A 72,089-nucleotide genomic window follows, 5' to 3' on the forward strand; every position below is an offset into this window, starting at 1 on the left:
TAGTTACATATTGCTACAGTGATAATTTGTGGGTGTCATACCCACCCCAGTTTTACCTTCTCATTTTGGAGGGTTTCTGGGTGAAGAAATCTTGTGTTATCTATTTTCATGCATGTCTTTACTTTCATGTTAATTAGATATGGTAGATGCATGTTATTAATTTCAGTTAAAAGTTTTAGAGGTTAAAGTTTGATACTTCTAATTCACACCCCTCTCAAAAGTAAATCTTCCCACTGGTAAATTCCAACAGTTGGTATCAGAGCTAAGTTCTTGCAAGGAGAAGCCTTACAGCTTGGAGAAAAAGATCTAGAAATGGAAGTCTACAAACTTGGGAAGATCATAGAAAACCAGGTAACTGAGATACAACTCATTCTACATTCTTTGGAAGAAGCTAGAGAAGAACTGAGAAAATCCTTAAAGAGAAGAAGAGAAATTGCCATAGCTGAGAATGATACATAGTACAAGGAGATTGACACCTCAAAAGTGTTTGCAAATGGAGATTCCAAAGAGTTTGGTGCAGCAATAGCAGACCTGATGGAAAATAATAGAGCTCAAGTAGAAGAGATCATAACTCTCAAGTTTGAACAAGAATCACAAGCCATGATGCTATTTGAAGCAACTAAATAGAAGAAAAGAGCCATTGAAGATAAGGCTATGATAGAAGAAGACAAGAGAAACCTTGCCAACAGATTGGAGGAAAAGTCAATTGAGCTTACAAGAATTTCCAACATGCAGCTAGACACCCTAAGCCAGATGATGAATGCACATCATGAATTGAATGTCAAGGACATTGAGATCTCCACACTAAAGATGCAAAATGAACAACTGCAAAATGACCAAAAAAGAGAGAAAGAGATTGCAAAGAAGTTGAACAAACCCAATGAAGCCATCAAGTACTTTGAATAGCTACTGAAATCACCAAGAGCTAGCAATGATACTTTAGGACTAGGATACACTAGCATTGAAAAAGGAGAGTCATCCAAGACTACAAAAGAAAGAAGTGATAAAGGTAAGAACACTAAACCTACTTGCCATTTCTATGGTAAAAAAAGACATACCTCTAATGTGTGTAGGAGCAAGAATGCCCATCAACATGACAAACCTAAGAACATGGATAACTATCACAAATGCAATAAGCAAGGACATCAAGCACATGATTACAGGACTAGAACCATCAGAACACCAGGATTTGAAGGTCATTGCTATAATTTCAAGAAGTATGGACATAAAGATTTTAAGTGCAGATCAAAGACTATGTGGACACCTAATCAACCAGCAAGGTCAAACAATCATGGATATTAGTACAATTGGGACTACAATACCAGGCATATCTATCACTACTATCAAGAACATGGACACATCCCTGAAAACTACATAAGAACACATTTCAGTGGAAACTACAACAGATGGTTGAGCCAAACTACATGCTTCAGTTGTTTGAAAATTGGACACATTAGCAAGAATTGCCCAACAAGGTCAAAGGCACCCAACTTAGAGTTCAACAAAGGAAAAGAGAAGGTAGATGATGAACACATCAGAAAGGAAATGAATAAAGCATGGAAGAAGAAAGATGGAAGCAACACAATCAATGAAGGGATCACTTCACCTAAAAGGTCAAGTGGTCACACTTCATCCAACTAAGAAAAAGAAGGTATGTGGGACTAATATACAAAGCTTTATCATACATTAGTTCCAAGACAAGAAATTACTGAAAAGGATAGATCAGCATGAATAGAGATGCAAAGCTAAAATTTCAAGTGTTGCCAAGTTACCTTCAGATGCCTAGTAAAGATCTAGTGCATATTGAGTTGGTTGTCAAAGTCAGTAGAAGCCGAGTGGTTAGTTGCAACTAAGTTAGTAGTGGATGCCAAGTGAAGGGAAATTCTAGTTGAAGCCGAGTAAGGGAAACTCCAATATATTCCAAGTGGTAGAAAGATAATGGAAGTCGATCAAAATAGAATTGCTTAAAGAGCTGAGTGGACAGCTGTAAATGCACTAAGCATTAAATGTTATTAAATAAGGGTATATGATCACATTTTGAATCATTTTTCACCATCATGAACAAAAGAGAAAATATGAGAAGAGCACATAACAATTTCAAAGTAGTGTTCCAAGCATTTGAGTAGATTTCTACACAGATTCAGCACAGTTTCTTCAAATGCAAGGTATTTATACTAGTGTCGAGCTACACAGTTTTGAAATTTCTTCATGTTTAAACTCTAGTTCAAAGAAATGACCTCCAGTTCTAGGAAATCTCAGAAGAATGAACTGTTTGAAGTTTAGTTAGTGTCAAATGAAGTTAAGCAACCTAATTTTTGACCTATTGCTGAAGTTCCCTACAAAAATGACCCTGCCAGAGCCCTATCCGTAATTCCTCCTAAGGTAGTGATGGTGCAAGATGTTAGGAGATGTTATAACTACAAAATAGGTTCTATTGGAGATATGGAAATTAGGCAAGCATATGCTAGATTGTGTGAAAATGGAGTCTTAAAGGAAGAGTTTCAAATTGTTGAGAGGAAGGGCTTAACTCATGCCCTAGAGTTCCCTACTATTTTAAAGACCGAATGGATCAAAATTGTGTTAAGTAGGATACATGATGGTAGTTTGTGGTTAGAATATGGCCTAGTAAAGATATCAAAAAGGATTATTCACAAGGTAATAGGGTATCCAACCCTAGATCAGCTTAGGACACTAAAGAGTGATTCTAAGGAAGCTATTGAGAAGAATACAAGAGCCAAATGGAACAAGAGAGGCATGACCATAGATACTATTAAGGATCCTCTTGTTGATTTTGTTATTAGAGTCATATCCCACAAGTTTTATCAATCTAGCAGACTCAATAGTGTACCATGTATTGCAATGGATGTTGGCTATAGACTAGTTAAAAAGGATCATACTTATGATCTAGCTGAACTGCAATTACAACAAATCAATGAAAATCTTGGAGCTATAAGAAGAACAAAGGGAGCCCAATGTAAATTTGGTGCAATTTTGATTTGTATATTTTTCAATGTATAGAATTAATTCTCATCTTTTGGAAAAGTTAGCTAGAAAACAAACATATCCATTGTAGCCTAGGTGAATGAATACATTGAACAAATGGGGGCAAATTTTGAAACATTAATGACTAGTTATGTTGAAGATTTCAAGAATTCTATGAAACAAGGACTAAGGATACCTATTTCATTAGTGGAGTAGCATACAAATTGTAGACACCTAAAAATCTTTTAGAAAATAAAGTATTTTTATTTTTTGAAAAAGTCCTTGATGACATCATCATTAATTAATTAATTAATTAATTAATTTTTTATGCCATTAAATCCCTTTATCTTAATTAAAAAGATTTAATTAAAGAATCCCTCCCAAAAATGTTTAAATCTTATTTAAACATTATTTCCTTATTTATTAATTATTTAATTAATAAATTGACCAAAAATTCAAAAATAAATAAATAATTTATTTTTTACCCAAAACTTGGCCAATTTTTTTAAGACCACTAACCTCTTCCAAAATCTTCTAATCCTTCTTTAATTTCGATTACAGGCTAATCGCATCATTTCCTATCCCTAATCCCAACTCAAAATATTTAATTAAGATTAAATATTAATCCTCATTTTTATTAAAAACGTTTTAATAAATATCTCCTCAACCCAAACCCTTGAAATAAATAAAACTTTATTTATTTTCTAAAAAACCTTTTTTATCCTCATCCTAGGAAGTTCTAGACTCTTCTAGAAAGTCTTCATCCTCATCCAAAGCCTAGACTCTTCTAGAAGATGTCAATCCTTATCTTTTATCCTAATCCTAATCCCCTCCTAACCTTGTCACATTTCCTAAACATGGGTTAAGACTTGCTAACCCAAGCCAAAGTTAACAAATATCTCCTCCTTCACCCACTTTCATTTATTGCCATCCACTTGCCTATCCCTAAGCTAATCCTAAACCATCCTAATCCATCCTCTAATCATTTGCACAATCCTAAGCAAGCTTAAAACCTTCCTAATCCAACCCAAGTTGAAATTCCTCACCCTCCAACATAAATAACTCTAAAATATCTCTTACACTCTCCTTCAATGCTCTTACAAAGAACTTATGAAGGGTCTTTATGAAAATATTATCTCTTGAGCCTCCTTTGTTGACTCATCCTTTCCCTTTCCTCCATCCTCTCACCCTGTGACATGTGTCACTCCTTGATTGGCTGTAAGGAAGCACAATCCATGTGCTCTCCTCTCATTCAATCCGAGCCCTCCATAAGCTTTCTCCTTTCCTTCCATCTTAGCCCTCCATCTCTCAAGCCTCTTGCCTATAAATTGGATCTTTCCCCTTTGGAAACACAACACAATCTAGAAAGTAAAGCCATAATGCCATTTTGAGAAGCCATTTTTACATCAAATCCATTTCCCAAAATCTATCAAAAATCCTCCATTGAAGCCCATTCGAGCATTTGAGCATACATACATAATCAAGCCATCTTAGGTATTAGACACCCCTCTACATCAAGTGATCATCCTCATTGAGAGAGCCTATCCATGGCTCATATTCTCATTTGAGGACTTCACTTTGTCTCTCATGAAGTTATGTTAAATTAGTATGCAAATGCTTTTTTATTGTTTTAATTTAGTGTTTCTAACATACTAAAGTAGCATATACATTTTGGCATGCCCGGTGGGACCCCACATGGGTCATCTTCATTAGCTTTTTTAGTCAAGTTTTGTATGCCATTTGCTAATTTTTGCTAATTTTGCTTATTTTTGTGATTGTTAGGATTGTATAAATTGGTTTTGCAGGTCCACATGAGCATGAAGAAGACAAAGGAGCTCATAGTCTATCTCATAGTGTTTGCAGATTTTTCAAGCTTATAGGTGGACAGAGCACTTGGAATTCTTCTTCCTCTTCTTGTCTATATTCTTCTTCTATTCCATCTTCTTCTTCTTCTTGAGGGATCTCTGCCTTTTTTTTAAGGAAGCAAAATCATACACACTTTTTTTTAAGTGCTTAAAATGAACTCCCAAATCATACTTAAATCCATTAAAAACTAAAAATTTGCAGAAAAAAAGAAAAAAATCTTTTAACAAGTGAAACTAAACCAATCCAATCATTTGCATCCTTGCAACATCAAGGTTTTAGATGCATTCATGCAAAGTTAGGAATACTTCATTTTTGAAAATTTAAATAGAACTTCAAGTTTTCATTTCAAAAGGTTCAAAATCAACACTAAGTGCACACTAAAATCTAAATCAAACTCAAAGCATCAATCAAGGATAAAATGAACCTCATTTGCAAATATTTTAAAGTTCTTTTAAAAATCTCATGACAACTAACAGTCCTAAATGGTTGCCAAAATTGTCCTAAAAGCTTTGTTATTTGTTCCAAACAAATGTCTTGTTGCAAAATCTTGAATGTTTCCTAGGTTTTTCATGCATTAAAACAATCTAGGAATATAATTTTTTTAAGGCTTAAAACATGCAAACTAGAACAAAAAATCTTGAATGAAAACCAAAGTCCAAAGAGTTATTTTCATTTTTGAGTCCAAAACAATCTTGAATGATCTAAGGTTAAAACGAAGCACTTCAAAGTTCTTAAAACAACACGCAAAATCTCAAATATTGAATGCTCAAAAGAAAAAACTTGAATGTTTAATCACTTGTTTTTGAATGCATGTTGCTAAAATCACTCTTGAGTGCCATGGATTAAAATCAAGTTTGTTTTTTTTTATGAATGCATGATTTAAACAACAAATCCAATCTTGAATGCCATAGATCAAATAATCATCTTTTGGGGCATAAAAAGAATCCACATTTTAGAAACTTTTTAAGTTATAAAAACAAATAAAGACACTTTGAGTGAATTTTTTGTTGGACTCACCCTCTTTAATTACCCATCATTCTAACCATTGGTTGCAATATCAGCATCATATATGGTGATGGGTCTACCTAAAAAAGTGTTAAGTGCTCCACAAAAATCAAATTCCACTCACTTGAGTTTTTATTAGTTTTTCTAAGATAGAAAATTGCTTGAATGCACATTAGTCTCAGTAAAACTTCATTTGGGCATAAAAATTGAACAAATCTTGACATGGAGGGCCTCCAGTCACATGCTTGAAATCGAGCTTTACGCACATCTTTGTTTTGGGCTTAAAACAAACTCACACTCAATCTTGAATGCCCTTAAGAAAATCAATCGATACTTGACGTGGAGGGGCCTCCGGGCGCACGAGTTTACTTTTTGTTGACCCTAAATCTTCTTGATGTATTCATTCTTCGATCACTTCTCTTTTGTTCACGCATTTCAAATTGGAATTGAACCTTTGCATCTTAAATCATGTGTGTTTTCAAAAGGTCTAGATCAAAAAACTTAAAGCGTCAGTTGGAAAAGAACTCTATCTTTTAGCCCAAGGTCATCCAAGTCTTCTCTCCCCTTGTCGTCTTTCGAGGCCATCTTGGGTGCATAAGATTAAGATCCAAAATCTTGTCTTAACTTTTAGGAGGCCTGCTTGGGGATTTCATCACCCCTTGGGACAACCTCAACTCCAGCATTTTGGCGGAGTATAAAGATCGAGAGGTGAATCCAAGGACATCTCTCTTGGGATCAAAATTCTATCACTCAGGCTAAGCCTCAAGGAACTTTATACCCTTGAAAAGTGAAAGAGGAGAAGTGGGTTATCACTCCTCTCAGCTGTGTGACATTGTTTTGGTTTCATCTACGGATTTGGGCCTCACATACCTTGGGTATATCGAGGACTCCCTAGCTAAACCAACTGTCAGCCTTGTAGACAACCATCTAGGATGTTAATGTGTTTGAAGTGACTGATAAAAATATTTGTAGAATATACACACTCCAAGATGCAATTACTGTCTTCTGAGAATCAAAACTTCTATCTGGTTGTTCCTATCTATTGCTTGATCTTTTACTTGTTGAATGAATGTTTGCCAAACTCGGTCAATCCTAGCTTAGGGCACACTTAGCATAGTCACTACCTATTTCAGAAGTTGAACAAAGTTGAAGCAAAAAAACCACGATCTCTCAAAGCCAAATAGATTCAAGAATTTATGTCAAAACAACCCAAACCCAAATAGAAGTTTCACAAAGCCAAACTCAAGCCATCTTAGGTATACCAAGAAATTTCAGCCAAGAGAAAGGAAGTAACACCAAGCCCTCGAATTACCAAACTCCACAAAGTAGAAGAAAAAGCTGTCGACGAAGCCCTTTGATATGCCTGGTTAGATCGCACTATCAGATTTAGCAAACATCTAGGAGTTAACCCTACTTATGTCTTACCAACTAGGCATGATTTCTCTGATTAGGCCTCCTTGTTTCTCCACGTCTTCTTGCATAAGTTTCACTTTAGAGTCATCTTTGTAGGAAAGCCAGCCATTCAAGGTTATCCCTTTAAGCATTTTAGCTCATCCATCTCATTTAGTTCCTTGCCTTAGAACCAAACCATCTAGACAACAATCAAAAAGTTCACATCCAAGCTTTCAAAATTGTTGTCACATTTCCAGAACTTGCTTTTCCTATCATCTTGCAAATCCACTAGTCTCACCAAGGTTAACCCTCTGACAGAGATTTGTTTAGGGTAATCTAGCCTTGTCACTTGTCATCCCTCATCACCTTGAGGTAAAGGTTGGGATCCACAAGTGGTCAATCTCGTGTTTTTCCTAAGGGATCATTAGTCTATCCTTAAGTTGACACAATCACCACCAAGCTTGCACATAGGAAAGCAGACCTTTCATGCTTTGGCAACATATCTTTGAAGTTAGAATCCCCAAACTAGTCTTCCTTAGGTTTGTCATATAGCTTTGCCTTAGCCTAGGAAATCATTTGCATAGAAAAGCCTCCCCCCTTTGCATCCATCAACATTGTTGCACCTCATCGCTAGGAACATTTTCATGCCACCCGTCACTCGCTTAGCCAAGAAGAAGAAGGAAATAATGGAGCCCTATCATTTGGATCAGACAACATTGCTCCCCTTGAGCACTCAACCATCCTTCAGCCCAGAGAATGCTATACCATCACCTACTGACATTGAAGCTTTCATGAACCAACTAGGAAATGCAATATTGGTGAGCACCATTATAGACAAGAACAAAGAAACAATCATGGAAAACTTTCAGAGGGACAACGTAGGAGCCTTTAATTTTGGAAGAACTCCTACCTTATTAGATCCTTCTCACCCTCTGTTTGGGTAGCTACCACCACCCATAGGCTCTTACGATCCAAATCATCCTTTGTATATACCAAAAGAAGAGCCTCAAGCCACGTCATATGATCCAACAAGCCCAAACATACCAGCCTCCACTCAAGTTGAAATCTCCATTTTGCAAGCCAATCCAACTACCACCACTCCACCATTGGTCCATACCACTCCATCCCAAACTCCCTTCACCCAAAACACCTCATCATTCACTCCCTTCCCTATTGTTGATGCTGCTCTCCAACCCAGCCTTCCAAATCCACCCATCTCCCAAATCAATGCTAGCATCTCTGGCCAACCTTAGCAATATACAACCGGGATGCCACCCATGGGCCAAGTAATCAACCTGTCATCACCCCAGCTTTTTTACCTCAGCTCAGAGCACAATTCCATCATTTCCACTAGGTCCTTGGAGCTCAGTGCCATCAACCACAAATCCACAATCTACTGCCCTCACTCCATAAAGCGATCAAACCCCACAAGCTACTACCAATGTTCTGCCAAGCTCTCAAGTGACCCAAGCTCCTCCCACCACTCTACCAAGATTTCAAATCTAGCCACCAGGCTATCAAACCCAATCAGTTCCATTTCCAAGCTTTCAATTCCCACCACCTCCACCACCAACTAATCCATTACCTCCTATTACTAACTATTTTTCTATGCCACTTCTAGGAGGAAATCCACCACCACCAACCACCAATTACTTGGCCTCTTTTGCCATGCAAATACCCTCCCAAATGGGGGCACAACCCACAAATATTGGTCAAACTCCTCAAATCCAAAGTCAAGCTCCACAAGCTCCCTGATCCTTTCCCCAAGCTTCACAACCATCTTATACCTTACCTCCACAAAGCAATCCATTTATCCCACAGCCAACTTATGTTCCTCAATCCAAACCTCAAATCCAATATTAACAACAAGCCTCGCAACACATGCAGCAATATGTGCCACCTCCACCTCAGCAACCCATCATCCACCATTCAATTGCCCAAGCCATGTACAATCCCTACTAGCCCATACCTCAAAGCCATCCATATTCAATTGCACCATTCAGCGCATATCTCCCTTAGAGTGCTCCTACAATGGAGGCACCACAACCATCACCCATTAATTTAGAATGGGAAGCCATGAAGATAGCTTTGAAGAACATCCAGGAGGAAAATGACCCAAAAACCTTCAAGTTTGAGAATGTGTGTACTTACCCATTTGACAAAGCCATTACCATGACACCATTTTCCGAACACTTTGAGATACCCAAGTTTGACAAATTTAGAGGAAAAGGAGACCCTATCACACATATCAAAGAATTTTACATGCATTGCAAAGAAGTGGCATACAGTGATGTCTTCCTTTTGCACCTCTTCCCCAAAAGTTTGGCCGGACCAGCTCTTGAATGGTTTTATAGAATCCCATATGGCAAAATCAAAAACTTTGCTGATTTGTCTGAGGCATTTGTAGCCCAATATGCCCATCTTGTTGAGACAGAATTATCAGTGGTTGATCTTGTCCACACCAAGCAAAAAGGTGGAGAAAGTCTTGGTGAATATCTGCAAAGATGGAAAACCCTTACCACTCGCATATCTTGCACCCTACCAGAGCACGATTTGGTGAAAATGTTTATTCATAATGCCCATCCTAGCTTAGCTCACCACATGACCATGAACTATTTGTAGACCTACAAAGATATCAAAGAAAAAAGAATGATCCTTGAGCAAGGACTCATTAAAGATGGTGTGGTCAAGATTTACAAGGAAGCCAACCAAAATCAAACACATTCAAATGACAAGTCTAGGTATTGGAACAAAAACAAGCACGTTACAACAGATGGGGTCACTGACACTAGACATGTGAATATTGTTGGTCCTTCTCAAAATTAGTCCAACCCACCTTATCAACCAAACAATCAACAAGCTATCAACAACCAATAGCAAAATCAGCAAAGCTTTCAAAGCCACAATCCAAAACCCAACTTCCAAGGGTCTAACAATCAAGCTAATGCCATCAATGTAGCTACAGGACCAAAGCCCAAGTTCCAACCTGCACCTCAAAACTATACACCCCTTGGTGAGCCATTGGATGTCATTTTTGAGAAATTAGTCAAGGAAAACCTCATCAAATTTCCTCCTACCTAGTAAATTGACCCAAGCCAATCCAAAGCTACATTGTATAGAGACAATGAGTATTGCAAGTTTCATAGGGTGAAAGGGCACACCACCCTCAGATGCATGAAGCTGAAAGATTATGTGCAGGACCTCATTGATCGGAAAGAAATCACAGTTGGAGCACAAACCTCTCCCAATGCAGGCTTCCAGATCTATCAAAATGCTTTTCCTCCTTACAACAACCAAAATCCTAGAAAAGCACCCATCCAAACCAACAACAACAACACCAACAACCGCCAACCAAACCAACAGCATGGGAAGAACAATGACCACACTTCATCCTACGTAGACTATGGTAGCCTCATAGGTTGTACATCTGAGAAAGAGCCTTCTGTCAATGTTATCAATATCCAAGGCCCAAACAATGAGTGTGCAGTCACCACTCAAAGAGCGCAATTGAACATCGTAGCCCCACCAGTCCCATCAGCACTATCAACCCCAACAACATCATCAGCTCCATCAAAAAGCCAGTACAATATCTTGGAACACCTTGGGAACATGCCAGCCCAAATCTCCATTTTAGACCTTCTTCACAGTAGTCCTATGTACAAAGACATCCTTGATAGTGCTCTCATAGAATCCCATGTCCCTTCGGATATCAATGCGACTAATTTTCATATTCTCGTTGGACACCTTTCATCCTTATGTGCCTTATCATTCAAGCCCACTGACATACTCGTGGTCGAGCCAAATCACACCCTTCCACTTCGCATAGCCATTATGGTATCCAATTTCGCTATAAAAAGAGTAATCATAGATAATGGATCAGCCTTGAATATTTGCACCCTAAAATTCATAAAACAAGCTGGGTATATTGAGGCAGATATCATCAATGAGGTTATCACCATTAAAGCTTATGATAATCTGGAGAGAACCACAGAGGGAACAATTTTTCTACCCATCAAGGTTGGGCCGATCATCCAAGAAACAATTTTCCATGTTGTAGATCTAAACCTACCATTTAAAATCCTCCTTGGACGCCCACAGATTCATGCCATGAAGGTTGTTCCATCCACATATTATTAGTGCCTAAAGTTTCTGGATCAGGGCACTGAAGTGACCGTCCATGTCGGTCCAGAACCCTTTGCTTATTGCAATGCAGTTGAAGCCTCATATACAAACCATTGCCCTCGCATCAAAATCGGCCAATCCATCGCCAGTTCATCCAACACCTGTAATGACCCAGAAACCATCCTCGCCTCCACCATATCTACCCTAAAGATCAACAAAGGTTGTGGAGAGTATAGCCTGTCTGATGCATTTGCAGTTGGTACATTGCCACTTGATCCACACACCCATGGATGACCCACATATCATAGAGCGAAGGAGACTCCACCTCCTCGATACACACAGCTTGGCCCAACAAAGTCAGGTCTTGGCTTTGGCATACCCACAACTGGGGGCACCAACGAGAACGGTCATGCTTTTTCGAACATCCACCGTGACCTTGTCAAAATCAAAGACATTCTTGAGGAAGTTGAAAAGAGAGCCTACGATGATATCCCAGACCAAATCTCCCTGAGAGACTCTATTCTCCAAGAACTATCCATCCATTTCATCAACCTACCACTTGCTCACCCTGAACTCATAGATTGGGACCAACCAAGCATTATACACATTGATGAGTTCACATCTGAGGAAGCACTTCTAAGATTCATGGGAGCTGAAACTCCTCACAAGCAAACAAAGCCAGATTCTGCCTATATCTATAAGGTAGATCCCAAGGGGTATTTTGGAGAAAATCCCCAACCTAGTTTCGATACACCCAAAACTGGAAGTAAGGTGAATCCGAGACTAGCTCAGACAGTGAACAGAGCCCCTTAGTGAGAAAATCTAGAGTCACAAGTAGAACATGAGGATTTAGCATTACCTCCTTAAGATAATCGACCAGAGGTGTCTTCTATTCTAATTGAGGATACTAGGGAAGTTAACATCGGTTCTTTAGAGATCCCCAGACTTGTTCACATTGTTGCATCCCTATCACAAGACCAAGCTGATCTCCTCTTTGAGATCTTAAGAGAGAACATTGGTTGATTTGCATGGTCATATCAGGACATGCCAGGACTTGATCCAAAGCTTGTAGTTCATCATCTTGCAGTCGATCCAAAGATCAGGCCCGTCAGACAAAAGCTTAGAAAAATGCACCCCAGGGTGGCATTACTAGTCAAAGCTGAATTAGAAAGAATGTTAGTTGGTAAGGTTATCCGACCTATCGACTACTCAGAGTGGATCTCCAACATGGTCCCCATCATTAAGCCTTCTGGTGACATTAGAATTTGCACTGATTTCAAAGATCTTAACAAAGCTTGTCCAAAAGATGATTTTGCCTTACCCAACATAGATATGATTGTAGACCTTATAGCTAGACATGAAATTCTGTCCCTCATGGATGAATTTTTTGGGTATAATCAAATCAAGATTGCAGAAGAGGATTAGCATAAGACGACATTCACTACCCCTTGGGGAACCTTTTGCTACAACATGATGCCTTTTGGCCTAAAGAATACTAGGGCTACCTATCAATGAGCTATGACAACCATTTTCCATGATCTTATCCATAGCATTTTGGAAGATTATGTGGATGATATCTTGGTTAAATCTCACACCTTCATGGATCATCTTGTTGACCTAGAGAAAGTCTTTGATAGGTTAGCCAAATATCATCTCATGTTGAATCCCAAGAAATGCGTCTTTGGGGTCACATCTGGCAAGCTTCTAGGATTTATGATTTCTAAACGAGGTATCGAGATCGACCCCAAGAAGGTCAAGGCTATCTTAGACATGCCTCCTCCCCATACACTACGACAGCTTTGTACTCTTTAGGGAAAGCTTCAATCTGTCTGACGCTTTATCTCCCAACTTGCAGATAAGTGTACGCCATTTGCACATCTACTAAAGAAAGATGAGAACTTCAAGTGGGATTCTTTATGTCAACACAGCTTTGATCAGCTCAAGCAGTATCTCGCCAATCCCCCTATCTTGGTTCCACCAGTTCCTGGTCGTCCCTTCATCTTGTACATATAAGCAATGCCTATTGCTCTAGGGGCACTTCTAGCACAGCACGATGACTACAACAATGAAAGAGCCATCTACTATATCAGTAGAACCCTAGTTGGTTATGAACTCAATTACACTCCTATGGAAAAAGCTTGTTTGGCAGTTGTTTTCTCAACTCAAAAGCTTTGCCACTACATGCTAAGTCATACCATCTAGCTAGTATCCAAAATTGATCCTCTCAAGTATATGCTCTTTAGAACAACACTTACAAGCCGTTTGGCCAAATGGGTTATGCTCCTTAGCGAATTTGACATCTAGTATGTGGACAGAAAGCAATCAAAGGGCAAGCTATAGCAGATCACCTAGTTGATGCACCTCTAGTAGATACATATCCTTTGATCAGAGAATTTCTAGATGAACATATCTATCTAATTGAAGAACAACCCCCATGGAAACTTTATTTTGATGGCTCATACACATCTCATGGATCAAGGGCAGGAATATTGTTGGTCACACCTCAAGGAGATTACATTCCAAAAGATTTTAAGCTACAATTCCCTAGCACCAACAATATAGTTGAATATGAAGCTCTCATAGCAAGATTAAAGATAGCCACAGAATGGAACATCACTGAGTTACAAATCTTTGACGATTCTCAGCTCATCATCAAGCAAGTCCTAAATGAATATCAAACCAAAGATGAAAAGCTATTACCCTACAAAGAGCTAGTTGATCAGCTAACCCAACATTTTACAAAGCTTTAGTTTATACAAGTACCTCGAATGCAGAACAAAGTAGTGGATGCTATGGCTACTATTGGCTCGCTCTTGGAAATTCCCCAAGTGGCTACACAGTATGAGTTTTTAGTTGAGTAGCTGCTCACACTCGCCTATGCGAATGAGGATTCAAATCGTGTTTGCATCTTGGTCGGTCCTCAATCCCCTGGGTACCATGAAATCCATGCTTACCTTAAAGATGGTATCATATCCCCTCACCTCACATGAACCCAACACCAAAAACTCATTTGAAAATCATCCCGCTATGTCATCATAGCCAATAACCTATATCGTCAAGGTTATCACGATACTCTCTCTAGGTGTTTAGACCAAAATGAGGTCGTGATGGCGTTAAAAGAAGTACACTCTGGACTTTGCAGTGCCCACATGAGTGGTATTGTCCTAGCGCGAAAAATCCTTAGAGCAAGCTACTATTGGCCTACCATCGAAGAAGACTCCTATGACTTTGTCAGAAAATGTCTCTCATGTCAGCAACACACCAATCTTGTGCACGCTCCAGCACAAGATCTACAACCTATTGCACCACCTTGGCCCTTTGCATGTTGGGGCCTTGATCTAGTTGGAACTATCACACCTCTCTCATCTGATGGACATAAATGGATAATAACAGCTACAGACTATTTCACTAAATGGGTGGAAGCAGTCCCCCTAGTCTCAGCTATAGGAGTTCAGGTCTCCAAGTTCATCTTGTAAAACATTGTTTGCCGCTTCGGCATCCCATCCACCATCTTCACCGACCATGGAGGTAACTTTGAAAATCTCAACATGGAAGAATTATGCACTTCCCTCCGCATCCATTACCGCTTTTCTAGCCCATATTTCCCACAAGGTAATGGCCAAGCAGAGGCAACTAACAAAACCCTCCTCAAAATCCTAAAGAAAGTTGTCAATGATTCCGGTCGCGATTGGCACCTACAAATAAATCCAGCCCTATGGGCCTATCGAACCTCCTTCCGTACATCCACAAGAACAACTCTATACTCCTTAGTCTATGGTGTCGAAGCAGTACTACCCATAGAGGTTGAACTTCCCTCCTTGCGCATATCTTTGTGAGGGAAAATATCAGATGAAGAATACAGAGTAGCTCGGCTCACCTAGCTAGATCTCCTAGATGAGAAGTGAAAACACACCTATGATCACTTCATAGTCTATTAATCTCGTCTCAAAAGGAACTTCAATAAGAAGGTGCTTCCTCGACACTTTCAGTCAGGTGACATGGTCCTCAAAGAAAATATGAAAGTCCAAGCCTATCGAGAAAAGAAAGGCAAGTTTGAACCTACATGGCTTGGTCCTTATGTTGTCATTGCCTCCTTTGGCTTCAGAGCCTATCAGCTATCTACACTGGAAGGAGAACTCTTGAATGATCCTACTAACATCATTCATCTCAAGAAGTTCTATGCTTGAAGATCCTTGGTATACCCAGCTTTTGAAAAATACAAAAAAAAATAGTAAAGAGAAATAAGCGTCCAATGGTGAAAACTTGGCAATTCAAGCACCTTAGATAGGTACCTTGGTGAAAACCTGGTAATTTAGGTGCCTTGTGTACTAAGACTAATCCATTATCTATCACTATACTATCACTCATCCATCCACTCACCATCCCATAAAACACTTGCTTGTTCCCTTAGTGTTCCAACCAAATATCCAACATCTAATGAAGCTTGTAAATACCTCTTGTACAACTTGTAAATCTTGTACCAAAACTTGTATCATACCTTGTAAATCTTGTATCATCCCTTGTATCATAGCTTGTATATCCAGATCTTGTCCAAAACTTGTACCATATTCTAGCTTGTAAATAATCTTGTATCCTAGTTTGTATCCTATCACATGCACAAAAAGAATCTCATTTTCCTTAAGCTTTTCAAAAAACCATCAAATTATCCAACTATCCATCCAACACACTCTAAAACATTTCCATCTCACAAAATCCAAACATGAACAACCTTGTACATTTGTAACATATCTTGGTCTGTCAGCTTGTACATCCTCTTTAGCTTAGTACCATTGTATCTATCCAGCTTTTGTGTTAGTTCATCCTAGATCATCATCTTGCACACATCGTACAAGCCTTGGTTATCTATTCCAGTGCATCATTTAGCTAGATCTCCTGTCACCAAAGTGTTATCCTTCTTAGTTCAGCTTGCCAGACACATCACCCATCCAAATCCATCAGCTTAGGTGCTCTCCGATAGATTCTTGTAGGATATAGCTTTTCTCATGTCTGATCTTGGTCCGTTAGTACCTTGTCCTACCCATCTCATTGGCAAATGGTTCTCTTTTGGATTTTCGCTTTTTGTTGATTTGGAATCTTCCCTTTGGGTCTTGAGGTATCTTTTCCAAGCAATCTTTTTGTTCCCTCCTCAAGGTTGCCACGATCTTCCATATCATGGTATACTGTGAATGGGGAAATCTAAGCGTAAGGTTTTGATAGGGTCTTTTGTTTGTTTCTTTTTTGCTTGTGGGCTACCTGGTGTCGGTTCCACGCTGTTTCCTCCAAGATTCATGCGTGGTGCTGGGGCAATCCTTGTGTGTTTGTTTCAAGTCAGTCCATGAGTCCTATGGATGGTTGGTGACACGACCTTGATGTTCTTGGTAACCTTAGCAATTAACCAACAGTCCTATAGCAAATCTAGTGCTCAATTACATGGTGGTACTTCTCTTTGAAGTATCCCCCTACTCAAAAAGCTTCAATGGATTTCCTTCATCTCCATTATCCCCCATCCATATCCAGCATCTGTCTCTCCTACCCCAGCTTATGCATCAGTATCTCTTTGAATCAATCTTCACTTTTAGCTTTAGGGATCCACAATCCTAGTCTTAGGGATCCACCAATCCAATCAATCCACCAAGCCTCCTCTTTCGAGATCCACAATCCTGGTCCTAGGGATCTCCGAAACCCATCTTCTGCCAATATGACTCCTTGAAATCCTGTTGCATCAGCTTTATAATCCCCTCATCCTTCTCCCTATCTTGAATTCCTTTTTATAGTGCTCCACTCCTTCATCCTCCACCTTCCCTAAAGTCTTAAGCTTGCTTCCTCTTGTGCATCTGATTCTCCTTTATCATTCTCCCATAGTGAGAGTTTGAGCTAATTCAGCCCCTTCTCTTTGCCAATCTGAGTCTCCTTGCTTATCTCGGATTCTTGTATTTTTCAAGAAGCAGTCAAGTCTCATTTTCTCTCCCTGCCACCTTCTCGAGGGGGCATCTCATAGTCTAGTCTCTCCTTCTTATCCAAGACTATGGCAATTTTGTTGCTAAACCATCTTCCTCGTGTCATTTATATATGAACTTCTTTGAAATAGTGTTGTTTCAACACTATGTCAAAGAGCGGGAAAATGTAGACACTTAAAAATCCTTTAGAAAATAAAGTATTTTTATTTTCTGAAAAAGTCCCTAATGACATCATCATTTATTAATTAATTAATTAATTTATTTTTTATGCCATTAAATCCCTTTATCTTAATTAAAAATATTTAATTAAGGAATCCCTCCCAAAAATGTTTAAATCTTATTTAAACATTATTTTCTTATTTATTAATTATTTAATTAATAAATTGACCAAAAATCTCAAAATAAATAAATAATTTATTTTTTGCCCAAAATTTGGCCAATTTTCTTAAGACCACTAACCTCTTCCAAAATCTTCTAATCCTTCTTTAATTTTGATTAAAGGCTAATCGCATCATTTCCTATCCCTAATCCCAACTCAAAATATTTAATTAAGATTAAATATTAATCCTCATGTTTATTAAAAATGTTTTAATAAATATCTCCTCAACCCAAACCCTTGAAATAAATAAAACTTTATTTATTTTCTAAAAAACCTTTTTTATCCTCATCCTAGGAAGTTCTAGACTCTTCTAGAAAGTCTTCATCCTCATCCAAAGCCTAGACTCTTCTAGAAGATGTCAATCCTTATCTTTAATCCTAATCCTAATCCCCTCCTAACCTTGTCACATTCCCTAAACATGGGTTAAGACTTGCTAACCCAAGCCAAAGTTAACAAATATCTCCTCCTTCACCCACCCTCATTTATTGCCATCCACTTGCCTATCCCTAAGCTAATCCTAAACCATCCTAATCCATCCTCTAATCATTTGCACAATCCTAAGCAAGCTTAAAACCTTCCTAATCCAACCCAAGTCGAAATTCCTCAACCTCCAACATAAATGACCCTCAAATATCTCTTACACTCTCCTTCAATGCTCTTACAAAGCACTTATGAAGGGTCTTTATGAAGATATTATCTCTTGAGCCTCCTTTGTTGACTCATCCTTGCCCTTTCCTCCATCCTCTCACCCTGTGACATGTGTCACTCCCTGATTGGTTGTAAGGAAGCACAATCCATGTGCTCTCCTCTCAAAAAAATTTGAGCCCTCCATAAGCTTTCTCCTTTCCTTCCATCTTAGCCCTCCATCTCTCAAGCCTCTTGCCTATAAATTGGATCCTTCCCCTTTGCAAACACAACACAATCTAGAAAGTAAAGCCATAATGCCATTTTGAGAAGCCATTTTTACATCAAATCCGTTCACCAAAATCTATCAAAAATTCTCCATTGAAGCCCATTTGAGCATTTGAGCATACATACATAATCAAGCCATCTTAGCTATTAGACACACCTCTACATCAAGTGATCATCCTCATTGAGAGAGCCTATCCATGGCTCATATTCTCATTTGAGGATTTCACTTTGTCTCTCATGAAGCTATGTTAAATTAGTATGCAAATGCTTTTTTATTGTTTTAATTTAGTGTTTCTAACATACTAAAGTAGCATACACACAAATGCCATTTATTTTCTTGTTGATATTAATTGTACCTACATTTAAGTAGCCATACCAAGGGAAAGATGACTTAGACCTCTTGGTTATGAAATAAACATTGATGAGGCATCTGTAGAAATAACAACATTGTTAGCGAAAGAAGAAGATAAGAGTGTCCCACATTTTGGCATATATGATGTTGTAATGTCCAAAGTGGATATGGAACTAAAGACTGCTTCTACATTGAAGCAAAAGGATAAGCTAATGAAGAAGCTCAAAGCAAAATTTGGAGAACACACAACAGAGGTAGAGGAAGAGGAAGATAAAGAAGAAGATGAAGAGGAAGATGGGAAGAGACCATTAGCACTGACCCAAGGCATGAGTGAGGATGCTGAAGAAGAAGAAGGTACCAAGAAAGAAGAGGAAGCACCTAAAGCACAACCCAAGAAGAGGAAAGCACGGAAACAGCCTGCTACACAGCCAAAAGAGAAAAAGAAGGCTAAGCCAAGCCTAGCAAATCTATCACAAGTGCAGATACAAGGGCTAAAACAAAGGTTTCCAAGGAATAGGAAAAGAAGAAAGCTACACAACAAGGAGGGCTAGTTGAGAAAAAGAGGAGAAAATATGTGGCACCTCTAGAGTTAGATGAAGAGAGGACAGAGTCTGATGATAATGAACAATTCAAAGTGGCAAGTCACACCACTAAATCTAACCTAGAAAATATTTGTGATAATATTAGAGACAATGCAGACTTATCAGGGCTAAAAGACATTGATTTTAATAAGTTAAGTAGAGAAGAGAAAAACATAGCGAAATAATTAGTCTACACTATGATGGCCAAGTTCAAGAACACTCCACTTGAACTTGACAATACTATGCCTAAGGAGCTATACTCCATTGTAGAAAATAAATGGCATTATTGCCTAAACATGGAGAAAGAAATAAGAGAGTCAACATTGGCTCATGTGATGCCTAACCTCACAAAAGGTCAAATAAGCAAGGTAAGTAAGAAACATGGGAGCAAATTCGCACCCAAATACAAAGCCTTCAACATTTTACAAAATAAAATTGAAGTTGTTGTAAAGAAGTCCACTCTCATGTGGAAAGTGATTTATGACCTTCAAACAGTAAAAGAAGGACAAGAAGATCCCTTTGAGGGAAGAAATAATAATGAGGAAGAAGAGGAAAATGAAAAAGGAGGAAGAAGGAGAGAAAGAAAAGGAAGAAGTTGTAGTGGAGAAGGAAACACAAAAATGTGATATGGCAACAACTGAAGAGCAACAACAAGAACATAACGTGCAAGTTCCACACAACTGCCACCACCTAGTCCTCCACATACAATACCTACATCTGCAAAAAAATTTATTGCGAAGGATGTTCTTGACACCTCTGGCTAGAACATTGACCCATTAACTGTAGAGGATCTCAAAAAGATCCTTCACTAAACTACTTTACAAGCACAATTATGTACCAATCTAGTCTTGGTGAGTGTAGAAGCACAAGATGCATTTTCTAAGGTTGATCCCACAGTCATAATAACTTTAACTGCTAAGGAGCAAGCAAAGGAGCAAACACGACAGAAAGATACCTCTTCTTCTATAGCACAAAGTCAAGGTGCACCTCCTCTAATTACAATAATTGATCAAGGCATAACTAAAAAAGACAAGGAGGAGAGCCCTAAGGAGAAGGAACAAGAGGCAATCCAAACATTAGTCAATTTTCCTACTACAGGGACTCCTACTAGAGCAACACAATAGACGTGCAATGATGTAGCACCACTGCAAATATCAACACTAGGCTTGAGTTCTACTAAGGTAGCAAGGGTACTTCACAATGGATACCCTGCACTTGATGAGGAGATAGTCATACCAAGCTATGATTATAAAACAATGAACATAAAGTAGATCAATAAAGTGCAAGAGGCACTAGGGAAGAAAAAGAAGCAAGAGATACTCATGAATGAGTATAGGCAAAATCAAGCACTTATTGAAATCAAATACATCTTTCTTGATGCACTCAACTTGCCAGTACCTAATGAGACAAAGCCCATCATAGAGAAACTATCCAACATAGTGGACCACATATAGAATGAAGACCTAGACACCAATGCTAAATTGCTTGAATGGTCTAAGAAGAAGTTCCAAATGAAGGTAAATGAGAAAATATCTAGTGAAATAGCACTGTCACAAGTAGAATTGGCTAAAAAGGTAGAGAAGGTGAAAACAGTACTTGAGAACATATTCTCATTGTACTCCAAATTGTGTGAATCCTCGTACTTCACACAAGAGACCAACCAAAGAATATTGAGCTTGGAAAGGAACCTCAAGGTATCTAGCACATAGCTACCAAAGGATCCAGCTCAAAGTGAGAAGCATTTTGCCACAACACTTCACACACAAAAGGAATTAGTTGTACTCATGACAGATGAGGCTAACACCAAGGCCAAATTATTACAGATACAATCTGCCATAACCCTTCACATTGAAGTTTTGCACAAAGAGATGGCCTATGCATAGAATGTTTTGAAGATAGATCCCAATCTTTCTACATCGGAGGGCCTAGTACACCTTGCAGCAGAGATAGCCATCCAACTTAAAGCATTGGAAATTGCATTAGACAATTGGGATGCTGCTCTGAAGATCATTATGGAGGTAAATAAATATTTTTTGGCTAAATATTCAATTCATTCATAAGACCCTTTAACACAAGTGTCAAAAAGGGGGAGAAATACATTTTGAGGTAGATAATAAAGGGGGAGATACCCAAAGGGGGAGATAATAAAATTTTGAGATAAAGCCAAAAGGATAATAAAACTTCAAGGGAAGATGTATGAAAGAGGGAGCAAAAATAGAGTAGATAGAAACAAAGCAGACAAGGAAAGGAATGACAAGGCAAAGATAAAGAGTATCAAAATAATCAACATGAGACATATTGTAAATCCTTAGCATATAACTGTGTTGCATAAAATTGTAACCAAGATTATGCAAACCTCAAACTATGAACATAGCAATGGAGAAAATGTTCGGTATGCTCTTAGGAACACAATAATGGATGAATCTCTTGGATGTATGAATGCAAATGGAAAATGTACCTAGACTAGATGATATGAGAAATCAAAATAACAGAATGATGATGCAACGATAAGCAATTCTAATGGACCTCTAATGATTCCTAACCCAGCCGGGGTTCTCTTCCCGTAGTGTCTCGTGTGTGTATATGTGTCTGTCTCCTTTCTAAAGAAAGCTTGAGACAAGACATCTATTTAAAGTGGATGGAGGAAGCATCTAGAATGTGCTTAGAAACCACTAAGAGATAAGGATAAGGATTGACAACTAAACATAGGAGATAAGGATAAGAATTGACAACTAAGCATCTTATCTCACATTCTAGATAGATAGATAAGACTGATAAAATGGTATGTGTGTAGAAGATTCCTATGGTGTAGACAACATGTGCTTAAAAGATGTGATGACAACTCATATGAATGCACGTACCTCTAGGCAGTTTGAATAAAGATTAAATTAAATAAAATTTAATTTAATCAAGGTCTAGAAGAAGTAATGGGACTATGGAGGATTTTAAATAAATAAAATTTATTTAAAAAAGGAATACGTGGAGAATCATGTGTTAATTTAAAAGTAACACATTAGAGCTAGGAGTATTTAAATTAAATTTAAATACTTAGGCAAAAATGAACTTATTTAATTAAAATAATTTAATTAAATAAGTAGAGGAATGTGACTAGTATTAATTAGATTAATATAGTCATTCGGGACAATTTTTAGTGTATACATTTTGCCCCTCTTTGATGTGATGTCGGCACGATATCATATCAAAGAAAATAAAATGCAGGTTGCCCCAGAGAAGGAAGGAGAATCCTGATGCCCCCTCACGGAAATTGTGTAAAAAATACAAATTTGGGCAATTTTCGTGAAAAGGTCTTGGAACAGAAAGAAGGGAAGGAAAGAAGAAAAATAGGATGAAAATATGATGACAACGACAAAGGAGAAGGATGATGGAAAATGATGATCTAAATGCAACTTAACTACATGAATGCAAGAGATTCAATTGTGTTCATATGGAGAGCAAACCATATTTTAATATTGCAAGAGGAGTTATGCACCAAATGCTATAGAAGCATAGATGACAAAATTCCTTTGCATGTATTAGACTCTTAACACAATGGATGCAGGTTTCAGAGTCATGGGGGAACAAATGACATATACAAACTGGAGAGGTCTGGGCACACCCAAAGTCTTTTTAAGGAGCTTGGTGGAAAGTGTGCTAACCCCTTGCCCCTAGTGAGCAATGCATTAACATAACTTGAAACTAACATAAATGTGTTAAAGAATCATGAAAATAGATCATATTGCAAAATAACATGTGTAATCAGGATAAGCCGTTCCAATGATACCAAGATATGGAAGATCGAGGCACACTTGGGAAAGCTATCACGGACACACAAAGATAAAAGTAACAAAAAGACATTATGACAAAGTAATCATTCAAATCACCATGCTTGCCATAAACCTGATAAATTTGTTAAATTTGTTAAATTTGTTAAGCCTGTGTAGGAAGGATTCATCCTGTAAGGCAAAAACTGATTGATTGATTGAATTGAAGTGAGATATTTGTGATTGGTTGCTGGCAATGACAGTAAAAGGAATGATGTTCTCAAATCATTGAGTCTAAATGTGAATTTGTGTAAGCTTGTTTGCAATCACTATTTGATGAGGTTGGTTTTATGGAAGCTCGGTATGGTGAGAATATGGATAAGATAAGATAATGGATGAAGAATGAAGTGATTGGAAGAAGAGAATATGATGAGATTAGAGGATAAATGAATTGAGTAAATAAATTGGGAGACTTGGAATGAATAGATAGTATGGATGGAAATGAATCGATTGAATGATTGCGAAATAGACATGAATGAATGTGGAAGATTTAGATTGAATTTGATATGAATGAATGAATAGAAGTGAATGAATGTGGAATAGAATGGATTGAGACCAATGAAAAGGGAGAGCCACGGTAGTTATAAATGGATAGGAAGGTTGGGTAGATATATGAATGGAAGAATAATATGGATAACCAACGGATATAGTGTCAGATAATGGGGAACCAAGAACCATATTTCAAAGGAGTGACCAACAATGCCCCATTCCCAAGATATGAAAATGGAAGGAAATAATGGTGGGGAAGGATTGCATGAAAATGAACGGATGGTGTGAAAGCTCGCATATGGAAGAAGAAAAGGCATGTGCTCCTCTTAAGCATGTATGAACATTTTTGTTGTGGTGCCTCTAGTATTAATTATGAGCACGGGTATGAGAGTGGAATGAAGGAAGGCATGAAAAAGGGATAATAATACGAAGGATATGGAGGAGGGATAATTAAATGAAGGATATGGATGGAAAAGGGATAATGAGATGACGGATATGAAGGAAATGTGTGATAAGAAGTGGATGAAATGAAAGGGATAACAAGACCAAGGGTATATGGAAGAAGGATAGACGTGCGTAGGATTATGGATGGAAAAGATATGAATGAACATGAAAAGAGGATGGGAATATGTATGCATATGGATGGAAAATGGATGCATGAACATGAACGTGACAAAGACTATGGAATGTAAGATAGGGATATCATGTCAAGATCAAACATATGGAGGAATTATGGGAATATGTAGGAAAGGATATGGAAGGTACTTATGGATGGATGAGAGGAGAGGGAAAGTCATGATCAAATATGGGAAAAGTATAAAGACATGTGGATAATGCAGAAGGGATATGGAAAGTGGAAGTCAAGATCAAAAGTGGGAATGACAATGGACAATAGATGGAATATAGAAGATAGGTAAGGAAGAACAATATGGATGGAACTTGCCCCTAGTGTAAAGTGCAAGTGGAAAAAGGGAAGTTAATGGATAGGTAAGTGAAAGTGGAAGACAATGGATACATAGTAGGAAAATGAAGGGAGGACTCAAGCATCTAGGTATATGGATGTATCCCTTGATATTTATGCTTCTGTAATTTGTTTATTATTATTTTTTTTTTTCAAGGAATTGTTGGTATTTTCTTGTAGATGTTGATAGGGTAAGGAAAAGAATGCTAAAGTGAATTGGGGAATAGAAGACAATGACCTATGAAAAAGTTTGGATTGAGGGAGTTGAGTAGGTAGGAGGAAGACATGGTTGATGGATACTAGATTGGAAGACTTGTGAAGGAAGTGGAAAGATCTTAATTGGCACATTCCTTGAAAGGTGGTGGAAAGGAGTAAATTGTGAAAGATGTGTAGGAGAAAGTTGGAATTTTGGGATATAGGGACCCAAAATGGATGAAGGAGATGATAGAATTGGGATGGCGGATTTAGGTGTATAAGGACCCAAAATGGATCTGGAAGATGGAGGTTGAGAGAATTTATGAAGGAGGGAGGCTTTTGGATTAGCAGAATTGGATGTCATTTGGAATCTTTATTTGAGATTCATTGCTACATTAAGTAACTTTGGTATCCACATAACTTTTGCACTTTTGATTTTTAGCCTTTGTGGCTTTTTGATTGCATTTTGGATCTGATTTTTCTTTTCTTGGACATGTCGCTTAGATGGGACATGTTGATTTTTACACTTTTGTGGATTTTCAACTTTGTTTTCTTTTTCTTTGGCATCCAATTTGCTTCTATTTGCCATGGTATGGGTGCATGAAGGTAAAGAAGATGAAGAGTTTATGGAAGGTGAACGTTGGAAGGAATTCAAGTATAAACGCCTCTGTTGATCTTTATTAGTACTATGAGGGAATAAATTGGAAAACGTGGATAAGGTGGAAGGACGTATATAAGGACCTAATATGGAAGGAAGGGAAGAAGAGTTTGACGATGGAATATAAGGACCTAGAATGGATGGACTATAAGAACCTAGAATGGATGTACTATAAGGACCTAAAATGGACTTGGAAGATGAAGGAGGAAGAGTTTTAGAATTGGAAAAAGTGGAAGGTGTACCAACATCTTGAGGAATTATTTCTTTAAGGGGATACTATTCTCAACGCAAGATGCGAGTCTAGGTGTATAGGGTTCATGAGGAGATTGGATAGGTGTGATAGGATCATGTGAGGGAGTAGGGTTATGAGGGGAATCATGAGGAAGAATAGGATCATGAGATGGAGAAGGATCATGAAATTTGGATGAAGGGGTGCATTGATCTTAACTTGGAAGAGGATCATTGAGTGGAACGAGTGGATTGTGAGATGGAATAGGTTCATGAGATGGAATGGAGGGAGTGGAACTATGAGATGGAGTACTTTGATTTTGACATGAAAGAATATCATATAGCTCAAGGAGTGGATCATGAAATGGACTAGAATCATATGAGGACGTGGAAGGAATGGAATCATGTGGTGAAAGAAGATCATATAGCATGGTAAGTGGATCATCATATGGGAGCGTGGAGGAAATGGAATTATGAGATGGAGTAATTGGATCTTGACATGGAGGAGTATTAGTGAATGGAGCGGAAGAAACTTTTTCATGAAGGGGAATATCTATGGATGCTAATGCTGGAGACGGAATGGAATCAGTAATGTGCGTGGTAGGTGTAATGTCTTGACCTTGATTAGGAGGAGAATCAGAAAATGGACTAGGAGGGATGGATGAATGTTGAAGGATAATGGAATGATGGGATGGAGAAGTGCTCAGATCTAGAGGAGAAACATCATGCTTTGAAGGAAGGTCTTGAGATGGAACTGGACGTGTGGCTTTAGGTGATTGGCTCACATTATGCTGAATATTTAATCTAGCCAAAAGTGATGTGAAATACCCCTGACGAGGTGGAGATGACATTGTTGAAGGCTTAGGAGATGATGTTGTTGAAGTATTAGGGGATGATGTAGTTAGAGGATTAGAATTTTGTGGAGGTGGAATTATGGATAAAGGATTTGGATTAGGTTCATAGTAAGGGGGATTACATGGAGGATTAGAATTGGATGGGACATGAGGACTAATTCCTTTGAGATATGAGAGACAATTCTTCATTTCCTCCATTTTCTTGGTAAGGGTTTTTACGTCTGAGGCATTGTGTGGGCCATGAATGGAATTGTATGGAGGGATATGAGAGCTAGAAAATGAAGGACACATAGCAAAGAAAATGACCTTTTCCTGCGGAGTTATTTTGTTCAAGAGTGTGTTCTTTAGTTCCTCAATTTCTATGGCGAGGTCATTTATGATGGAGGAATTATATTGGCTATGGATGGAATTATCTACAGATGGAGGATAAGGAGATAGATTTCCCTTGTCAAAGGTAGGAGAATGATGAACATGAGATAAATTAGAATTGAAATGTTGAGAAGGAATTTGATATGGAGGAAGGTACGAGACCATGTTGTCGTGCAATGTTGTCAATCATTGAGAGAAGTGGATTTGAATCCATGGATGCAAGATGAAAAGATTTGAAGAGGGAATATGAACTTGGAATTAGGAGCCTTGTGCTGATTGGACTTTGATTTGATTTGAATTGAAATTGATTGCACTTGATATGATTCGATTTGATTGAATTTGAATTGATTTGATATTGATTTGGTTTGGATTTAGATTGGATGAGGGTTCGATTTGATTTGATAAGAACCCTATGATAGTGTAAATAAAGTGAATGTTTGATTTGAATGAAAGTCCAATGATAAGACAATGCTCCTATGTTCGAAGTAGAATATGTGATGTCAGATTGAAATAGAAGAAGACGTGAATGAAGTTTTTGAAAGATTGAGTTTGACTTGATTGACTGAATTTGACAAGGAATTGGATTAGAAGAATGTTGATTTGAAGGATCGAATTAAGAATGCATGATGAGCTTGACTAGGGAAATTGAATATGAATAATGATGAATCATGACTAGGATGAAGATTAGGAACGTGATTGAATGACCAAGAAATGTAAGAGGGAACGATGTCTTGGATAGAAGGAATATGTGACGTGAAATGATTTGGAATGATGATTAAGAAGGGATTTTTTTGAAATATATATATTTTTTGTTTTTGAAATGTTTTTGATTTTTTTTTTTGGATTTTTGAACTTTTATGATTTTTTTTTGAATTTTTAGGTTTAAGATGCAAAAGAAAATAATGAAATATGTACAATACCAATGTGTTTCAAACACGCCAAACACACCAACAATCCTATAAGGTTGAACTAGGCTGTACAAGGCTCAACTAGGGGGCGTCCTCGATATACGCAAGGTACGTGAGGCCCGAATCTGTAGATGAAAGGAAATACTGCCACACAGCCGGGGGGAGACGGTAACCCAATCTCCTCCTTCACTTCCCAAAGGTATAAAGGTCTTTGGGGCTTAGCCAAGAGTGACAATATTACACTTCCAAGAAAGGTGTCTTTCGATTCACCTCCCGATTTTTATACTCCGCCAGAACGCTGGAGTTGAGGTCGTCCCAAGGGGTGATGAAATCCCCAAGCAGGCCTCCTAGTAAAATAAAAGCAAGTCCACTTATTTCTTGTGCACCCAAGGTCACCCAAAGGCGTGAGGGGAGAGAATATGTAAGTGGACTTAGGTTTAAAAGACACTTGTTCGTTAGCAAAGAAATTTTAAGTTTTCTAATCTAATTGAAGACACACATGATTAAAATGTACAATGTTTGTTCAATGTTGCAAAAATCAGGCACACGAAAAGCAAAAATTTTTTAGTTTTTTTTTTTGAATGTTTTGGCTAAAAGGAAAATAAAAATGCAAAAAAAAATTTTAATTCTAAAGTAAAGCAACTTTTGAAGGAATTTTTTTTTTTTTATTTTGTTATTTTTTTTAAATTTTTAAAAAAATTTTTAAACAAGTTGGAGGAGTGGCGGCTAAGGGTGGATTTGGGTGTCGGCGGAGCTGTGCATGGGTGCTGGCGGAGCTGCGCACAGGGTTCGGTTCGGGAGAGGGAGCCTTAGAAACGACAGCAAGCAGTACGATGGCCGCAGTGATCGTGGGATTATTGGTGGCGACGGGCGATCATAAACGAAGGGAAAAGGCGGGGGCAGCACCAACGAGCCGCGGCTACGGGAGGAGAACAGTGCCGCGGGGAGGAAAAACAGAGGCCGCGGGCGAAAAATAGCGCCGCAGGGGAAAAATAGCGACCGCGGGAGAAAAAGAGCGGCCGCGGGAGGAAGAACAGGGTCGAAACAATCTGCAGGAGGATAGCAAAGGGAATATGAGTCCTGGGGTTTTTGCAGGCGGTGCATATGATTGTGGGCGGAGGAGGAGCTCAGGCGGAGATGGGGGCCGCGCCAAGTCGGAGATGGAGACGCAGGTGAAGATAGTGGCGGCGGCTGCAGGCGTTGATGGAGGCGGTGGCGAATGTGGGTAAAGGAAAAAGGCGGGCGCGGTACTCATTACTCAGCGGTGGCCGCGGCCACGGGAGAGGACACGAGAGGAAACAACGGCCGCAAGGAAAACAGTGCCACGGAAGAAAAGGAACGGCCGCGGGCAGAGAAAATAGGCGGGGGCGCGGAGGTGAAGCCACGGGCGGAAGCGGCGCCAAGAGGAAGGAAGAGGAAGGAGAAGCCACTGGCGGGGACGGCAGCGCGGTAGAAGAGAGAGTGGCTGGGGCGGCAGCGACGGCGCTAGAAGTAAGGGGAGCCGCCGGCGGAGGCGGCTCGGGCTAGAGCGGCGACGACGGCGCCAGGGCTGGAGAAGTGAGGGAGCCGGCAGCGGCGGCGGTTCTGTCAAAAAAAAAAAATTTATTTTGTATTTTTTTTTTTTTTTTTGAATTTTTTTTTAAAAATATTTTTAATAAACAAAACCCTCCTAATTTATATATTTTTTTAATTGTTGTCTCCCCTCCCCATATGCAAGAAAATAACCCCCTATCCTTTTTTTTTTTTTAATAACCTAAATAGCATAAAGCAAATTGAAGAAAACCTACCCCAAGCCCCTATGCATTTTTTTTTTCAACAAAGAAGAACAAAATATAGGGTACTCACCTCATGCGCTCCAAAGATGGTGACTGACCTCGTGGCTTGATTTGATGCTCCCTACGCAAGTTATTCTCCAGCCGTGAGCCCTTCCACCTTAGCTTGAACAAAGTTGAACCCGCGAAGTGGGTCCCACCGGGCGTGCCAAAAATGTGTTGCATAAAATTGTAACCAAGATTATGCAAACCTCAAACTATGAACATAGCAATGGAGAAAATGTTCGGTATGCTCTTAGGAACACAATAATGGATGAATCTCTTGGATGTATGAATGCAAATGGAAAATGTACCTAGACTAGATGATATGAGAAATCAAAATAACAGAATGATGATGCAACGATAAGCAATTCTAATGGACCTCTAATGATTCCTAACCCAGCCAGGGTTCTCTTCCCGTAGTGTCTCGTGTGTGTATACGTGTCTGTCTCCTTTCTAAAGAAAGCTTGAGACAAGACATCTATTTAAAGTGGATGGAGGAAGCATCTAGAATGTGCTTAGAAACCACTAAGAGATAAGGATAAGGATTGACAACTAAGCATAGGAGATAAGGATAAGAATTGACAACTAAGCATCTTATCTCACATTCTAGATAGATAGATAAGACTGATAAAATGGTATGTGTGTAGAAGATTCATATGGTGTAGAAAACATGTGCTTAAAAGATGTGATGACAACTCATATGAATGCACGTATCTCTAGGCAGTTTGAATAAAGATTAAATTAAATAAAATTTAATTTAATCAAGGTCTAGAAGAATTAATGGGAATATGGAGGATTTTAAATAAATAAAATTTATTTAAAAAAGGAATACGTGGAGAATCATGTGTTAATTTAAAATTAACACATTAGAGCTAGGAGTATTTAAATTAAATTTAAATACTTAGGCAAAAATGAACTTATTTAATTAAAATAATTTAATTAAATAAGTAGAGGAATGTGACTAGTATTAATTAGATTAATATAGTCATTCGGGACAATTTTTAGTGTATACAGTAACATTCCAAGTGAGTGTTTGTAAATCCTTTAACCAGGTCATTTTTAACAGGGCAGGCCTTTCATAGGGCAGACCATTGATAGTAGTCAAACTTTGTAACCTTAGCCAGTTACATAGTGCTGTAGTGATAATTTGTAAGTGTCATCCCCATCCCAATTTTACCTTCTCATTTTGGAGGGCTTCTGGGTGACCAAATCTTGTGTTATCTATTTTCATGCATGTCTTTACTTTCATGTTAATTAGATATGGTAGATGCATGTGATTAATCTCAATTAAAGGTTTTAGAGGTTAAAGTTTGATACTTCTGATTCACCCACACCCCCACCCACCTCTCAGAAGTAAATCTTTCCACTTGTAAATTCCAAAAAATTTAATGATGACTTAGCACCTATTTAATGTGAGGTCATCATTCACTTGCATATCTTCCTCTTTCTTTGCTTTTTTCTCCTTTCTCCTAGGTGGAATTTTCAGGGTAAAACCTAATTGATCCTCTTTAAAGCCCCTATTTCTACAAGCTACATTTTCTTGGGCACTCCGAACGATCGGCCCACTAAAGGTCATTTATGGGCTTTTAATCCGGTGTCGCAACTATTTTTGTTGCATGTATTGCCCTACTATTCAGGCAGGTGCCTATACAAATGGTGGGGCAGGTGGCCCTACTACTCTATTATTCCCACCCTATTCTCAAGTCCCCCCCCCCCTATTTTCAAAGATAGAAAGGGAACATTAGCTTTTTGTACATCGTATACCTAACTTTTTCTACTCCACAAGTGATAAGTATAGCCATTTTGAGGATAGTTTGATCCTGACTCGTCATTTTTTTCCATGGCATAAAGCTTGAGGCAGGATCTAATCACCTAGGTACTCCCTTTCTTTCATCCAATCACTCAAAATATCTTATCTACACCAAAATGGTTATATCTTGGGTTTTGCACATGATTTGTGAGAGTTGATACCTCTTTTGGGATCCTCAAGGGACCCCAAGGGTTATGGGCCCTAGTTGGAAAGTCCAAAGTGCTTCCGTACCAATCAGGGATGTAGTGCACCCTTGCTCAACCAATCAACAATATATTGCGCCCCTACTTGGGCCTTGTTTTGGGTTGATTGCTCGAGTCCTGTGTCTAGATTATTTTACAATGTTAACTTCTAGGTGGGTCGGCTTGCTAGAGTTAGTCAATTTTGAGCCCTTTATAAACTAATCCATTCACTCCATTTCTCATCCATCAATCTTATTTCCACACATTCTATGATCAAGAACTTGGGCTAAAGTACTCAAGTTCTTAGGGAATCTTCAACCATTCAAGGCATTCAAGAGGTCTTTCCATTGAAGATTAAGGATTCATGCATTCAAGCTATTGAACGAGTTTATGCCAGATCTTTCATTACATTTTCAAACTTCAAGATCTCCCTTTATACACTTCAAGATCCTTTACTTCATCATCTACATTCATCCTTTCAAGATCTACATTCGTCTACATTCATTCTTAAGGCATATTTCATGCACATTCATTCATGAAGGTTTTGATTTCCTTTTTAGTGTTTTTGAAGTTGAGTCAAGGCTATTGCATCTACATATTTGATTACATTCCAAATTCAAGATCATATTCATAGACTTACATTTCTTTATGTTAGATCTATCACTACTACTTGCTACCATTTCATCTAGATATTTCAATTCATGGTTAATTCCTAAATTGGGGTTTGATTGTGGCCACTCTTAACATCTCTCCATGTTTTCATCTGGTTTGGCTATTTCACCCTCTCCTTGTCTATAAATTGAACCCTTCCCTATTCATCCACCTTTTGAGATTAATTTATTTAATCCCAACTTGAGAGCTATAAACTAGCAAATTGCACCCACGGTTGATTTGTTATATGTATCCTCTAGTTGAATCCCCTTCGAATCTTGGAGCATCTTCTTGAGCACACATCTCATCCTTGGACCAAATCCAAACATCAAAGGAGCTACAAGGTTGGCTTTTCATTTTATGCTCTTTTATGGTCTTTTCATAAATATTAAATTATCTTGTTTTATCGAATACTTAGTTTACTTTGTATTCCTTTACATTAGATTTTAGCTTATACAATAGTTAGACAATTTCTTCATCAATTTAATCCAAAACCATATCCTTATTCCATGTGACCTTAACTGATAATTGTGATGATATAAATGACAACATCCGTGAATCTATATTACCCAACTTGCCAACAATAACATGGTTGCAAGGGGAGCCTTATTCAATGCTCTAGCTGATACCAAATATAAAAATGTGATGGAACATAAGACAACCAATGAGATTTGTATAAAATTAAAATCAATTTATAAAGGAGACAAATTTTTGCAACAAGAGAGCTTACAAAATCTAAAAGAAAAAATTAAATCTATAAGGATGACAGAAGAAGAGAACATCAATAATTATATATGCATAAGATTACATAAGTATCTTGCGAAATTAGAGATGTTGGTGGGGCAATTATCAAAGATGAGATTGTGTCAAAAATTATTTATACTTGCAGTCATCTTTCTATGACACCAAGTTGACTTCTATTGAGGAGATCATAACTATTTAGATCGTGACAAGGTAATCATTGGTTGGTAAGTTATCTATTTTAAAAATGAATAAACTAGGAGATGATTTACCTGTGCTATTGGTAAGTTATCTATTTTAAAAATTAATAAACTAGGAGATGTTTTACCTGTGTCACAAGGGACACTAAAACTATACAAATAGGAAATTAAAGAACAGAGAGAGAGAGAGAGAGAGAGAATATTTTTGATACAATATTGCAAAGAACCCAAAATACTCCTACATCAAAATGTCGTCTACTCTAAATTTAACCATTCTTATACTTTTATAATATTGCTAGTCCCTCGTGTTATAACTTGGAGGGTTAGGGAAAATAGAAGGAAGAACCCTAATAGTTCTGACCTCTCGCCACCTCCCCACTTACCTCCCTTGTGACCACATCCCCCGGTTGTTCGCCACCCCACCTTCTTGTCCAAGACCCCCCAACCCCCTAGTCACGACATAATAACTTTCTTGCAGGTGTAAGCAGACCTCTAAAAAGTGGGAAAGCACGTAAAGTACTCCCCCAAAGAAATTAAATACAAGATCAAGAATTCAAAAGCATGCTACGAAAACTTCCCCGCCAAGCAAGGCCTCCAGTTTGCTTTTGCGAATACATTTTGTCCCGGCTCATGGAGATTTAGCTACAGTACTAAAAAGTTAACACAGTACTTTTGGGTAGTATTTAATTTGCAGATCTCCGAACAATATACGGATCCCTTGTGTGAGATCATGCTATCATTAGCCTTATTAATGGCAATTAATTTCAATATTTTCAAGAACAATGGATAAATGTACTTCTATTTTCCTTCTTGGTTTATATTTTTAAAAATAGATTCAATGTGTGGTTCTGAGTTTTGTGCCGAGGAGTCACTTTCAAGCGCTCTTAAATTCGGGAGGAGTTGATATTTGTATGCAACACAATGTTTCTGTGGAAGCGAAAGATATTTGATGCTGAGAACAGATTTATGAATGATAGATATAAACATTTTTCAATATGTTTCAGATCTGTGACAGAAATGGGCAAATGGTTGGGGATGTCATTTTAATGTGCTGATAACTCTGGAACCACTGAGTTTCTAGGGCTGATGTCATCGTCAAGGTAAACTATCATTTCCTAGCTTGTCATCTATATTTGTCTTTGAATTTTTTTATTTTCCCTTCCTTTCAGTTTAGGATATATGTGTCAAGTTTAGTTTGGTCTATTTACTCTGTTCATTATTTTGGGCATTCAGTCTTAGCAAGTTTAGGTTTTTCACATACGTTAAGGGCATGATATGAGAAGCCACGAGGGAAGGTGTTTAGGTGGTTTGTCTCTTTTAGTATTGTGTTTTTTATTTGTGATATTATGATTTATGTATGGAGAGGATCTAATTGTCCTCGGAAGTTTCATTAGTGGTTAATCTTTGAGTCACTTTTCAATGGGAGGAATAATTGAATGTATCATCATTTCTAATAAGATATAAAATATAATTATATTATTGAGACTATTGGATTATTAAAATTATTCGGATGGAAGCTATTAAATGTACTGTTATTTCTAGTAAAGTATAAATATAATGATATTTTTGGACTAGGGGATATTCAAATTGATTAGGAAGGAATCTACTAAATGAAGGGTTATTTCTAACAAAGTATAAAATTTAAATTTAATTTTTATACTAAGAGATCTTCAAATTGGTTAGGAAGGATATGTCTATAAACAACTAGTTATACAATATACATCTATACAAAGAAAGAAGTTCAAGGACCATAACATAACTCTTACAAAACACTTTAAGTTTCTCCTTTCTTGTGTCAAAATAGAGAAACTATTGCAATTTGTAAAAAAAATGTTTATTACATTCAAAGGTTAAAAAAGCTTTCGTTGGGAAGATCCAAAAATTAATGTATAAAAAATTAATTCAAATTTTTATTGCATTTGTCATAGATTACATTATTTAATACTTCATCATTTCTATATGAGTATTTACTTTAACTTGATTGGTTCATATATTTGAAGTCTTATAGGAACAATTTCTCTAAAAAAAAATAGTTTAGAATAACATTTATATTAAAATATTAAATATGTATGCACTATTAAAAATATAGAATGATACCTTTTTTATTAAATACAAGCTACTAAATGTTGTAAATTTTGTGCTCTACATACATGCTATGATGAGAAGTGGTTGGATTGTACATATGATAGGGATCAACATTATCAATATTATTTGCGAGTGTTATGACATACACTAAGATTTGATTCTTAGGCTAAAAGTGGTAATTCTTTCTTATTGTGTGATGTTTAAAGGAAGTTGAACTATGGTATAATGTGATAGTCAAGTTATGGTATTGTTTCTTATTGAAATCTTATTTATTATTATTTTTACTTGTGTATTGCATCACTTTTTGAGTTAACTTAATTAATGATTAAAACTTTCACTTCCACCAGTTAAAATCAATTTATTTTTGAGATTTCTTATAAAACAAGTGCCACATAGTTAAATAAAATGATTATACAATATTAAAATAAAAAATTGAAACAATTAAATTAATATAGAATTAATATATAATAGTATTTAAAATACTTATGTATTATATATATAAATAAAATAAAGTATGCAAATTTGATGAATTAGTGTGGAATATAATTTGTAGAAAAAATACATTTAGAGTGTAAATAGAGTAAAAAAATAATAAATTAATAAATTAAGATGAATCTAGAAGAGATAATTAATCTAAAAGAATTAAAGTTTAGTTTAGATATATTAATATATTGAGCCTACTAGATTATAGGATAGATAAAAAGCCCAAAAAAATATAGGGCGCGCCGTTACATTGTTTCAATACTTGATTTGTGTGCAACCTTTTCCTTAAACAAACCTAAGAGCTCCCTTCTTTAATCGAAGGACCTAAGAGCTCTCTTCCCTTATCAGGATCTGATCACTTTCCTATCGACTTAAAATCTAAGGTCTGCTACTGGTTGTAAGCCGAGTTCATACTTCAGGATTGAGACAATGTGGTTCAAAGGAAAAAAAAAACATATCACTTTGTTTTTGAGTAGAGGGAGAGTGCTTTTGTGGAAGGATCTAGGATGTTTCAACTACCCAATAGACTAGGGTATATGAAACATAAGACTAACGAATGGAATAAGGAATGTTTTGGTAATATTTTTGAAGTAAAGATGTATTTAGAATAAGAATTAGAGCAATGGAATAAACACATTATTTGAAATGGATTGACCCATTGAGGTGTATGAAATACAAAAAGTTTGAAGGAGAAACTTGACGAGGCACTCTTGAGAGAATAAATTTTCTGGATTCAAGGAACTTTGATTAAAGGAGGGAGACATGAACACAAGTTTTAAACTAAGGATGGCTTGGGGATAGTAATTAGAGATGAGAAATTGATTCAGCAAGCAGTTCAGTTTTCATGGGAGCTTCTGAATTCCAATGAGGCCCTGGATGGGACAGCTTAAAGGTCCTAGATTGCATTCCTCTATTGGTCTCATTTGATGGCAGAAAATAAAGCTATAGGTCCTATTAGGGTTATTACACTCTTCTTTCTAAAATGTTGGGATTTTATGGGAATGGATATTTGGAGGGCAACTGAAGAATATAAAATCCATGGATGTATGCTAATAACCCTTCTTTCTAAAATGATGAGATTTTATGGCAATGGATATTTGGAGGGCAATTAAAGAATCTAAAATCCATGGATGTATGCTAAAGCAATTTAATACAATGTTTGCCACACTTATCCTGGAATGTCTCCATCCTAACACTTTCGTAAATTTTGGTCCATCTCTTTATCTAATACAATTTATAGAAGAATTACCAAAGTAATTGCATCCAGATTAGCAAGGGTTAAGCCATCCATTATTTCATAACAGCGAGAAGGTTTTGTTCGAGGTAGAGAACAATGGAAGGTTCCTTGGTTGCTCATGAAGTTCTTCATTCTATTATGACAATAGTGTCGTCTTCAATGATTTTGAAATTGGACATGATGAAAGCATATGATTGGGTTAGTTGGTCCTTCCTAAGGCAAGTGATAACAAGAATGTGTTTTCCAAAAAAAAATATATCAAATGAATGTCTTGTATTACATGTGCAAAGTTCTTAGTTTTAATTAATGGCTTTCCTTGTGGTCTTTTTCCTTCCTCTCACAATGTTTGACAAGAGAGCTAGTTATCTCCCTTTTTGTTCATTATTCTAGGAGACGGTTTAAGTGGATTGATCGAGCATAAGAAACTAGTAGGTCTCTTAGAAGGAATCAATATTCATCATTTTCAGTTGTCTCTCCCTTATAATTTTTTGCGGATGGTTACCTAATGTTAGAGAAAATAGCATTGGATCAGTAGAAGAGATTAAGTGGCCATAAATATACCTTTTCAACATTGAAGTTTGATATTTCTAACCTACACAAGGTCTGATATTGCTTATTCAGTTTTAGTCATTTCAAGATACATGACAAATTCATCAAATACACACAAAGAAACCAAGAAAATTTTAAGGTGTGTAAAAGACACTATAAAACTTTTTAGTGGAATTCATTAGTACTCTTCAAAAGGTTCAATGTTGGGTTTAGTGATTCAGATTGGGGAGGTAGTGTGGATGACCTTAAGTTTAATCTAAAATGGTTCAATGTTGGCTTTAGTGATTTAGATTGGGGAGGTAGTGTGGATGACCTTAAGTTTAATCTGAAATTTTGTTTCTTTTGGTTCTAGTTTGATTACTTGAAGTTTAAAGAAGCAAAGTAAATTGTCAAACACTCTCATCCACAAAAGCAGAGTTGGTTGTTATCGTTTCAACAAGTACACAAACTCTTTCACTTACAAAAGTTCTCAAAGAAATCGAGAAGCGGGTTCAACCTAAGTTATTTATTTGATGTTGTAAGTGTCATTAAGTTTTAGGCAATGAGTCCAAGTTCATTGCAACAAAACAAATCACTTGGATTTGAAATGTCATTTCATTTGTGATTCAGAAGGAAGTTGAGCATTAAAGACTAGCTGACAATAAAACGTATCTAAATACATGTGTAGCTAGTACTTTTTCTTGATTTTTAATTGTCACAAATTCTTTATATTCAATCATGAATAATTCATTTTTCAATAGTAACAAAAAAAATACAATTTAGTTCTCTGAATTCTACCTATGATTATTTTCTCTACATCTAGCTTAAGAAACATGAGTTCACTTTGAATCTACACCTTTCGAACAGTGAAATTCATTGATATCAATTTTATTTTGAAACACACTTCTTATCTACACCAATATATACATCAACCATCTTATATACTTTTAAATCTAGTAACTTCAAGTTTTGTAATCACAACAGCAAAAAAAGATGGAATGTGTGACATTGGAGAGCACTTTCTTAACAAATCTTGTTTCTAAAATTCAACTTAGGTTATGAACATTATCAGACTGCAGAACATTATCAGACTGCAGCGCTCTTACCCTTATAAATGATTTTGCTGCCATTTTTATCTTTTGGGAGAGACCTGATGATTTTTGTGACTGTCAAATTCTGCCCATTGCGGGGAGGATCAAAGACTAATGGCAAAAAGTTATCTATGTCACATTCAAGTTTACCATTTCTAAAGTGATCTTCTAAAAGACGACGGCCCTATCAAAGACAGTAACCAACAGTGTCAAAGGTTATTTCAATATAGACAGAAAAGTATAATGAGCCCAACACACAAGCCCGCATATATATAAAGCTCTCCTTGAAATCACAATACCTGAAGTCTGGCATATGTAATTTCACAAATCTTGTTGGAATTAAATTCAGTCCAATGATAGTTGTGGAATAATTTATAGAACTTCCATGTAGCTTTAGCAAATGTAAAATTCACAAATGCATAGCCCAAATTACACCTATTTCTGCAAAAACCACATCCAAATTAGTCTTGTTATTAACGCACATATTTAAAACCTAATAACTTAATACAAAACCCAATAAAAATTTAACATACTCGAAATCTACTGGCAAGTATACGAAATCATATTCGGAGAGAGGTTCATCAGCCTCCCTAATCTGCTCATTGCACTGCATACAGTGCCTATCGAGCAATTCCAGAATCATGTCTAGGCTGCAAACAAATTCAATGCAAGAGCCATTACCAATAGCTTCTGAATTGATGTTTATTAATTAGGGTTATGAACTTCAGATCATTGCAACTAACTATTGACATGATAAAGAGCACAATAAATAAGGCGCAGTTACTGGTATTTATTGGGGATGTTCTTAATCATTAAAGTTGTTCTGGCCTGTGCACTGTTTGATAGTGCTTCGTCCTCGTTAAAAGCAAATTGAGCATGGAATGATCCTCTGCCACCATTGGGAACGCTTTCGGTGGCCCTAGCTCCTATACTTGCCTCACCTCGGAGGTTGTCCTTGCACTTGTAATTACTTACACCTGCCCAGTGACTGCATTCATGAGAATTATTTTAACCTGGGGATGCCAAAAGCAGAAAAACATTAAAAACCGTAGGAATTCTCAAGTGGAACTGCAATACCAGCTTGGTGAGTGTAGGCAACATGTTTGCCATTACTCCATTTGGAATTATCAATGCGTTGTTGACGGGGCGGTCGATTGCTTAAATTAGCGGCGCCTTTCAGAGCTCGGCTGCCCAGATGACTGAAGAGGATTTTCACTGGGTTGGACCCAATTCGCGTCTCGTCCAGTGCCTCTAGGGCTCGGCTGGCATCTCTCACATCGAAGAACTCTATAAACTTGACCCGACTGTTTAAAGGAGACTCCCTTACTTCCTTCACAGCTCCTAAAACAACCAAACCAATTACGTTGGATCCAATCCATGTTGTTTCAATTACCTCACAATTTGAGAAACACAAAGAAAGTCTGATTCCACAAGATAAAACAACCGAACAAGTGACTGTATGAAAAATTGACTAATATACCAGATAAAAATACCTAATCATAATGTTTCAAACAATTTTAAGTTATTAAGAAAATAGAACAACACTAGCATTCACCGAACATGCTGATGAATATCATGAGAGCTGAGCTTATTGCTGAACTTTTTCATATGAAGGAAATGTGTCCCAAACATAACATACCATATCGTTGAAAGCGGGAGATTAAAGTGAGTGGGGAGATGGTGGTATCCAAATTGGAAACCACAAGCGTGCCCTGGTTTTGAGCTGTGGGTCTGCCGTACTCGGCCCGAACTAATCTGCCTCCTTCCATTCCCGGATCGTAACAAAGGAAGGCCATTCTTTGTTGTATATCGAACAGGGCATTATTTGCATGTCTGAGGTCGAAGTAGTCCACCGTGACAACACCCTCGTATCTTCTTTGCAGGTGGAGGGCTCGAATGGGCCCCCAACTTCTCATCTTCCGCCGAAGATCTTCTTCACTAAGTTGAGGAGGGACAGAAGAGAGAAGCAGGCTGCGGGACTCGTGTGGCTGTGGAGAGCCATTGAAACTTTGCTGCTCATGGGGAGGGCAAACCGAGAAATTGGGCAGACAATTAGATGGGTCCATTATTCTTCCACTGGGAAAGGGAGTACTTACAGGAGGAAAAGGAATCGGGCAACCCACGAGAGGGAAACTCGGTGTAGAGATAGTAGCTGAAATATAATTCACCTGTGGAACATAGTTTATGTGCGGTTGGAATGGAGGAACAATATTGTATGATATCAGTGAGGTTGCATTCACTGTTGGAGGGGCAATCGGAAAAGTGGATGGACGTGGAGGGAGAGTCCTGTATTGCACTGCAGGAGGAATAAATTCTTGCGCCCATGGATTCAAATTGGCAGTCATGGCTTTCTACAATTGTTGTGCCCCCAATATTCCCCAAAATATATCTTTGTAATGGCAATGATGGAATGAAAAATCTGATTTCAAAAGTCGTGACAAGAACAAATGCTTCCGAGTGGTCTTTTGGCGGTGGTTCGCCTATTTTCATGTCCTCAATAAACTAATGCTTCGTTCTAATACAACAGGAACATTTTCTTGGCTGAATGGAAGACACGGTGTTCATTTTCCTTACCCAACGCCTGCTTCTCTGTTGTGTTTGCCTTCAATGGAAATGCGACACCATTTGTGAATGGCTGCTTCTCTGTTGTGTTTGCCAAAGAGGAATTCGTCGTTGCCTTTACTTCGCGGCATAGGAGAACCACTGAAAATCCGAGCATTTTGAGGGACGTCTCACCGTAAATTGTTCTATATTTTTAATAACTTTTTCGATTATAAGTAGAAATTATAATAATAAATTTATTAATTTATATCTTAATATCAAACAAATTTTATAATAATTAATATACATGGAAACATTAATCTATAAGTTATATTATATCTTTGTTAATAATTAATATTAAATTATCAATATAAATTAAATTTAATGTAAATAATATATTATACAAGTATTCAATAAATTGATATTAAATAATATTATGTTTATATTAAAGTAGCTAAAAGGAAGAGGTTAAACAATGGTTAAACTATTCAGCACTTTCACATCCTTTTTCTTAATATCAAAAACATGTTCCCTTGAACTTGCATAGATAAAACAAGTTCATATCTAACATAAAAATCAGATTTTTAGTACCATGAGCACAATTCCTCCTTATAAATGGGACACACAAATAAAGATGTCATCTACATCTACTTAAAACATAACTACTTAAAGAGTTATTTAACTTTAATAAGGCCGTTATCGACCAATCCAGAGAAATACTAGCTAGAACATTCTAGCAAAACAAGAGCATAGTAAAAACAACATTAAAAAAAGGCTTAATTTCCAACATTTCCCTTTTCCTTTCTTGCTAGCAAGACGTTAGCCCAATCTGTCGTCAGGAAGCCATATTGTTTGTTTGATTCCTTCATTCCAAGATCCTCCTCCTCATTTTCTTACATGAGTAGTTGGAGCGTGATGGCAATCACATGAGTCACCTTCTCTACAAATCTAGATAGATCCTCAAAGCACTCATCCAAAATACAAAATTGGGCTTTAATTGCTTCAATCTCACAATTAGTCTCCTTTGCAATACTTTTCAATTATTAGCAACCAACACATTTCCCTGTAGATGTCACCATTTGAAAGGCCTGTACATCACATTGGGGTTAGAATAAACCATGTCTTTTTCTTCCTTGTCAGTCTTCACCAAGGAGGTGGTGGTCATCAAAGAGGTATCACTATTGGTTTGGGTAGCAAGATGGGAAATTGAAGTGAAATCAAGGGTGTTCATGGTGAAACTAGCCGAAACATGGATAGAATCATGACTAGCCTCCTTTCTCTTTTCATCTTTCCCCACCCCCAAGTTTGAAGTCACTTCCTCAATATCTTCTTCATCCACCTCTTTTGCCTTACCAACATTGTTTTCCCTAACTGCATTCTCCTTTCTTCTCAACTTTGTCTTCTTAGAGGCTGTTGACCTCAACTCTTCCTCACAATTATCCAACTTTCTATTAGCCATTTGTTTCATCCTAGCTTGACTCTTACCCAGTATACCCAACGTCCTATGACCCCCTTCATTGTCCTCTTTGGAATCAAACCAAATCAATTTCAACATATTTTTCCACTTATTAATTATAATTATAATAGTTTTAATTTTTATTGAATTATTTATTAAAGTAAAAAAATTAAGTGGTATCGATAAAAGTGAAGTCACATAAACAAAGTACACTAGATAGATACATGTATGTAAAGAGAAATAGAAAGAAATAAAGATATATGTATATTGAGAAATAAAGGGAAAGAGGAGCACATAGAGAGGAGATAAATAGGGATAGAAAAAGTGTTTGTGATATAAAGAGAAACAAAGAGATAACATCTTCTCTATAATTGTCACTCTCTCTCTCTCCCCCACTCTATTTTTTCTCTTTAAATCACTTTATTCATCCATCCCTATCTCAACTTTCTCTCTCTATGTTTGTGTCTTCCCCATCCTCTATCCATCTCTTATACATGTACTCTCTCTCTCTCTCTCTCTCTCTCTCTCTCTCTCTCTCTCTCTCACACACACACACACACACACACACACACACACATATGTGTGTGTATGAATTACTTTCTCTCTCTCATTCCATCTTTATTGAACTACATTTTGTTAGATTGTGGTGACTGATTGGAGAAGTACTATACATACTCCATAATTCCTCGGGGGGTTTTGAGGCCGAGCTAGGCCCCGAGCAGGGGTTTGGGGGCAACAACCCTCAATATAGTTGGGGCCGTTGGGCAATGATTGTTGGGGGGTCGAAGGTGTAGCCCCCGAGAAATTTTTTTTGGGGGTTATTTTATCGACATTTTATGGCTGACATGTTGTAACTAATTTTAACCCTAGAGCGGAAAAAGATACTTGTATAAAAGAGCTTAGGGTTAGGGATTATTTTATAAGGTGTGATACAAAATTGCTTCTTGCAGTGATATTGAGTTGTGAGAGATCACAAATTGTAATTAGGTTGTAATTACTGGATTGTAATAATGTTGGACTTGTTGTTTGGTTGACATAGCACAGGGTTTGGGTGAACAACATTAAGTCTTGGTTTCTTGTGTTCTCTTCTCTGCGATCTATTATTTTCAATATTGTTTATATTTGTATGTAAGGGTGAGTACACCAAGATGGTGTACAAAAAGGGGGGTATAAGTGGACATATTTTTATGGAATCGAGTAAACCTAAACTTGGATGAGACATTTGAGGGTCATCCACTAAAAATGACAATGTGTAAAACATATAAATTGTAGTGCTCTAAATCTACTTTCTAACCTACTAGAGTTTTTACGAAATGGATAAGATTAGGTGGGTCAAACCCTGCACATACGAAAAATAGTTCTTGATTTTTAAAAAACCCTAACATAGTTGTTTCCATGTGTAGCACAAAAGACCAAATTGTATTTATTATCTTGCATATCCCTTTGGTAGGATGATAGTTAAGAGTCATATCTAGAAGTTGTGTATTTTTTTGTAATGTTATGATGAGTATTTTTTTAAAATTATGAATGATTGAACACTGAAATTAAATATATAACTCCAAATTTGGTGCATCTTATACAAAAAATTATAATACAACCATCTATGCTACATTCCCCACCAAATAACACCTTAATTATCGAATCTTAGAAGATTCTAGCTCATATATAAATCAATTATTCTTAACCACTTTCTTAGTCAAATCATAATAAAACCATCATACAAGGATGCATGATCACAAAAAATATAATTTTTTGTTAATTTTCATAGCTCACTTTTAAATCAAGTATTCTTCACCAATTTCTTGGTCAAAGCATAATAAACCCATCATACAAGAATGCCTCCTCACAAAAATATAAAATATTTTATTCTAAAATAATATGATATATACATAACATGAAAAAAAAATTGCAAGTAATGTCAAGGTCCTCTTACTACTCACTCTATCTTATAGAATTAAGAATGATATATGATAGAACACGTCATTTTTTTTTTAATGTTTTAAGATTGGATTTAGAATGTAATATTTTATGATATTACATTCTAAATTCAGTCTTAAAACATTAAAAAAAATATATTTAAGAATACATTAATTGTTCACGTAAGAATACATTAATTCTAAAATGAATATGTTTAATTATCATATCTAGGATGATAGTTAAGAGTCATATCTAGAAGTTGTGTATTTTTTTGTAATGTTATGATGAGTAATTTTTTAATTATGAATTATTGAACTAACTACATCTTGAAATTTTGGTACATGTTCGTGTACTGAGCATAACTTGCATCAAAATAATCGAAAATGAATTTTTTTTTAAAAAAGTGTATAGAATCAAGTGTAGAATAGTAATATATAATTTATTTTGAATTTGGTTAAGTATATAAAAGTTTATTAAAAAAATAGTAGACATATGTCTGTGAGGAATTTCAAGGCATTGGTAGAAGTAATTAAACTTTACAACATTAATGTTCAAAAAAAGAAAAAATTATTTGGTTAGAAAGTGAAGAAGACATGTAAGATTATGGTGGTGATTTTAGAGATACCCACTTAACCAAATGTTAGAAAACCCGATGAAGGCAAAGACGAGAATTCATCTTAGAAGATGAAAAAACATCTAAAGGAAAAAAATGGAGGGAAAATAGTCTCCCAAGCCTTTGGGTCATTTTCCTAGGCTAATACCAAGCCATAACCTAATCAGGTTTTTTGAATCATGTTATGAAAATAAAAAATGCATTGAGAACTCGATAGGGTTTTGTATTACTACTTCACAAGGTTAGATTGAGGGAGGGAGTGAGGGAGAGGGAGAGAGAGAGAGAGAGATCTATCAAGTTATGTATTCTAATAAAAAAGTGCCTATCATATCCTTTTCTCCATCCCATCCTCTCTCTACGTCACTCCCTCTCTCTTATTTTTGCTCTTTATCCTATCCCCTTCTCTCTAACTCTTTATATTGTATCCCCTAATCTCTCTCTCCATCCTCTCTCTCTCCTATTCCCCCTTCCCCTCTTTCTCCTATCCCCCCCCCCCCTCTCTCTCTCTCTCTCTCTCTCTCTCTCTCTCTCACTATTTCTATCTTTTTCCCAAACCTCACTCTCCCTCTCCCTCTTTGTATCTCTCTCTCACTCTTTCTATCATATCCTCTAATTCTTCTATCCATCCCATCCTCTCTCTCTCATCCCCTTCTCTCTCACTCTTTCTATCATATCCTCTAATTCTTCTATCCATCTCATTCTCTCTCTCTCTCTCTCTCTCTCTCTCTCTCTCTCTCTCTCTCTCTCTCTCTCTCTCTCTCTCTCTCTCTCTCTCTCTCATCCCTTTCTCTCTCTCTTAGTTTTTCTATCATATCCTCTAATTCTTCTATCTATCTCGTCGTCTCTTTCTCTCTCTCTCTCTCTCACATTCATATCCCCACCTCTCTCTCTCTCCCTCTCCCTCTCCCTCTCTCTCTCATCCCCTTCTCTCTCTCTCTCTCTCTCTCTCTCTCTCTCTCTCTCTCTCTCTCTCTCTCTCTCTCTCTCGTACTCTTCCTATCATATCCTTTAATTCATCTATCCATCCCATCCTCTCTCTCTCTCTCATTCTCTCTTTGTCCTATCCCCCCCCCCCCCTCTCTCTCTCTCTCTCTCTCTCTCTCTCACTCTCCCTCTTTGTATCCCCTTCTATCTCTTTATCTACCTTTGTGGAGTAGTAAACTAGAACCCGACTGGGTTTTGTATAACCCGATTGGGTTATTTGTCCAATGCAATTAGAACTCAATAACTTGATCTAGTTATACAAAACTCGATCAGGTTATTGAAAATTGTAAATAAAATAACATGTCAAAACTATAAATAAAACAGAATGTCAATGGTTATTATATTTTTATTAGTGCAGTTTGGACTAGATTCTATTGTTTTTTACATGTATTTGTATACCAGGTATGCAAGTTTAAGTTTTTTTGTGCTTGGAAATGCTAAATTTGATATTTTTCATGTGCTAACATCTTATTTTATGTTAGTATCTTATGATTGAGCATAAAATAATCATATTAGTATCTTATTGTTTATTTGATTCATGTTATTGTTTGTAGGGTAATTTGCATCTACAATCATAGGAAAGAACAAGAGAGGAACAATTGAAAAATGAGAGGCAGAAAAGTTAAAAACAAGGGAGCGTATGAGGAGATTACATGAAGGAACATCATCAAATGCCTCCAACATAAGTGATGAAAATATACCTATTGATATTGATGTCAAAAATGCACGTAATTTGATAAACAAAAATGTTCAACATACCCCAATTGAAATGATTATGATAAATACACTTACATCACTTGATGCCCCTAATGCGACATCTCAAGTTGAAATGATGAATGCACATGATGTAAGTAATGAAAATATAGAGCATGTGTTGGTATGATTTTTCACAATGTAGAAACTTTTGGAAAATTTTTAGTGAAAAATCATTTGAGTCTTTGTGTCTTGCAAATTAGGGTTTTGTTCCTTGTATTTTTCAAACCCTTGGATTGCCCTAGTTCATAGCCTGGTGTCTGTGTCTTTGAAATTCTATTAAATTCTCAAGGTTTGTCTTCAAATAATTTCTTAGAAACCCTAGCACCTTGTCTTGTTTTTCCTTAGCCTTTGAAAACCTTACAAAGTAATATTTCAAATACATTTTGGCGGGACATTCTTATGCTAAGGTTTATCCGCACAAACATACCTTTATTCATCTTTTTAATAAACCTTATAAAGTTCTCCTTATTTGAAAAAAGTCCAAGTTGCAATTTCTTTTGAGCATCGTAAATCCTTTTGAGATCAAGGGTTGAGGATTACTCGCAATATGGAGCTACAAGGTCTTTAAATATTGTGGGCAAGTGCCTTTTTGAAACGTAGCCCTTGTTGACGTTCAAACCTCGGTGTGTCGCAAAAGTTCTTAAGTTTTCAGAAGCAGTCAAACCTTTTGCAAAGTTGTTAGTGTTCCCTGTGCACATTTTGAATTTCCTTCAATGTCATTGGTTGGCCCTTTAATGATATTAATATTTTGTAGTTCAGATTTTTTGATCATTGATTTAGCAAGCATCAAGGGCTGGCGCTTGCCCACAATATGAAAATGCACGAGTTTTAAGCAATGCAGGCAAGCCCCTTCACGACGTGTGGCACAAAGTGACATCATGGGGCCACCTTTCTCAGAGGGTAATAACACCTTGTCATCCGTGGAAAATTGTCAAGTGAGTTGGAATACAAAGGAAGAACCTCATTGGTCCGTCCAACTGACTAAGTATATAGTCACAAAAGATTTTTGATCGCCGTAGATTTGAATAAAATCTAGGATTAGCGCTTACTCACAATATGGACTTGCTCGACATTTAAATAATGCAGGCAAGCAGGCACAGTGGGACCAAGACTTAAAAGGAATGCTGAGTCATGCCATGCTAGAAAGGTTAGATGAAGTAAAGCGCGCTCATTGGTGGTAGGTTACAAGTATGCCAAGTTGCAAGCGGTGATGTCATGGGCGCTGAAACTTTAAATGCTACAGTTAGATTAGTCAGAGCATGTTGATTAAAAGATAATATTCTATTGGTCAAGCTAGCAGAGTGGGCCATCAAATAAAAGGTTTTAGACTCACTGTCGATCTAAGTAAGATCGACAGAGAGCGCTTGCCTGCAATAAGAAGATGCAAGGTTTTTAAATAATGCGAACAAGTGCCCTTTTGACGCGTGGCTGGGGGCTCTGAAATTTTTAAAGGCATTTTACTTTTTGAAATAAAGCCATCCAATCTTTGAGAGATTGACGAGTCAAATTCAAATTTGAAATATAACATGAAACTAACAGTTACAGAAATTAATATGACTCAAAGTTTCCTTCGTGCGACCTCAATGCACTGGTATAATATGAAAATTGCCATTATTGAAGTACACAATCACATATTTTCTCAAAGTGAAGAGATTTCTAGAGCTAGGGCACCAAATTTCTCAAGGGTTTCAGCGAATTTGCAGAGAAAGAAGGGAAAATTTAGCGGGTAAGTAACCTGTAACCATAAGAAATCCAAAATTTTCTGTTGTAAGAGTGAAATTTTAAAAATGCCTCCACGGAAGAAATCTTTTGGGTTAACTGATTATTTAAAGAGGGTTGTGCATGATGATTTCCTGGAACAATTTCCCTTATCAATAAATGAAATAACTAAAGGAAGGGAACTCATTCCTAAGAACCCTAGGGTAGTTGTCATTGAGGGTTTCTATGATAGGGTAAACTAGGTAAGAGATGCCCAAGTATCTATGGGAGGTTTGCAATTGTTCAAAAAATGGTTTGCAAAAAGAAATTTAGATACCCCCATGAGCAATGTTTGGGAATTCGACATTGGAAGATTAACAGTCCCTACAATTTTCTTTGATAGTGATCTATTGACTGACTTGGCTAAGAAATATGATCCTATTACAGGATGGGTGAAGAATCATTCTAGAGTGAATCTTTTTAGGGTTTGCCCTGAGTTGCTCAGTGAAGTTTTTAATCTCAACCCTAACCATGTTGTGCATGAGATCATTGATATGGATGATTTGCAAGCAAGATATGATGCACAAAGAATATACCTGAGGACAGGGCCATTGCAGGAGCATGGTGCTAAAGTTGGAACCTTGTCTGTAATGACAACCAACACCCCCGAACCATTACTATGGAGGCATTTTAACCTTAGGGCTCAGGCATTATATATTTCTCTTTGTAAGATTTTTGGAATGGATGAAGCTGAGCAGATCCTAGGCTTAATTGTCCTCATAATGGCTCAAATTCTTCAATTTGGGATGAGCACTATTCTAGATTTTGCTACTTTTCTTGCAAAGGAGATTCACAATGGTTTGGTGGGAATAGCAAGGGGAAAAGTGGATAAACCTCTCTGTTGGTATTCATTGCTTATGTATGTATGTTTGTATAAGGGACTTGCCTACTTTTCTAAGGGTATGGAGCTGGAAACAACTAGGAATGGAGAGAGGAATCTAGTATAGTTGTGGAGCGTGGATATGACCTCAGAAGCTACAGATGCCAGTTATGTGAGGTTTGATAGATGTTTTGCATCAAAGCTTAGATTGCTTTTGAGAGGAGACAACCCTAGAATTCCACAAGCATTGTTAGAATTGGTCAGACCCAAGGACCATGCAAAAGGGCTACTGGTTAGTCATAATTGGGGGGATATAATTCCCTATAATGTTTCAACAGTAATAAGAGTATATGGCTTTTTGGGAAAGCCTCATGTGCTGCCATTTCATGTGCCTTTGAAGATAGGAATAACTAAGTTGTTATGGAAAATAGGCACTATAGATGAGAGGGAGTTGCCTAAGAAAGGCCAATTTTTTTCCAATTGTTACTATGGCACATGATTTTGTCTTTGTAAGGAAAGGGTGGAAGCATTTGAATTTCTTCTTAGATAGATATAACATGGCAGAATCTCATGCCAGGTTTATTGATCCTGAAGGATTCTATGACCTCTTAAGAGAGAGAATAAAAGCTTCCCGCATTGTGTAACAAGTTTACTATCTAGAGGATGTGATTAGAAATGTTTTTACTTTGCAAGAACAAGAATTGAGAAAGGAGAAATGGATAGTATTTAGTAAAACCCTAGAATTCATTAATTCTTTTGACCTCCATTATGATCCATTGAAAGAAAAGAAATACTGGGGAGCCAAGATGCAGACATTGATGAATAATTTTGTTGTGATAATACAAGCCATGAATGAGAAGAAGGATGCATATGCCAAGGCTTATCCAGACAAGGCTGCAGAGGTGCAGAGGAGAATAAACAGTAGAAATATGGTGTCTCTGGGTTAGTAAACTTTGCAAAAAAGGGCAGGATATGTAATGATCTAGAATGTGCAACAGGTTCATCCTCAACAGAGACCAAGGCCAGAAAGCCCACCTGCAGCCAGTGCTCCAAAAAGACAAAAGTTAGAGCAAGGGTCTTCTTCTCAAATGGAGCAATATTCTCCAAGACAGTATCCAATCAGAATTGATGATGAAACATCTCTAAGAGAATAGCTTAGAAAAATTGGTGGAGAGGGAAATGTAATTGTTACCTCCACAGATTTGGAGATTGGCAAGCCACAAGAACCACCTACATCTTCCTTGGATTTAACTGTTGTTGATTACCAAGGTAAGGAAATTGATCCAATAGTTGTCTAAGCCTCTGAGAGGTTTATTAATGATGAAAATTTTGTGAAGTCTAGGGCATTTGCACAATTTTTATGGAAGCTAAATATAGGAAGTTTTGAGAAGACTTGTGAAAAGATAAAGGCAGAGTAACCTGATAAATCAGACTTTGTTATTAAAGAAGAGGTAAAATCTAAGTTTCTGAATGATTTTTCTCAATTTACACCTAAGGCCAGAAGGCAAGTAGTTAGACAGTCAAGAGTCCTTATTTTACTTGAATGGGATATAGTGAATGCCATAGTTTTTGATTCGGTAAGGAAACAAAAGGATGTCCAACTTAAGACCGAGGAAGAGATATTACAGGCTCATAGGGGAGTCAAGTTTAGTGATGACCACCAAGCCCTTGTTATTTGGTCAATTGAAAAAAGAGAGAAGACCAAAATGCAAGAAATCTCTACTGCACAGCTTACTAGTGCATTGACAATTTTAAGGGCTGGTGAGGTAGGCAGTAAGCAGATAATTGGAATGGCCTCAAAAATACTAAAATTTGGCAGTGTGGTGTCTGGCTAGGAAGATGATAGGTTTGCTCAACTAAATGCTAGGTTTGAAGAAGTATTGAAAGCATATGAGGAGAGGGGTATGCAAATACAATCATTAGAAAACAAAGTATCTCAAATGGAGAAACAACTGGGGAAAAGAAAAGTAGAAGAATCTAGCAGACCCAGGATTGTATACCCCCCCAGGCCACCTATTGAACCTTTCAAGTCCACTCCAAGTGTTGAGGTACTAGATACCCCTAAAAGGCCACAGTTCTATACTGCACAGGATTTTAAGGAAGGAAAGAATAAATTGTATGCATTGCATGTGGAACTAAATAATCAATTTGAAGAGAAAATGAGGCAGGGTATAATGTATCTAGTAGAGAGAATAGAATGGCCCACATTTTTTGATCAATTAGCAAGGATTTCAGCTATCTGGGATGAATTGAAAATAAATGAAGCTGTATTCAAACCCATTGTACAGAAGTGGACAGAAAGAAATGAAGATATCACTGCTATGTGTATATCTGTCATCCAGCTGCCTTGTCATCAAATAGAAAAAATCTTTGACTTGTTGAATAATTTGCAAGGATTTGATGATAAACAAAATTCTTTTCAAAAAAGATTAATTATTTGTTTTTCCATGTATATTGCAAAAAAGTTTGATTTATTCCCTTGTGCATTAAAGAGTGTTGATAAAGTGAAGGAAAAAGAGGAATGGAAGAGGGAGTTGGATGATATTTTTTGTGAAAGGATAAATAAAGTTATAAATGAAACTGGACACTTGTTATGGGCTATGACAAATGAGGAGTTGGTTAAAGTGAAAATATTCTATAACTCCATTAGAAAAGAATTGGTTGATATAGAATCAATTGAAATTCTCTAATAATAGTACAAAGAGATGTCCTTAATTTTGATTGGCCTGATGATACTACCTATAATGAGTGGAAAGATAAATTTATGTCAGAAGAGCAGATGCTACAAGATGATGAAATAGAAGATGATGAGGAGGAAGAAGGTGCCAAAGTAAAAGTTACCCTTACAATAAATGATGAAGACAAGGAAAATCCTTGGATTAAAGTAAGTATGCAAGTAATCAGAGATGACTCATCGCTTTCAACCTTGATGGCCACTTATTCTGAGGAATCAGAATAATCAAAGATTTAGATGGTAACACTTTTATTTGTTTAGGTAGAATAACAGAAAAGGGACCCACAAAGGAATGTTTGATGTATTAGCCTTTCTATTGTTTGCATTTTGTCTTTTTGTTATAGGTGTATGTAAATATCTTTTTGACGGACACCTGTCAATCACATTTGCCCTTTTCTTATTATAACTCATGTCTATATAAATGATTTTTCAAGGCAATGTGATGGTCCGAAACTTGTAGAATTTTTGTTTTCTTTCAAGAAAAGTACATTTAGTTGGTCCAATAGTATGTAGTTATTTTGACTTTTCTTCCAATTGTACTCTCTAATAACATATTGAAATGACAGAAAAAGCAATCTATTCTGGGCTTTCAATTGATTTCTATCGGTCATTGTATTAGTCATCTAAAAGGATAATACAAAGGGGTATTTCTCCATTTTATGGATTTGTCTACTTTGAAGTCATTTAAATAAGGTTTAACTTGGGTGAATGCAATCTAGATGGGTTGTATATTGATTTCACTGTTGCTTTTAATTCAAGGAATTATAGAAATGCTTCAATGAATCAATAGGGTTTATGAGTTTATAAAAGTATGCTTCGTAAGAATGGAAATGGGTGATTACAATTGATTAATTCATTTACAAGTTATTTGAATTAGATCTCCCGCCAATAGTTAATTTTTTGCCCAATGGATAAGGCACTAGTCACATAAGTCAAAAGTGAGCAAGGGTGAATTCTGCTGCTGCATATCAAATCATTTTTTAAAAATCAAAACCATTTCATTCCATTTTGTTTAAAGTTAAAAATGTTGGTTACCACTCATTTGCTTATAGTTTTCTGAGTCTTAGATAGCCACTAATTCTAGGAATACTTGTAAACTATAAGATATTTATAACTAGATTTGCTTATAGGGGATGCATATAGATTTGAGAAGTTTTTAGAGAAAATTGATAAACTGTGTATGTGCCTAAGGGTAAAAGATGAGAATCAAAATGCAACTAAGATAATTTCATACCACAATTTGCATTAGAATCATCCCTAAGCATACCCACCTTGGTTTAGTAGAGCCTAAAGAGTACAAAAACATTTTTGGTTTTGTTGAAGTTGGGTCAAAGTGGTTTATTCATGTAATTGCTACTATGAATTGGCTAATCCTTAAATTGTGTGAGTAATTTCACTATAATATTGAGCATTTTGTTGCTTAGTAGTTTCAAACACCAATAGCATGCACGTACATCAACATCTCCTAGAATAATTTATAGAAAACCAAAGTTTCTAATTTGCAGTGATGAAACTATTTTGAAGCCAATACATGATAAAATATTAGAAAAAAATTGTTGGAGAATCGATCAAAAGATTTAGAATAACTAGTTTGAAAATTTAAATCAAAGTGGAAGATGCCAACTTGTTGTTCAAATGGTTAAAATTTTGAAATTTAGAGAGATAATGATAATTTTGGGGTTAAGAACATCTGAAGATAGTAGTGAAATAACCATTGTTAGAAATCTCTTTGATGCATACAAATCCATTGGTTCAAAAGCATGTACAAAAGATGCTAATACAACTCGACGGGCCCTCACATCAACCATAATGGGAGAGGAAATGGCAAAAAATTGTATGATAAGAAAAATAAGTAAATCATTAAGGATAAGTAGAACAATGTTAGTCAAAGCCTTAGTGAGGCAAGAGAAAATTGAGAATTATAATGAGACTTTTTTTTGTCATTCCAATGTAGACTCCCACGTAAGGATAAAGTTATTGTTGATGCACTAAGAACATTAATAGAAAACTTTTGTTGTCACAACACAAGGGCTTCACCAAACCAAAAAGATGTTGTCAAAAGATGAAATGGAAAAAAAAACTGTGAGCCACATGCAAAACATTTTTTGGATACAACTAAAATACAATTTTATGAAATGTTTTTTCAAAGATTTCCTCAAATTTAAATTAGCCAAAGGTTTTTTGAGATGAAAAAACCATTCTACGTTAAGTTAAATCATACACGCACTACATGTTGATGTAGGGTTCATGTTGAGTTTTCTATGCATTATGATGTTTATCATTATATATGTTGTACTTTGCATACTAATGAACTATTGCAAGAATGTGGTCTACAATTACCTCCTAAGTCATCGAGAGAATTTATTGTACGTGTACTATGCAAATGAGATTATGGTTGTATTTATTATAAGACCATGTGTTTGAAAGGTTTTTTCCCTCAATGTGGTGGTTTCCAAAAGTTGCATAGATGCCTACATCTAGATAGCACACATGAAATTGGTAAGACAATAGTTTCTCTTAGAAAGTACAAATTAGTTATATATGGTGTTAAAGATGGAAAAGAATTAAAGAGGTGTGAAAGTTAGTGAAAAGTGATGTATGTGTAGTTGATTTTATGAAATTATTTCAAGAGAAAATAGTTTATGACTACATAGGTCAAACACATGGAACTAGATAGTTAGATGAGCAATTCAAGTTGTGTAAGGACACTTTTCCCTTGGGTACAATTGTGTTGGTTGTTGACTTCACTGAAAACTATACACTAAAACCTAAAAATGAAGTGCAACCAATGTATTGCAACTATATACAAGTTTAGGTTTTTGTACACATAACATTTTTTCATGCATATGATAGGACAGAGGACGATAGAAAAATATTAAGAGAGTATAACTTCTATATCAGCGATGATTGAACTCATTCAACAGAGTTTTTACAAGGATGTTTTAGAGTTATCTATGACAATTTGAGGGAAAGAGATGAAAGATACGATCAACACATTAGATGGTCAGACAATTGCACTGCATGATTCAAGAATGCAAGGATGTTCTATTGGTTGAGTAGGATGCACGTGACAAGTGGAGTGAAACATTTTTGGAATTTCATTGAGGCGAGACATGGAAAGGGAGAGTATGATGGTGCTAGAGCATGTGTGAAAAGAGCCCTTAGTAGAGAGGAATTAAAGTACAAAGGTGGCACAATATTAGAAAATGCTGAAACAATTGTCCAATGGTGCAATTCTTTGATGGGACCGGGTAATACAAGTAAGTCTATGGTTTCTACATAGTTTTGGTTGATATGTGAACTAACATTGAAAATTTGTAAGATTGTTGTACACTTATAAGATCAAGTGAGATGCATTCATTTCGAAGTTCAAATGCAACGTCATTAGCTATTCATACTAGAAAGCTTGCATGCTTTTGCTCTTCATGTATGCATCATTTATGGGATGAACATGAATCGAAAGAGTGGGTTGACCAATGGTCTTGTAGACCTTTGCATCGAATTGATTCATATCAACTTCCTACAATGCTACAACTCAACTAGGTTGAAGCATCAATAGATTTTGAGCATGTATCTGACCTAGTTGAACCAGGTACTAAGTTATCAATTTAATACTTGGTCAAAATAGATTACTTTCAATTTTTCCATTAACTTATCCTTCTATATAATGTTGGTCATGTATATGCAGTTATTACATATGAGAATAATGATGAAGGAAGAAATTACTTTCTATGTTAGTGTATTGAGCCCAAAAAAAACTAATAGTTGCAATCATTGATGGTGAAGATATTGAGTACCCAATAGGATCCATCGTTGTGATGGATACATGGCTTAGAAGGTAGTATATTTTTTTCCTGTACCATGAAAATCTATTTAAGTCAATTTGTCATGTACAATGTATTAAAATTCTAACTTTAAATTGTCTTTACAATTAAATGTAGGTATCCTATCAAGAAATATACCACGTGGTTATTTGAGGATTTTGAGACACACAGACATATTCTTCATTACTCTAACCCTATTGTTGCAACAAATATTCAATTGATACCATATTGTGGTAGGCCTCTTAATAAAAAGTTGTGGAAAGTGTGTGAATCTAATCACGAGGCAATACTTGATACAATAAGGGTTAGAGTTGATCTAGAAGGTTCCCTTGATTGATTGTGTGCTATATATTTGAATATTCTACATGTGGTAGAATAATTTTGAAAATTTTGTATATATGTTATGCAAAATGTTGCAACTTCGCAGTAATGTGCATATGTAGATGCCAAATTTTGTATATAAAAAAGAGAAGACATGTAACATGTGCATATTTGTATGCTATATTTTGTATAAAATTCCAATAAGAGATGTCACATGTGCATATTTAGATGTCAAATTTTGTATATAAAAAAGAGAAGACATGTAACATGTGCATATTTGTATGCCATATTTTGTATAAAAACTCAATAAGAGATGTCACATGTCCATATTTCGATGCCAAATTTTGTATATAAAAAAGAGAAAACATGTAACATGTGCATATTTGTATGCCATATATTCTTTTTTATGGGTTTGAAGATATCCTTAAAAAAATATTTAATTATCTTCAACTTATATAGATTTAGATGGTTGTCCTCTTGCATTTTTCTTCCAAATTTCTCAAAACACTGGGAAAATAAATTATAGCTTTGGATACCCATTTGGCTTCTCTACAACATATGCAAAACTTGGATAGGTTGTTTTGGACCGTGTCCTTGCTATCACACTATGTCACCCCTTTTTAGGCTTAAAATAGCCCTTTGATTGGTACAAGGCATGATGATGACACCATCATGAGGTCAATAGGGTCCGCTAAGAGTTAGGGTTGGGTTTTTACCATAGTTAAGGTTTGTGCTTAAGTTTAAGGTAGGCTCAATTTGTAACTTTTTAAAAAAATTGCAAAAGTTGCTCAAGCAACTTTTTGAGCAACTTTGCAGCTTTTGAGCAATTTTTGTTCTTGACATTTTTTGGTCAAATGTGTTCATCTAGGACTATTCTAGAACCCCAATTAAGATTCCTTGGATGTATAAAGTAACCTAATACCTCAGTTGTCCATCTCTAACAACTTTTCGCTTATTGAGCAACTCTTGACCAACTTAGGACCTAATCAACAATTTTGGCTTTTCTTAGCAATCAATGGTTGCTCAGTTAGCTTAGGTTTGTCAGGTTTAAGCTAGGACCAACCTCATTTCATCCACAACATCCCTTTGATGGTATCGACCACACTAAATGAAAGCATCCCTAAGGGTCTCTAAGCACCATCGGGCTGCGATCTTTGATTAGGCATTTCCCTAAGCTTGTGCAAGGTATTGACAAACTGTCAAGTGCTATAGGATCATGTTATCTAGGCCCACAACAACCTACCTTAGTTTTTAGAGATTCAAATTTGTTTGGATTTGGCACTTGTATCTCATTTATTGCTAAAAGTTGTAATGTTGCTTAGTTAAAATGAGCAAGGTTATGTATATTTCAAACTGTTGGTCCTGGGATTGAATATTCTACTCCATTAGCTCCATGTGGTTAGGTTTAGGCTAGGACCAACCTCATTTCAGGCACAACGTCCCTCTGACGATATCGACCACACTGAACAAACGTGTCTCTAAGGGTCTCTAAGCACCATCGAGTTGTGATATTTGATTGGACATTTCTCTGAGCTCGTGCAAGGTATTGAAAAATTGTTAGGTGCTACAAGATCATGTTATCTAGGCCCACAACAATATATCTTAGTTTTTAGAGATTTGACTTTGTTTGGATTTAGAACCTATATCTCGCCTATTGACAAAAGTTGCAATGTTGCTCTGTTAAAATGAGCAAGGTTGTGTATATTTCAAATCATTGGTCCTATGATCGAATAGTTTGCTCCATTAGCCACAACGGGGGGAGTGTTTTGTGGTTGTGTCATGACAGGTAGAGGGTTTGATTGTGTAGGAGCTGGTCTTTCTTCTCTCTCTCATTTTCTTGGATTCCTTGATGCATCTATATTAAAAAATAATTTGAAAACAATTATAAAACATATCAATTACAAAACAAAATTAAAAAATTTGATAAAAAATACATAAATGACGTAAGAATTACCTTCTTTAGGGGGTGTTATAGATGGAGATGCAATCAAATTTTTTTTTTATGGTAAATGTTAGAATCTGAAAAGATTAATAACCCGGAAAACTAGTGCAAAGAGTAAATATCTAAACTATGAATGCAAATGATACAAAATCAAAATAGCATCATAGAGTTAGTCTCCAAGAGAGTAATGCAAATGCTGGAAGCAAAATAGCATTAAGAGGATGCAAAAATAAGAGATGCAAATACAAGCCAGGTAGCATGCTTATATAGGCTAGGAAGAGGGAGGAGGTGGCAACACCAACCAATGAGGAGCAACCATCTATTGGACTAAAGATAGCAAAGTATCTTCCCAAGATAGCTAATGGATGCTCACATGTAGGAAGGTGACACCTCACAACCATTCACCTAATAAGACATGCTTTATTAACCTAAGCGAGATTATTAAAAGTGTAGGAAAAACCTATCAAAATAGGGAAAAAAAAAAAACTACACTAACACCCCCCCATAAGTGAAGCTTATTTGGATGTAGAAATGGGTCTCGACAAGTCAAGCCTGATGAGGTACCCATGTACATAAAATTCCCCCAAAAGAGAGAGAAAAGAGACTCCCCAAAGAAAATTAGAACTCCAAGTGAGAGGAAGCGGCCCCCCCAAAAGATGAAGCATCCCATACCCCCAACAAAGCTTGCAAATTTTTTTCGGTAGATCCACTTACATCGAACAATTTTTCTTCCCTTAGAAAAAGGGACAAGATCCCAAGTGTGGTTCCTCATCAAGGAACTATACTCTTCCTGCATAGCTGTATCCCACTCAGAAATACCAGAAGCCTCATGAAAGGAATGTGGATTTGAGGTAGTAGCAATGAAGATATGTAGAGCATCCTGGAATTGTGAACGAGTCTGCTTGGTGTCTGATGGATCTCCAACCCAATCACCTGCAAACTGCAAGGTCTGTCTAGCCCAAAGTGGACCAGAAGATGGAGAATCTAGAGAAGAATCATCAACTTGTAAATGATGACTAGGAGAGGAAGGAGGTGAGTACTCTAAATCACTCTCTGCATCAAAAGTGGAGGTAGAAGACTGCTCAAGTGAATCTAACCCATTAGAAGATCTATCATGTATTCCAAGTGACTCCAATGTCAAAGTAGAAGGCAACCCTGTGACCATGCTCTGCTGGTTAAGCTGATGCAAGTAGTGGAAGTTAAGATGGCCAAACCGCTCATGCCATAATCTACTCACATCATTAGAGTGAGTGAGTGAAATAGTCAAAGGAGGATCAGGAACAAAGTGAGAAAACATATAGAGTCGTGATTGATGATCTGCTCTCCCAACTGCAACTGTAGAATCATTGTGAACCTCACATATCTCCACTGAACTAGAGTGAACTCAACCTGCTTGCCTAAACATGTGTGAGTGATCTGGTATACCGATAGGAGATTAGTTGACATTGAGGGTACACAAAGAACATCATGGAATGTCCCATCCCCCACATCAACAGACCCTCTCCCACACACCTCAACAAGAGTGTTATCACCCATCAACATAGAAGGCATAGTACATGGCTCTAAGGATGCAATTTCTTCCTTAGATGAAGCCATGTGGTGTGAAGTACCCGAATCAAGAACCCAAGTGGATGGTGAGGAAGCAACTGCAAAAAGAGCCTTGCCTTTTCCTTTCCCCTTGCTATTTTCTTTTTCTTTGTTAGACCCTTCAGTAGAACTTTTTTTGATAGACTCAGGAACACTGATATTATTCTTCTCAAGAATGTATCTCAAGTGATCAAGTTGTTTCTGCAAACATTTATGTTCATCATGACCAGGTCTTTTACAATAGGCACATTTGACCTTTTCTTTCTTAGGCTTATCACCCTTGGAAGATGGTGTATCAATAGTTTCTTTTGAAGAAACCAGCATCTTATCCTTCTTCTCCTCATTATTCTTTTGTTTCTTGTCCTTACTATTGTTGTTACTACTTTGTCCTTGTTGTTCTTTTGTGCCTTGGTTGGCAGCCAAGGCATATGACTTAGAGGACTTAAGAGTGCCCATCTGGATTAGCTTGTCTTGTTCTCGAGTGAGATTGACAGCAAAATCATCTAAAGATGGCATGGTGAATTGAGTACCAAGTGCACCCTTAGTAGCATAGAAGGTAGAGACAAATACAAAATATTTTGAACTTAGCTTAGAGAGAATACTAAGAATCAGTTGTTCATCTTTCTTTTCAATTCCACATTATTTTAACTGCAGCCTTAGTGATTTCAATTTGGTGAAGAAATCTTGGATTGTGTTGAAATTGCCTGGACTCAAACTAATTAATTCATTTTTCAACATATGACCCCTCATTGAATCTTGTGTGCCAAATAGTGTTTCTAGCTTTGTCCATACTTCATTTGGTGTATCCAAAGACTCAATGTGAAATAACAAGTCAGGAGAAACAGACAAACACAATGTTCCAAATGCCTCATCACATTTGTTAAACCACTTAGGCTTATCTTCATCTTTAGCAGGTTCAGTTTCAAGTCCCATAGTTATCCTATTTAATCCAACTTTCCTTAAGTGAATTGTCATGCGTGATTTCCACTCAAAGTAATTGTATGGAGTTTGGATGGGCATATTTGTTTGATCCATGATGAAGAAATGCAAAGAAATGCTAAAAAGAAGAGAACCCAACCACGACAATGCCCCCCCCCCCCCCTCGCCTTTTTACTCAATCAAAGAACCCCCCCCCCAAAGAAATATGATTTGACACTTTATTTTAGTGCATTATAACTACCACTAGAAAGAGATACTTAGTGGTCTTGATTTCAATGCATTACAAACCCTCATGAAGAGCATATGCTAAAAGTGAAACTTGGGCACAATAATCAAGAAAAAAAAATAGCACCACTGCGATCGACTCTAAAAATCATGCACTTTCAAAAAAAGAATCGCCTCGATACGAGGTCGTATGAGAAAGTTATGATCCTCCGAAGTTTCCAAAATGAGAACTGTGCACAGTCACGGCTGAGAATCTGCAATTTTTGAAGAATTCATGCATGAAAATCAAAAAACAACTCCACTAGTGGATAGAGCACAAAAAAATAGCCAAGTTCATAACAAGAATCATCAAAATCGGAGTCCGTATGAGCAAGAACGAGACATTTGAAAACTGCATTCAAATCTGCGACTGCCAACGGAGAGGGGTATGGCTGTAGCTTTGCATGCTCGATTCTAAAAAATATACAGCGTGCATGCAAAATCTAAAAGATACCCAGATGGTTTTTCAGGGCTGTGAACAAAACTCAAAAAGCATTTTTCTTGCTGATGTACAGAAGATGTTGCTGTAGTGTAAATCAGATGCCTTTAACAGTAAAAAATGGCTCCAAAAATCAAAAAATGACCCCAGCAACCAAAATATGACATGCAAATGTTGGATCAGCTTCTTAAGTCCATCAATGGCATGCTAGAACCTGCAAAACTGATTGAAAACTCCAAATATGCAAGTTGGTTGTCAGATTTGAGATTGAAACCCCAGAGAAAAACTGTTTTTGTCAAAACTTTTCTGATTCTCAGGATCATCCAAAGATGCAAGAGAAGAGCATACTTCATTTTTCAAAAAACTACAATAAAGTTTATTTGCCCCCCCCAAATCTCTCAAATAAGGAAACTAAAATCTACTCTTACACATAGAAAAGCTCTGATACCATGTTAGAATCTGAAAAGATTAATAACCCAGAAAACTAGTGCAAAGAGTAAATATCTAAACTATGAATGCAAATGATACAAAATCAAAATAGCATCATAGAGTTAGTCTCCAAGAGAGTAATGCAAATGCTGGAAGCAAAATAGCATTAAGAGGATGCAAAAATAAGAGATGCAAATACAAGCCAGGCAGCATGCTTATATAGGCTAGAAAGAGGGAGGAGGTGGCAACACCAACCAATGAGGAGCAACCATCTATTGGACTAAAGATAGCAAAGTATCTTCCCAAGATAGCTAATGGATGCTCACATGTAGGAAGGTGACACCTCACAACCATTCACCTAATAAGACATGCTTTATTAACCTAAGCGAGATTATTAAAAGTGTAGGAAAAACCTATCAAAATAGGGAAAAAAAAAACTAAACTAACAGTAAACTCGATCTGGTTTTGCTTGTCTCCTTCACAATTCATGTTGTTGCTATTGTTTGAGGGTAAAAAATGCCCTCAAACACAGACAAAAATCAAAATATGTCATTTACAAAACTCAATTGGGTTTTGAAAACTATAATGGTTAGGCTTAGATACCAATCCTGGCCGACATTTCACTTTTCAAATAACTTGATCAGGTTATTGAATTTTTTTTAGGGGGGGTGTCCACTTTTTTGGACACCATCTTGGTGCACTTGTAATTTTTATTTATCTCTGTGGTTAATCCTAACAAGTGGTATCAAAGCGAGCTTGCTTTTTAGTTATCTTTTGTAGGAAAGTCTCACAATTGAGTAGGAGCGATGGCAGACAATGGTAAGTTTAGGGTTGACAAATTTAATGGTTAGAACTTTCAATTATGGATGATGCAAATGGAGGACTATCTTTATTGGAAGGATTTATGGAAGTTGTGGAAGGAAAATCCAAAAAACAAGGAACTATTTCACATGAGGATAGGGAGATTTTAGATAGGAAGGCACTTGGAAGCATTCGACTATGCTTGGCACCATCAGTGACATTTAACATTATAAAAGTGAAGATGATGGAAGAGTTGATGCAAACCCTAGTGAAACTGTATGAATAGCCCTCTGCTTCAAACAAGCTATTTCTCACGTAGCGTTTATTTAATATGAAGATGATAGAAGGTGAATCTGTTGTGGATCATTTAAATGAGTTTAATACTATTACTAGTCAGTTATCTTTTGTGGGTATTTATTTTGATGAAGAAATTAGGGCTCTCTTGATTTTGTGTTCTTTGCATGAAAGCTATAATGGATTGGTAATGACTATGAGTAATAATATTTCTAGATCTAATACCCTAAAATTTTATAATGTAATCAGTGTTATTTTGAGTGAGGAAACTTGTTGGAAAACCTTAGGTGGATCTACATCATGAAGTGCTTTGAATGCACAAAGAAGAGGCAGAGCGACTGAGAGAGGAAACAATTTTGGAAATCATGGAAAATCAAGAGAAAAATCAAAGGGGAAGAGGTGCCAATCGAGAGGACCAAACAATTGCTGGTACTGTGGAAAACAAGGGCATAAGAAAATAGATTGCTAAACTTGAAAGAAAAATGAAGGAGAAGAGCATGATGGAGAAAAGGAGGCAAATGTGGTAAGTAAAAAATCCAAAGAGGATGCTTTGCTTCTATCTTTAGAAAGTGTTGATGATTCATGGGTATTAGATTTTGGGGCTTCATTTCATGCTACACCTCATAGAGGTTGTTTTATTGATTATGTCCAAGGGGATTTTGGGCTTGTTTATTTGAGGGATAATGAACCCTATTAGATTGTTGGAAAGGGAGAAGTTAAGATTAAGTTGCAGAATGGTAATCATTGGCTACTACATGAGGTAAGACATGTTCCAAGGCTGTGTATGAATTTAATTTCAGTAGGGCAACTTGGTGATGAGGGTTGTGTAGTTACTTTTAATGATAAAAATTAGAAGGTTTCAAAAAGTTCCTTGTAGTAGAAAAATGCGTGAAAGTAGGCACCTTATATCTTTGTACAGGTCATATTGTTCCTTCTACTTTGATTGTTTCAGAGAAAAATGAATGTTCAAGAACAGTTGCTATAGTTGAGCATGGAGTACAAATAATTGTTGTTGATTCTGATACAACGATATGACACAATAGACTTGGGCACATGAGTGATAAAGGTATGAAATTAATTCATTCAAAACAAGTTTTACCAGGTCTAAAATGTGTTCATATGGATTTCTATGAAAGTTGTGTGTATGGAAAACAAAAGAGAGTGAGTTTTGTGAAGAGTGGGAAGGAAAAGAAAAATGAGAGATTAGAGCTTGTGCATATAGATGTATGGGGACCAACTCAATTATCTTCCCTTGGTGGCTCTCATTATTATCTTACATTTATTGATGATGCAACTAGGCAAGTTTGGATTTATTTCCTTAGACAAAAATCTGATGTATTTCAAACTTATAAGAAATGGAAATGCTTGGTTGAAAATGAGACTGGTAAGAAATTAAAATGTCTTAGATCTAATAATTGTGGTGAGTATTTCAATCATGATTTTGAAGATGATTTCTCCACTAATGATATTCGTAGACAAAAAACTTCCAAGGAATCCACAGGAAAATGGAGTGGTTGAATGCATGAACATGACTATAATTGAGCGTGCAAGGAGCATGAGGTTGCATGCAGGGTTGCCCTTAAACATGTGGGCAGAGGCTATCAATACTATTGCATGTTTGATTAATAGAGGTCCCTCTACTCCCTTGGGTTGTGAAATTCTAGAGGAAGCATGGATTGGTAAGAAAGTGAGTTATTCTTTTCTCAAAAGCTTCGGTTGTGAAGGATTTTATTATATAGATTTTGAAAATAGAACCAAGTTAGAAGATAAGTCAAAGAAATGTGTATTTCTTGGATATGGCATTGATGAATTTGGTTATAGGCTTTGGGACTTTGAAAATCATAAAATTGTAGGAGGCAGGGATGCCATATTCAATGAGAAAGTGTTGTAGAAAGACCTATTGAAGCAACATAAGAAGAAAGAAGATGATTATGTAGTGTTGGATGATACTCCAAAAGATGATGTCCCAATAGTTCCTCATGATGTGCAACAATCGTAACAACAAATATCACACACACCAATGAATATTAGATAGTCAACAAGGCTAAGTAAACCTCCAGAAAGATTTTCTCACTCTTTGTATTACTTACTGATGCTGGTGAACCTAAATGTTATGATGAAGTTGTGCAGGTGGATACTAAGATTTAGTGGGAGTCTGGAATGAAAGATGAAATGGACCCCTTGTTGAAAAATAAGACTTGAGATTTATGCAAGTTGCTTGTATGTAAAAAAACTATATAGAATAAATGGGTTTACAAGTTGAAAGAAGAGGATTGAGCTAAGAATATATTTAAAGCTATGTTATTTGTAAAAAGATTTGCATAGAAAAAGAGCATTGATTTTGATGAGATATTCTCTCTTTTTGTAAAAATGACTTCTATTCACATTGTTTTGAGTATTGTGGCTATTGAAGATTTGCATTTGGAGCAACTTGATGTTAAAATAGCATTTCTTCATGGTGATTTGGAGGAAGAGATATATATTGCACAACCACAGAGATTTGAGGTCAAAGGTGAGGAGAACTTAGTGTGCAGATTGAAGAAAAGTTTATATGGCTTGAAGCAAACACCTCATTAATGGCATCTAAAATTTGACAGTTGTATGCATGAGCATGAATATAGTAGGTGTCATTCAGATCATTGTGTTTATTTTAATATGTTGGATGATGACAACTAAATTATTTTATGTTTATATGTTGATGATATGCTTGTAGCTGGGTCTAACATGGATCACATTAAGGGGCTGAAATGTCAGTTTGCACATTCATTTTCTATGAAGGATTTGGGCATAGCAAAACAAATCCTTAGTATGAATATTTGTAGATATACGAAGAATAGGAAATTGAGACTATCTTGGGCTAATTATGTTGAGAAGGTGTTGCAATGTTTCTCTATGGAGAATGCTAAAGTTGTCAGCAAACCTTTACCTTGTCATTTGAAGTTGACTAAGGAGATGTGTCCCAAGATACAAGAAGAGGAGGTTAAGATGTCCAAGGTACCTTATGCTTCAACTATAGGAAGCTTGATGTATGCTATGGTATGTACAAGGCTAGATATTGCACATGTAGTGGGAGTTGTTAGTAGGCATATGAGTCATCCAAGAATTGAGCATTGGAATGCACTTAAATGAATTCTTAGATATTTGAGAGGAACATCCAGTAAGTGTTTACATTTTGAGAGGCTCTGCTACTGATTTACATGGCTATGTTGACTCAGATTTGGTAGGGGATGTTGATACCAGGTGGAGTACTACAAGTTATACATTTACTGTTGGTGGGGCAATAGTAAATTGATTTCTATGTTACAAAAGGTGAACAATTTATCCATTGCAGAGGCATAGTATATTACTACTATAGAGGAAACCAAGGAGATGATATGGCTTCAGTTCTTCTTGGAAGAATGGGGACATCTTCAGAGGGATAATTATTTGTTTACATTTAGTCAAAATGTCATTCATCTTGCCAATAATTTTGCTCTATATTCAAAGACAAAACACATACAATTGTGGTATCATTTCATTCGATTAGTTTTGGATGATGGACAGTTAAAGCTGGACAAGATACATACAAATGACAATCCAACAGATATGTTGACAAAGTTAGTAACAAGGGAGAAGCTAAACTCCTCTTCAACTTCGTTTGGTCTTTTACACTGAACAGAATAAGAACAATAGAGTCCATGGTGGTTTGAACACATTTAACTTCCTCTCATGCACTTTATTATTGAACTATTGAACTATTGTCATGATGTCAAAGTTTATCCTAGTAACATGAGCTTGATAATTTTGACTAATGTGTCTATATATTTTGGTCAATGTCATTTGAGAACATTTGTGAAGAAACTTTTCAAATAGTATGTAAAATTATTTTCGGGCTAACAATTTTGGTAATTTAGCTTATGTAACTACCTCATATATGATTGGATTAGTGATCTAACCATGGAAATAAATATCTATGTTTTTTGCTAATCCAAAGATATATGATAAAAAAGATAAGTAGCAAAAGTATTCTCAGATGTTACGACTATAGAAAAATAAAAAATAGATTAATTGTATTGACTTTGTATATTGTAATTCAATGGAACTATAGTCCACATGTATTTTTGAGATGGGACTATAACAATTTAATTTTGTAATCATGGAAAATGGGTCCTCCTTTTGGCAGTGAGCCTTATTTTGGAAATAAGATGTGTCATGATAAAAATTGTAATATATCGTAACTAGTTAAAACATATTGAAAGTTCTTCTTTGTGGCTTTTACCATTTCAATCTTTCCACAAAAAAACCATGGTTTTTTGTTATGCGTTGATATTCAAGTTTTAATTTCCTTATTGAGAATAAGTATGTTATAAAGAAAATATTAATTCACCCTACCTCTCTGTATTTTTATATATATTCAAGTATTGGTATATTATCCTAGACTTTTTCATTGAGCTTAATAGCTTTGGGGAGATCTTGGAAGTTGAACATATGCCATCAAAACCTACTCCAAAAGAACTCTTGGAAGAAAGACAACTTGATAATAATTAAAGGTGACTATAATATCTTGAAAATATTGAAAGAAAAAGTAAAGATCCAAAAGGAAACATGAAAGTTCACAAAATGAATGTAGTCAAGAACTTGATGGAACATATCAAGAAATTAAAAGGAACATATAATATGGTCATAGGAAATTTGAAGAAAGAAAATCACATAATTTATCTAAAGATACAAGTTGAAGAAAACAAAAGATTAAAGATAGTCATGGAATACTTGAGAACATAATAGAAGAATACAAGAAATTAGAGTGAGAAACTGGTATTCTTTAAATTAAATCTAGAATTACAAAGAATCAAGAAGACAAATTAAAAATTAGTGACGTTGTTTCGGGGGAAATTGAAGAAATTAAATTATTAATGTTAACTAGATTAGATAAGTTCATTAGTTAAACGTCTTCACCCTAAGCCATTCAATACAAGAGAAAGGGGAGCTACTCAACATAACTCTCAATATAATACAAGTTAGATTACCGCAACCCAAGAGAGGTAAAGGGATACCAATACTAAATCCAAGTTATATCAAGGAAGTACACAAGAAAGTCCTCTTTCATGCAATTTTTATAAACATTAATATGATTATATTGAATTGATTAGAGTTATTGATTGATTACTAGATTGATTAACTTGTCTAGGGTTAATTGATTTACATGCAAGAATAAAAATACAACACTATTAAAGAAAGAAATTGAATCTGTGACACAAGAGAGAGAGAAGGTGACTAACCTCAAAGATGTTTAGGGGAATAAACCTTTTAGTGCAGGAGCTCTTAGGTTTTTGACTTCTCCCTATTCAAATTTTCATTTTTAAATGTTCTTAACCAAACCATTGAAGAATAAGGACTTGGTTAAGTCCCTAAAATGTGTCTAAGTAGATTAGGAGGGGGTAGCAAGAGTTGTTGAGTTGTTTTTGTTAGTTAGACTCAAATAGGACTTAAATGAGAAATTATTGCTTAAGGGTAAAAACCTGCTCAAAGGGGTTGAACATGACTAGAGATAGGTGAAACAAATAAAAGTGTCCTTAATTAGTCCTAAGGGATCAAAATGGACACATTTGGGTCCTGGGAAGATTTGGAAAGCAAAAAGCAAAAAGTTGCTCATGACAACTTTTCAATTTTGCAAAGTTGTCATGACAACTTTTGTGCAACTTTGCACATAGTCATTGTTGGGTAATTTTTATAGCTACTACACATGTAAGAGGTCTATATAAGGCCATTCCATACCCAATAAAAGGGGTGGGATTGATATTGTACGGAGGCATAGTATGTTGCAAATTATTTTTTATGCAATTTTACCATAGTATGGCTGAGAACTCCTACTCTAGATTCCTATGGATCGACCTAGCATTTTTTTTGTGTGGATAGTTAGTTCTTGTTGTTTCCTTGCTGAATTCATTCTTTTTTAAGCAATTTGATTGGTTTTGTTAGGAGTTAAAAATTGTTTTTGTTTGGGCCAGTCTGTTGGATTATATAATATGAGTTGTGGAAAATGCCTCTAACTTGACTTCCAATTATTGAATCCTTGTGGACAATTGGAATCAAGTAGAGAATTGTATACATATTGTAAATATCCATTTTTGTGCTTTAAAGAATTGGATAGCTAATTTTTCTACTAAGCCTTAGGTGAGTCCTGGTATGTCAGACAAGGTGACTTGGTGATTGCTAGAGAAAAAAGGTGAACAAGGTGGATTGGTTTTTGCCAATCAATTAGTGATTTTTGTAGTCCATAGGGTGAAGGAACCCATGACTAAATTTTGGTAAGAGTTGAATCCTTTTGATCATTTTAAAACACTAGGAACTAAATTGACAACAACAAACCTTTAAACCCTTAAAAATAGGGTCATTTTGGCATGGGGGTGTACATATGAGTTGAGGGTTCTAGACGTGTTGAATATAGGAGATTTCCTAAAAGGATATCAGGATACCAAGCTATTTTATGAGCTTGTTAAAGAGATTTTGGAGTGAAGATTCAAGTTCCCTCTTAGGAGGCCTAATTAGGGGCAAAAAGTCTATAAGGAAAAAGTGTGGGTTTTGAAGAGATCATTGAGGAGTAGAAACATATGGACACCAAGAAACCCTCGGGAGACATGGAAGGCTCAATTTTGAAGCCTTAAAATTTTCACTTGGTCAGAGAGGGTTTTGATTACTTGGAATAGTAAGTTGGCTAATCATAAGGCAAGGGTGTGTTTATAAAGTTAGAAGAGTATTTTGAGTTGATTGGTGAGGATCCTAGAGTAACATGGATAGGAGAGTGATTATCCCTTGGTTTAAGGTGAAGAAAGAGACCCTAAGAAGCTAGGAAAGAGAGTGGGCCTAGTATGGACCAAAAGAAAGAGTGTCTTTAGTTATTGGTAGTTGGATTCTCCCCATCAAAGTGTTATCAGAGCAGTAAAGATTTGGGATAGACATTGTTTATGTATGAATTAGTGAGTGGGGGAAGCATGGTGACTAATGCTGAATTGGCTAAAGAGGTCATAAAGAAAAAGGAAAGAATTAAGCTTCTTAAGGAAGCTTTAGAAGACATGAAGAAAAAGGAATCGAGCAACCCATTAGAGGGAAACACGGTGGAGAGATTGTAGCTAGAATATAATTCACCTATGGAACATAATTTTTGTGTAGTTGGAATGGAGGAATGATATTGTATGATATCAGTGAGGTTGCATTCACTATTGGAGGGGCAATTGGAAAAGTGGATGGGAATAGAGGGAGAGTCATGTATTGTAGTGCATGAGGAATAAACTCTTGCACCCATGGATTCAAAATGGAAGTCATGGCTTTCTACAATTGTTGTGCCTCAAATATTCTTCAAAATATATCTTTTTAATGGCAATGATGGAATGAGAAATATGATTTCAAAAGTTGTAGCAAGGACAAATGCTTCCAAGTTGTCTTTTGATGATGGTATGCCTATTTTCATGTCTTCAATAAACTAATGCTTCATTCTAATGCAGGAACATTTTCTTGGCTGAATGGAAGACAAGGTGTTCATTTTCCTTACCCAACACCTACTTCTCTATTGTGTTTGCCTTAAATGGAAATGCAACACCATTTGTGAACGCTTGCTTCTCTATTGTGTTTGCTAAAAGAGGAATTCATCTTTGCCACTGTAAATAATGTTTTTTTTGTTCTAAACAAGATCATTCATTGTTCTATATTTTTAATAACTTTTTCAATTATAGGTAGAATTTATAATTAATAAATTTATTAATTTATATCTTAATATCAAACAAGTTTTATGATAATTAATATACATGGAAATATTAATCTATAAGTTGTATTGTATCTTTGTTAATAATTAATATTAACTTATCAATATAAATTAAATGTAATGTCAATAATATATTATACAAGTATTCAATAAATTGATGTCTAAATAATATTATGTTTATATTAAAATAGCTAAAATGAAGGGGGTTGGTGCATAAAAAACAATGGTTAAACTATTTGGAACTTTCACATCCTTTTCCTTAATATCAAAAACATGTTCCCTTAAACTTGCATTGATAAAACAAGTTCATATCTAACATAAAAGAAAGATTTCTAGTACTATGAGCACAATTCCTCCTTATAATAGAGACACACAGATAAAGATACCATCTACATCTACTTAAATCATAACTACTTAAAGAGTTATTTAACTCTAATAAGACCATTATCGACCAATCTAGAGAAATACTAGCTAGAACATTCTAGCAAAACAAGAACACAGTAAAAACAACATTGAAAAAAGGTTTAAGTTCCAACATTTCCTTTTTCCTTTCTTCCTAGCAAGACCTTATCCCAATCTATCGCCAAGAAGCCATACTGTTTGTTTGATTCCTTCATTCCAAGACCCTCCTCCTCATTTCCTTACATGAGTAGTTGGAGAGTGATGGCAATCGCATGAGTCACCTTCTCTACAAATCTAGATAGATCCTCAAAGAACTCATCCAAAGTACAAAATTGGGCTTTAATTGCTTCAATCTCACAATTAGTCTCCTTCGCAATACTTTTCAATTTTTGACAACCAACACATTTCCCTGTAGATATCACCATCTGAAAGGTCTATATCACATTGGAGTTAGAATAAAGCATGTCTTTTTCTTTCTTCTCAATCTTCACCAAGGAGGTGGTGGTCATTAGAGAGGTATCACTATTGGCTTGGGTAGCAGGATGGGAAATTAAAGTGAAATCAAGGGTGTTCATGGTGAAACTACCCAAAACATGGGTACAATCATGACTAGCCTCCTTTCTCTTTTCATGTTTCCGCACACCCCCATGTTTAAATTCATTTCCTCAATATCTTCT

General features: G+C 36.3%; 1 protein-coding gene across 1 annotated transcript; it reads right to left on the reverse strand.

Moving 5' to 3' along the window:
* Positions 1 to 29,554: 29,554 nt before the first annotated feature.
* On the reverse strand, positions 29,555 to 41,198 carry LOC149532374 (protein terminal ear1 homolog). Its single transcript, XM_089805705.1, has 7 exons — positions 40,493 to 41,198; positions 39,931 to 40,194; positions 39,638 to 39,830; positions 39,387 to 39,503; positions 39,153 to 39,294; positions 38,913 to 39,037; positions 29,555 to 29,615 (listed from the first exon to the last, which is right to left on the reverse strand). The coding sequence occupies exons 1-7, from the start codon at positions 41,196 to 41,198 to the stop codon at positions 29,555 to 29,557; spliced, it is 1,608 nt and encodes a 535-aa protein (XP_089661831.1).
* Positions 41,199 to 72,089: the final 30,891 nt, after the last annotated feature.

Source organism: Cupressus sempervirens, chromosome 10 (genome assembly GCF_028749045.1).
Source record: "Cupressus sempervirens isolate cs-2001-9-10 chromosome 10, ASM2874904v1, whole genome shotgun sequence".
Classification (NCBI taxonomy): Eukaryota; Viridiplantae; Streptophyta; class Pinopsida; order Cupressales; family Cupressaceae; genus Cupressus; species Cupressus sempervirens.

Bases quoted from the DNA above. Each gene is read 5' to 3' on its own strand.
- LOC149532374 (XM_089805705.1), bottom strand. From the start codon at position 41,198: ATGACTGCCAATTTGAATCCATGGGCGCAAGAATTTATTCCTCCTGCA. The intron at 39,504-39,637 runs GTAACTGCGCCT...ATTTGTTTGCAG, and splicing joins AACATCCCCAATAAATACCA to CCTAGACATGATTCTGGAAT. The intron at 29,616-38,912 runs GTCTCTCCCAAA...TTTTTTTGACAG, and splicing joins ACAGTCACAAAAATCATCAG to AACCGCCGCCGCTGCCGGCT.